This window comes from Crinia signifera, chromosome 1 (assembly GCF_055691185.1).
Source record: "Crinia signifera chromosome 1, ASM5569118v1, whole genome shotgun sequence".
NCBI lineage: Eukaryota > Metazoa > Chordata > Amphibia > Anura > Myobatrachidae > Crinia > Crinia signifera.
In genome coordinates, this window is record NC_139217.1 from 188,698,652 (window position 1) to 188,759,599 (window position 60,948).

The 60,948-nt window shown below is 45.2% G+C and overlaps 1 protein-coding gene across 1 annotated transcript; it reads left to right on the forward strand.

The window, feature by feature from the left end:
- Positions 1-16,339: 16,339 nt before the first annotated feature.
- LOC146026928 (all-trans-retinol dehydrogenase [NAD(+)] ADH4-like) lies at positions 16,340-59,344 on the forward strand. Its single transcript, XM_083157974.1, has 9 exons — positions 16,340-16,411; positions 27,794-27,895; positions 33,980-34,121; positions 41,285-41,372; positions 45,017-45,248; positions 46,611-46,871; positions 52,128-52,263; positions 55,455-55,593; positions 59,197-59,344. Exons 1-9 carry the CDS (start codon positions 16,394-16,396, stop codon positions 59,219-59,221), a joined length of 1,143 nt encoding a protein of 380 aa, XP_083014100.1. The 5' UTR covers positions 16,340-16,393; the 3' UTR covers positions 59,222-59,344.
- The last annotated feature ends 1,604 nt before the right edge of the window (positions 59,345-60,948 follow it).

The window sequence follows — 60,948 nt, forward strand, 5'->3', positions numbered from 1 at the left end:
TCCCGCTCATTAGATATGCACGGAGAGGGACCAGCTCAGTGCTCACTGCTGCCTGGGTATTAAATACCGGTTCTGAGCCATTGACACTGCATAATTACATATGCACAGGGTGGGGACCCACTCATTAAATATGCACTGCGCTTGGTTCCCGCTCATTAGATATGCACGGAGAGAGACCAGCTCAATGCTCACTGCTGCCTGGGTATTAAATACCGGTTCTGAGCCATTGACACTGCATAATAAATGGCTCAGAACCGTGTAGGATCCTTCTTTTAAACTTTTGGGGATCTGTACATTTGCAATGCTGGTGCTAGTGTAGTACAATCAAGGGGAATTCATTACCGGTCAAACATTTCTGTATCACACTTTGAAAACTGTAAGCGTTTAGGAACATAAACTAACCATGTACTATAATATGCAAAACCACTCAAATACACTGATGTACTGAAGCAATATACTACAGATAGCTCAACTTAATAGCCTGATGACAGTCTTTTTCATAAATTGGCTTATCAGATAACAGTTAAACATAGATATTGATTTTGCAAATATAAAATGTATAGTTTCTTAGTATCCTTTGTAACAGATAACGGAATCAACCACAAAATAAACAAGGATGCAAGAAAAACATGCTTTGTTCCAAAGTAGTCATAGATAACATTTAGGGCCGGCAAACAAAATATATATAATTACTGGTGCTCCTTTGTGTACATTTCTGCCTTTTTCTTTGTACCTGGTAACATTTATTATGATGATCAGATATTATTAAAATGAATAACAGCTGCCCAGTAATTTCCCATGTTTGTTGCCATGAGGCCTGTGTATTGTATTCAATGGACACATATTCTGCAATTCTTTTATTTAACTAAGCAACTGAAAAAAGATGGTTAATGAAATAAAACAATTATTCAAAACCACATGTGCCCCAAGACTACACTCAGGAGAACCACACCCTTACTCAAGATAAACAGCAAGTAGCGGTGGCAAATGGAGGATTTTTAGAGGGGAACTTCCAAATGTAATCCAAAATCTTCCACTCTGCAGCACATTTGGGAGTCTGTGGGAGTGGTAACAGCCCTGAAAAATTCCATGCACTGGATACAGTATTAATATTTAACAGTACAGCTGATCTATAGTATAGGCTGTTTAAATAATAAATAAGACAAGTGGTCAGGAAAAGGTTAAACGTATCATAATAAATAAATAAATATACAAACACAATAGAACCAGTACTTCACTTTCTAAGCTCACAATCTCCCATTTCACGGTAAGGCTCCTGTCTCTTCCTCCTTTCAGCTACTCTTTGGTCTATCGCGATGTTTGAGGGCTCAGATACACACACACACACAAACAGCAAACTTGGTAGAAGAAGCTGCCCCCACAGGGCATGTGCAGCAGCTCTGCTTTGTCCCTTACATGTGGTGGCAGCTCTATTAATAATATTATATACCAGTGTTATTGTTGCTATAATTTAAGTTTCTATAGCTATATACTGTAGCTATAGTTTCTGTGCAACCAGAAACCTCCCTGCGTTTGCCTATGAGTAGGGTTCCAAGAGCACTGCCCCTTTGGAGTGTGAATGATTCAATGTTCTCTAAATCTATCTAATGCCTTATCTGTATGATATCCATTATTTCTCAGGGAACAAGAAAAGAACAAAAAGGATCCATTTAATTTAATATACTGTACACTCTTGTGAATGGGTGTCCCATCAGCAGACTCCCCTATTAAAAGTGATATATGTTCACATAAAGGTATATTTTAATGGTCTAACCCAATGATGGCTAACCTTGACACTCCATCTGTTGTTGAACTACACATCCCAGCATGCCCTGCTACAGTTTTTCTATTTGGCCATGCTAAAACTGATGCAGAACATGCTGGGATGTGTAGTTCAACAACAGCTGGAGTGTCAAAGTTAGCCATCACTGATCTAACCACTCTGAATCCTGCTGACTGGGTTATAACCAGTGTGAATCCAAAGGTTACGTTAAAATTGGTGCCACCTCCACATCAGGTATATCCCAGAAATGAGCATGAGTAGTATGGACAGATTCTTCCAAACACAGGGAAGACATTTACTAAGATGGGAGTTCTAATTCAGATGGGATGGTTGCTATGGGCAACCACTCAGATACTATCTATTATCTTCTAAAATGTGCTAAATAAATAAGTAGATTCTGATATGTTGCCCATAGCAACATCCCAAGTAAAATAGTACTCCCATCTTAGTAAATTTCCTCCAAGGTATTTATTTTTAATAACAGGTTAAAACAGATAAAACTTCACAATTCCTAACTAGAAGTCTCCACAAGGGTGTATCAAAAGGTGACTCACCTCTTTCAACAACTATCACCTCTTTCTTTTGATTTTTTCCTGCAAAAATTTCTTAAACTTTTTTTAGTAGTGTTGGTTCACTATTGTATCTTCCCCCCCCCCCCCCATGCCTACTATAATAATCGCATGTGCTCTAACATATGTGATTAGTATCGCAAAGGGCAGCTCTTGCAATAAGAGCTGCTCTTTGTGAAGCAGCCGGTGGCCGGTTAGTGGGTCCCTGGCAGCTTCCCACCTCTTATCTGGCTGCTGCGGGGCGGGCTCCACCTCCTCCCTGCACCCAGAAGGGAATGTATGGGACTAGGGAGGAGGAGGTCGCTGGTCCAGGCAGCACAGCAGGAGGCTGCCCAGATACAGGTGAAAGGGGGCCAGTGGGGGTGGTGGGGGATACTTTATGAAGCCCGTAGGCTTCTATGGGGTATCGCCAGGTTTTGTTAGCTTGCAGGGTTTTTTGCGGGTTTTCCTGCTCACCAAACTGCCGTAAAACCCAGATAACTGGGTTTTTACTGCATTTTTCCTTTAGTACATCCCTCTCTGTCTGCTAAGATACAAGGTAACACCCTTAACTTCAACAAAAACTATTTTATAAATTTGGATTTGCCTCAATCTGTTTTATCATTCTTGGTAATGATGGTGGCTTCCAGTGCATGGACTGGCATTTTCTCTTAGGATCGTACTGGAAGGCCCATGTTACTTCACAGGTAATGACTTGATCTAAAATATGTAAATCCACCTGAATTTGTCTCAAAATGTGTTTACAAATGTACATTTAAATTTCTTTGTATTCAGCAGCATCTAAACACATATTTTGGTTATGATAAAATCAAGGCCTGATTACCCAAAAGGCTGCAGCCTGGAGCGCTGTGTCCTTGAGGGGGGGGGGGGGGGGGCGACACAATATATTGTGGTGGGATTCGTGCACTTCTTGGTGATGCTGAAGTTGAGGGAGCAGCGATGCCTGCTGGAATTGCCAGAGTAACTGAGGCAGGGATGCCAGGAAGATGCCCCTCCTGTTGCCAACTATCCTAGGGCGGTAAGTGACAATATGAATGGAGCTGAGGCCTTGACGAAAATACATATTCGTACAAAATAGACATATGTAATCAAATAAATAATTATTATTCATGTATTAAAGCAGAAACAATACACACAATGATTCTGTGCTGTTAAAACTAGGGGCAAAATTCAACTTTAGGCACCTTTTTTTCTCAAATACAGTAGACAAAACCATGCTGCACTGCAGGTGGGGCAGATGTAGGAGAGATTTACATTTGGGTGAGTTATTTATTTTCTGTGCAGGGCAAATACTGTCTGCTTTATTTTATACTGTACATTGCAATTAGGATTTCAATTTGACGACACCCCACCCAAATCTAACTCTCTCTGTACATGTTAAGTCTGCCCCATCTGCAGTGCAGCATGGTTTTGCCCATTTTTAGAGAAAAAGGTGCTTTGCAATCAGGTCTGATATATGCCCTATATTTCAAGGTATCAGAGACATAAGTTCATCACAAATGCCTGGAGTTAAGTTTAATTTGCTTACAAAAAGGTGTGACGATGTTCAGTTGTGTTTTTACAGGTGCTGCACATAGGAAGTTGCTTTTTAGTTAAAATTTTAGTCATGTGGCCACATGCTACAAGATGTAGCCCAAGATGAGTTACATGTGAATGGTCCTCTTTTTTACTTCATTGCATTTTTTAGAAGTCAAAGACTAAACTATACTCATTTCACTATTTGCAAAGTTCTGCTTTCTTGTACTGCAGTCACAAGGGAAAATAAGTTTGAAAAAATTGTGATTTTAGGAATTTTACTATTCTTAGAACTCCTGTGATGTGTAAATGTATGTCAGACTATGAATCCCCCTCAGTGGAACCCTGTAAGTCAGTTTATGTATATTTATATAACCATACAGAAATGAACGCCTTCCTGTCGGTACTGCATAGACTTGTCATTCTCCTTGGAGTGGTGAGCACATAACAGTATGGGGGAAGCGTTGCTGCATAGGCTGGGTCTGGTGCGTCCCCTCACAGCTCCATGCTCTCCATCAGGGGAAGGCCTGGGGGCTGTCATGGTGTTCTCAGCCATAGGGGTGGTGGGTCTAGTCCACTGGAGGGCGGCAGTTCGCCCCCTGCCCCCCGTGCAAAGGGGGTACCTGCTGCGCGGTCTGGGGAGCGGGCAGGGGGGTCCATGCCGGCTTCTGCCAGGAGCCTGCAGTGGTGTCCTTGCCGCGCGGGTACCTGCGGCACTGTGTATAAAGCTGGCAGTGGCGGGGGGTCCCTGCAGTGAATAAGAAATAACTAGCGCTATGCGGCGGCGTGGGAAGCGCTTCTGTTTTGAAAACACTGGCGGCACGCTGATTGGCTGAATCTCAGCCAATCATTGTGCGGCCAGTGTTTTCAAACCCGGCAGCGCTTCCCGCGCCACTGCATAGCCCGGCGGATAGCACTAGTTATTTCTTATTCACTGCAGGGACCCCCCATCACCACCAGCTTTATACACAGCGCCACAGGTGCCCGCACAGCAAGGACACCACTGCAGGCTCCTGTCAGAAGCCGGCATGGACCCCCCTGCCCGCTCCCCAGACCGCGCAGCAGGTACCCCCTTTGCACGGGGGGCGAGGGGCGAACTGCCGCCCTCCAGTGGCAAATGCCTAGACCTGCCTAGTGGTGGCGCCGGCCCTGGGGAGAGGCCAGATTGGGAGCTCTGACAAATTCTTCTACCTCCTCTGAATCTATCCTCCTAGTCACCCCTAGTCACTCTCATGTTTCTACAGGGCTCTGTGAAGATCAAAGTTGGACTCAGAGGGCTGCTGGTAACTTTATTTCAAATGAGACTATAACCCAGTTTGCTATGCCTGTTCAACCCCTGAAACAAACTATGTTCCTCACAGCGGTAGATGGCAGGCAAATCCATAATGGCCAAGTTTCTCTTCAAACCCCTTCTCTAGGGTTATTAGTTGGAGCTCTTCTTTGAGAGAATAAAACATTTCTTGTTATACCTAAATCCTCCCATGAGTTAGTCCTGGGAATGCCTTGGTTAATCAAACACAATCTTTAGATAGACTGGTATTCTATGGAAGTAAAGGCTTGGGGATCAAACAGTTTTTCTTCATGTCTCTTGCGGGTGACTTCCCTCCAACAGATTATTCCTGACTGCACTCCTGCTCTTCCTCTTCAGTAGTCAACCTATTCTGATATGTTCAACAAGGGTGGAGCCAATACTCTTCCTCCTCATTGAGCTTGGGGCTGTTCCATTGAGCTAAATTCCCGGGAAGGTGCCTCTCAGAGGCTGTACCTATCCCTTATAATTTTCCGGAGACTGAAGCCATGACAGGAGAACTTCAAGAAATCCTGATAAAGCCAGAAAGAGCTCGGAAGGTACTCGAAAGGGGGAGGGTACTGTATTGTGTGGCCAACGTGGAACAGAGGGCCTGCTACTCACCCATCTGTGTCACGTGGCGGCTCACCATGCAGTTAGTGGGTAGTGTCCAGGTATGTGCAGCAGGGAGCGGACAGCATCCTGAGCGGGTCCCGGCGGTGAGTCAGTACCGCCCGCCACCCCGACGAATACCCAGACCCTGCCACCACCCGCATTCCTTGAATGCATGCAAAGGAGATATGTACGAGAACATATCCCCTCGCATGCGGCCAATGGGGATAGAAATCTTTTGATGGTTGCTGACCATCTAATTATTTTTCTCCACTTAGGAAATAAAAGTCAGTATGAACTGACTTTTATTTCCACCATTGGTCGCTGAAAATGGGGCGGGAGCTGACCTCATGTGACATCAGCATTTGGCAATGCCACATCTGCGTTCCCAAGGGAAAGCCCAGTGCTTTCATGGGGACTACCAAGTTTAGCCAAAGTCTTCTTTACCCCAGTGCTGTACACATTCTCCCAATGTGTTCATTAGGGATTGTTTCTATACTCCTGGCTTTCTTCCTGTAATCCAGTGGCAGCAGTACTTTGAGATTCTTTATCTTCCACATTCAGTGTGCTGAGCTCATAACCTTTTGAAAAAAATCAGCAATGTACGCCAGACATCTCAGAAGAAACATAACCAGAGGCAAGGTTTCTATTGTAACTGGAAGTTGAAGAATGAATGCAAAATGTACAGAGCATAAACAACAGCAATGTCTGTAATAGACAATGGTCGGCATGGATCATTGGGTAGACAGCAACTAAGTCGACAAGCATTAGGTCGACACCACTAGATGTGTCAACATCAGGACAAAACCCCATGTTGACCTTTTGACCGTCAACCTTCCCCATGTCGACCTAACGCATGGCGACCTAATGACACATGTCAACCCTCAGTCATGTCGACCTTCCTGCATGTCGACCATCATGCATGTCAACCTAGAGGTGTCAACCTAATGATTGTCAACCTAATACCATCCCCTATGGTCACACAAACCTGGTATCACCGGCATTTATATGTCCTGCAATGTGAACACTTGCACATGGGCAGTAGCCCCGGATGGGGGTCATGCAAATAATATCAATGTGCCTATAGGCCTAATTCAGACCTGATTGCGGCTGTGCAAATTAGTAGGGGCCAGCGATCAGGAAGGCGCGGCTCCACAATAGTGAAATCTCGCCTTGCAAATAGATGTTGGCCGTGTGAAGAATTCACAGCTGAGCATATACAATATGTCCAAAACCATTTGTCAGACGCTCATCATCGATTGATTTTTCCACTGGGCACCAAGCACTGCGTAGCCCTGGACTTGGAAGCTGGGATGATGTCACACACCCAACCTTAAAATGCTTGTGCACGCAACCTTTTCTATAGACATGCCTGCATTTATTCAGTCATGTCCAGGGCCGGTGCCAGACACCGGAGCGCCCCAGGCGGGTGCGGGTGCTCCGGCGCTCACCTGCTCCCCGGGGGTCCTGTTATTGCGGCAGACCAGCCGCTCCACACGGGGGGGTGCCGGCTCCCTCACCTGCTCCACCGCTCCCCTGGGGGTTGTGGTGGGGTTCCGGGCATTGCGGCGACAAACCAGCCGTTTTACACGGGGGGGGGTTGCCGGCACCGGGTCCCAGTTATTTGGTTGCTCCACACAGGGGAGGGAGGGGGGTCCAGGTATTACGGCAGCAGGCCAGCCGCTCCACACAGGGGGGGTGCCGGGATGCCGCTGCATCCTTCAATGGGGGGGTTGTCAGGGGTGGGGGGTGACGGGGGATGCAGAACGCCAGGGGTGGGCAGGGGAACGGGTCCACATAGGAGAAGTTGCGGATGCTGCCGCCACTCACCTCCATCCAAGGGGGGGGGGACCTGCTTCAAATTGCGCCCTCTAATGGCCGGCGCCCTAGGCAAATGCCTAAGGCTGCCTAGTGGTGGCGCCGGCCCTGGTCATGTCTGCATTTTTCCTGGCACTCCCATTAAACGGCCGGTTCCCACCCCCAGACACCGGATCCTGTCAATCACCTTGCAAACGACTAGCAATGGAAAAAGGTAGCAGGACTTTGAGCCTACAAGGGGTGCCCAATAACTAATGACTGTCTGAATCCTGACTGTCGGAGTGCTATACCCCACCTGCGGTGGCAGCCTGGGGTGTCGCAGAGTACTTGCAGGGATACCCTGGGTTGGTGGTCCAAGTCCATTCAAATTATTTATGCATAATGTAATGATTGAAGCCAATGCTGTGGATACCAATCATAAAATATGTGGACAAACAGCAATGAATCCTGTTCCTCACCAAACCACTGAACCTATGGATGACACATAAACACAATTTACTTGTTGGCGTGAACAAATTCTGATGCCCTGGTGTGCTGTGATTTTAAAAAGTTTGGGAACCAATTAGTTTATTGTAGGTTCAAACATATACTTGCTGACATGATGGGGGACATTTACCAAAATGGATTCGTAGAAAAAAGGTGTATTCGTAGGGAGAAATACACCTTTTTTTTACGAATTTGTATTTTCGGGATTTACAATCCCGAAAATACAACAATTCGTATTCCTAAAGATGGAACATTCGTATTTGTATTTACAAATACGAATGTCCTACACCATCGATAGAATACGACAGAAATCACCATTCAAAAGAATGGTGGTTCCTGATGTACTAAGCAGCCGTACTGAGAATACGGCTGCTAAGTGGTGTGAAACACCCACGCAAATACGACAGGAAAATACACCTTGCTTTCCCTGTCATATTTGCTTTAAGCCTGCACGGATCAGTCAGATCCGTGCAGGCTTCAGTGTAAAAAAATATAAAAATTAAAAAGAAAAAAAAATCGGCGTGGGGTCCCCCCCCACAGCTGTAACCAGCACCAGCACCTAGCGGCCAATCAGGCCAATCAGGCTCTCTGTCCGGCTGGTTTCGGGGTGTCGGTTTGTTTTTTTGGCCAAGACCCTTACCTGGACTACGTCGCGCTGGGACAGGTGAGTATGGTTTCCTTCCACAGCTTCCTCCATGGATTTCGTCGGATCCGGACGGGGACGCCATCGCCGACAGCGACGTCGACATGAAGAAGGATGTCGACATGGATCCCGAAGATGACACAGGACATCATGACCAGGGTTACCTACGGAAAAAAGATAGGTAAGTATTAGTATGTGTGGGCTTTGTATGTATTAAAGTTTTATTTTAAATGTGTGTCAGTGTGTTTTGTGTACTATTTTTTTAACTGTGGAACTACAAGTGCCAGCGGGCCCTTTAATGCCCAGCAGGCTGGCACTTGTGGTTCTCCAAGTCCCAGCTTGCTGGCACTTGTAGTGCCACAGTAAAAAACAATAGATTATTCTATTTTTTACACTTGAATCAGCCCGATGCCCACCGCCCAGGGGCATCGGGGACAGTACCAGGCTTCAGCCTGGTCAGGTAAGTCCTGGAGGGGGGGGACCCCTTCATTGGGGGGGTCCCCACTCCCCCAGGGCCCCTGGCCAGGCTGACCGGTCAGGGGGTTAATGTTTTGGCCGCGGGACCTTATATCATAAGTGTCCCCCGGCTGTGACATTACCCTGCTGGCTGGTTGTGCCTGGGGCTGGTTCTTGAAATACGGGGGACCCCTAGTCATTTTGTCCCCCGTATTTTGGGAACCAGCCCCGGACCTGGAGCCTGGGGCTGGTTGTTAAAAATCGGGGAACCCCTATTTGTCGGGTTCCCTGATTTTTAATTACCGGTCCCGGCTCCTTCAGCCTGGTGCTGGTTACGCCGATTTTTTTTTTTTTTACACACTGCAGCCTGCACGGATCTGACTGATCCGTGCAGACTGCTAGAAAAATTCGTATTAACGGCCGTATATATGTGCCACTAATACGAATCATTACACCATCGGAGGGTTACAAAGCAGTCGTATCTGACTGCTTTGTAATCTCCCCTCCGGAACACGACTTTGCATACGACTCAAAAAGTCGTATGCAGCCGTAGGGGAAATACCAATACGAAAAACTAGGTTTTTCATATTGGTAAATTTCCCCCGATAGATCTATCTGTTCACACGGGGGAACAAATGAACCAGAATAACCCCCATAGTGTCTGTTAACAGTAGAACAGACTGTAACTGATGGTGAATTTTGGCTCAATCCATGTGGCATTATGTGAATTTTGACACAATCCATTTGGCATCATGTGTAAGGGTCAATTATAATGGGGTCTAGTATTTTGTTGCATAATGTGTAGAAGTTGTATATGGTGTGGTACACTACACTCAAGGACACGCCCCCTGTTGAGTGGCCATGCCCCCTTTTGCAGAGCGCGCCTTCTGCATACGCACAACTACATCCTTCACTTTTGTCACCATGGTGGGTCTGCGTACTTTAAATGCCAGAGCCTATTTTTAATCCCATTCCCACCCTCTCTCTGCAGCTCTCTTAGCATGTACACTGGCACCACTAACACCGCCCCTCCCCCACCCAAACCCTCTTTTATCATGGTGCCCCCCCTGTTATTTTATCCTGGATCCGCCCCTGCAGTAGAACAGTATAAATAGCAACAGATACATAATTAAAATGGCTTTACCAAGTACCATATATACTCGAGTATAAACCTACTTTTTCAGAACATTTTTTAAAAAGTTTAAAAAATGCCCCCCTCGGCTTATAAATTTAAAAAATGCCCCCTTAAAAAGCCCCCCTCGGCTTATACTCGAGTGAGGGTCCCACTTGAGTCAATACGTTTTCCCAGTTTTTTTGTTGTAAAATTAGGTGCCTCGGCTTATATTCGGGTCGACTTATACTCGAGTATATACGGTACTTTGAAAAGTACTGATTTTTAATACTTACACAGTAACATTCATTTACAGCCTAGTGGGTTCCAGACACATCATTCCATGGTTGGCGACCATCGAATTATGGCGAAGTGCACGCATAGAAAAGTGACTCTCAAGTCACTTACATATGCGTGGAAGCTCGGGAGGAAGTGGGCAGGCAGCTCACAAGTGGCCAGGCAGCTGATGTCAGCTGGCCACCCCTCACACCCGTGTAATTTGGGCAATTGCATGGGATACCCAGCATTCTCATGGAAAGGCCCATGAAATGCTGGGCGTTCCCATATGTAAATGACCTGGGCCACGGCACCACCATGCCCCCCGCCTGCACACTTGCATGCACCCAGTGAACACCCTGTTCGGTGTGGCTGCACACCCTGCGTATGCACATGGGCAGAAATGCGTGCAAACACACGGAGCAGCAAATAAACCAAAATAACCCCCATAGTGTCTGTTAACGTGATAAAATACTGCTACTAGGACTTCCATTTCTGTGCCCAGATGTCAGGTATGGAGGCTTGTGCTAGACCTACAGTCCCTGTACTCAATGCACCCACAATTCATACTGTTTTATGAGGTTATCTAATCAACTCCTGTTGAATAGAAGATAGCTTGGCTGTCAGCCTCATGGCACATTCTGCAGCCAATGTCTCAACTGACTTACGCAGTTGAATTATTCCTCAAAATATGTTATGTACATACAGGGCATGCTTTAAAAGCGCACCGAAGACAAAATCCGGATGCATATATTGACTTTTTGCATATCTCTCGAGCAAGGTTGAGTAGCACGCATGCTGACATTGGCTGCAGCTCCTAGAAGGCAGATAGGGGTTCCATTAAACCTGGGGAGGGGCTTACCATGGCAAGCACTCTACTTTTGCAGTCTGGACTGGCAGTCCAAGGTGGTGAAAGAACCTCCACCTGCAAATGGTATTAGGCTGTGATTAGCATGGAGTGCTTCCAATGGGAAGCCACTGCTATACAGTCCATGTGCATACGTGCATGCAGGGGGGCTGTCTGAAGGTATTCAGAGATGGCTGCAGAGGCAACGTGCAGCTCCTCCTAGGAAGTTTTCTCATGTGACTGTTTGAGAAAGCTGGATGGGTTTTGCAGGAACTGTCCTTTGCAGCTGAGCAGGTATACTATTCTGATGTTTGAGGGAGGGGGTGTATACTATGTGTTTGTGTGCAAGTGTATATGCTGCATGTGTGTCTGTGTTTACATGCTGTGTGTATGTATGCTGTGTCTGTTTGTACATGCTGTATCTGTACTATGCTTCTCTGTATGTATGCTATGAGTGTACATGCTGTGTGTATGTATGCAATGTGTGTGTGTGTGTGTGTGTGTGTGTGTGTCCATGTCTGCAGTTTGTATGTATGCTATATGTGTATGTATGTATGCATACCTCCAAACTTTATAAACTGCAGGATCTGGAGTCCTGTATGCAACCTGCCGTGTGCTTTCAAGGAAAAGAGTTGTGGACTCACAAAAAGGGGATGCAGCTTTAGAGCAAAGACGCAACTGCGATCCAGGCCCCGCTTTGGGGGTCATGCCCAGTGCTCTATGAACTCGCCATGCCCCCTTTCCCTGTATTTCTGTAAATAAATTCTGCGCACATGATGGAGACTCCGAACTCCCCTCCCCCCCCTCCAATTGTGGGACACTGCTGCCCGTGGCGGTTTCGTGAGACAGATGAGAGATATTATATATGTGTATGTACAGAAGTGTAACTTGTAAACCCTAGGTGAAATCTATCAGTCAATAAACATCCTAGCATCTGATGTGTGTGACCTCTAGCATGTATATACATCACATTTCAAAACTTACAAACTAAACCTGAAATAAAGACTCGGAGACTTAGGTTTGGCAGAAATTGTTAGCTGATTTATTTTAGCACTTTTAAGCTAGATTAATTTATTAATAATTAATTAATTAATGGTGGCCCAGAAAGAACGGCTAATTAACTAAGCTCCACCCACACAATCTGCATACGTAATCAAGCCTACCCTAACAAGCGGTATCCGCTCGACCTACTGCATTGACTACCCACCCATCTGATGGGTTCGCTGCCCCCCGAGCGGGAGATCGAGCGAAGGCCTAAGCCAATGAGAGGCGAGCGCACCAAAAAGCAAACATATACGTAGCATCATCATTTGAATAAGAACTAATTCTATTCACCTGCCGTTCTTTCCCGCCTATCAGCCAACGCGATTAACACCCACCCAACCATAATAACACAAGGGAGGGAGGGCGGGAAAACTTTCAGGAAAGAGAGAAATACTCCTCCCTTTCCTGCCCTGATATCCCAGCTAACACTGCCCTTTCCTAAGTCCTTATTGGACCACCGAGTCACATGCTTCCCTAGGTCACACAACAGTCTTGGATGTTTAACCCACTCCATGCCTATTGCAGACATTACGTTATTCTAAACATCCTAGCATCTGATGTGTGTGACCTCTAGCATGTATATACATCACATTTCAAAACTTACAAACTAAACCTGAAATAAAGACTCGGAGACTTAGGTTTGGCAGAAATTGTTAGCTGATTTATTTTAGCACTTTTAAGCTAGATTAATTTATTAATAATTAATTAATTAATGGTGGCCCAGAAAGAACGGCTAATTAACTAAGCTCCACCCACACAATCTGCATACGTAATCAAGCCTACCCTAACAAGCGGTATCCGCTCGACCTACTGCATTGACTACCCACCCATCTGATGGGTTCGCTGCCCCCCGAGCGGGAGATCGAGCGAAGGCCTAAGCCAATGAGAGGCGAGCGCACCAAAAAGCAAACATATACGTAGCATCATCATTTGAATAAGAACTAATTCTATTCACCTGCCGTTCTTTCCCGCCAAAGCGGGGACTCTGAGCCCAGAATCCCCGCCCGGCCACCAACCTAACGCACTGAGCTACAAACAGAGATAGATCCTCCAAAATTAATGAACCATCCCTAACCAAATGCACCACGTTAGGCAGGAAGACCTGATGGCACCAAAACCTAATCCTCTCCTGTGGGTCAACAGCACCTCTGGCAGCTAGAACCCACTGTGCCACCGCCGATATAGCTGCTTCCGAGCCTCATTTGAAGCCTTACCATTTCTAACATCTCTCAAAATGGAGTCGGGGAAACAATTGGAGACCAACCAAGGTGCAGAAAAACCAAGCTGTATTAATGGCTGCAAATCACTCAAGATCAAGGCCGACAGCTTCAATCGGGACATTTTCCCAAATTGTTGCCTCCAGCTGAAGTACCAAAGACCTCAGACACTGGCGGACGTTCACCTCAAGGAACGCCTCTAAACTCAAGCCAGTACGGCCCTCGAACTCCAAGCCACCAGACTAACAGAGAATTCGCAACCGGCCTACCCCCAGATGAGGCCCAGCCGGCTGCCCAATACACAAATGAATGTTCAACTATGCACACTCTGAGCCTATCCTTCCCCATACCTCTAAAGGAGAAGCTATAAGAGGAGACTAGTAGTATTTATATTAAAGGGTTGACCTAAGTATAATAGGAGGATCTGCCAAAAAGAAAATAAATTTGTTCTGTTGAAGCACAATTTTAGGTGCTTAAGACATGCTCCAATACCAATTGAAGCCATACCAGGAAACAAAGATGGAAAGAGACAAACAGGGGGAGGGCAAGGTAATGGAAGGGTATAAGGAAAAAACGGGTGTACTCGGCCGGAGAAAAAACGACTGGACCTTCTGATGGACTCTTAATTGAGACTATAGCCGAATCAGAGTGATCAAATTCAGTCCGTCAGTTCAGGCAAAAAGCGAGAAAACTCCGGACGCTGGCCCAACAGCAGAGCGTAGCTAATCCCCGAGTAGGATGGACAAGGATGGGGGAATAAACAAATGACCTCAATCAAACACATACATACAAAGCGCAAGGACCTACAGCGCAGTAGGTGAGGCCTAATGTACTATTTAAATTGCGGCGCGCCACCTTCCTAGTGATTTAAAGCTCGACAAGGCCAATTGAGCGGCTATAGCCGACGTGGCAGCCCCAAGGCAGTGGGAATGGATTCCAAATTCCCAATGGAAACTTGCTGGACAACGCCACCTCGACCCAGCAAACTGACATCAGGTCATCAGAGAGCCACCAAACTGCAGGAGCCAGAGCCTGCAAAGGAAAGCCTGACCAGTGTATAAATGTTTGCCAAGGCCACTGGGAGGATGACCTAGGGCATCACAGGAACCAAGGACACACTTCCACCCCCAGCCGTCAGATCCATCTCGGCCGCCTAATCTTAAACCCCCGAACCCCGGGGACTAGTCGGATATCTGATGCCAGCAAAAAACGCAGCGTGGGTCCTAGAAAGCACTACCAGATAAGACACCCGAGGGGCACCATGCAGCTGTAGCAAAACAGCAAGGATAGACTCCTCCCTGACAATAGCGTATCGTAAGCAGAGTCTGCGCAACCCTAAACCAGCAGCAAGCAAAAGGTGATGGGGTGGTGGAGAGGGGAGGGCATTTTTTGGAAAAATCAAAAAGAAAATACCCATTAGGTAATGCGCCAGTACCACCCCGAAGTTCCCGGCACTAAACATCTCCTAGAATAGACAACATTAACCCCAACCCCCGCCAACCTGACTGCGCAGATCAGCCAACCCAACGCCCGGAACATACGTTCCCTAAATAGAATTGCGAAGTGCAAACATTGCAGGGCGAGCTGCCCCTAGCCCACGCAACCAAGGAGACCCGGCCTACCGGGTAGATGGCTGCAGCCCTGCATTGACAACTACTAGAGCCAGCTGGTTCCCATCCTGCCCAATTATGGTAGACAAGCGAACCAGATGATGGGATCCGGCCACGCCCGCAGCGGCCCTTATTAGTGAGCGGCAGACAAGTTACCCATGGGAACAAATTACTTCAGGTAACAGAGGTCATACACAGCGGCAATCTGGATTCCCAGAAAGGACAGGTAAGTAACCGCTCCTCCATTCCAACCTCAGCAATTAGCACACCAAAATGTCCGAATAGCGAACAGAAACCCCCCAGGAGCCTAGCGCAGCGTTCAGAATAAGCAGGGCCAACAAAAAGCAATTCCTAAAGGTAGTGAGAGATCCAGCCCTGACACGGGGACACTTCAACGCCCCAGTGTAAAGGTGTGTAACCCCTTAAATTATGCACGAGAAATGGAACACCCCATTGGCAACACTTGACGATGAAGTATTCCTCGCCTCTCCACAGCAGATCCGTTCGCTAAGGCTAGTGAATAACAGGCTAAAGGTGTTATAATCCTGATTTATTTATTCATGGCATTAAAACTTTCAGGAAAGAGAGAAATACTCCTCCCTTTCCTGCCCTGATATCCCAGCTAACACTGCCCTTCCCTAAGTCCTTATTGGACCACCGAGTCACATGCTTCCCTAGGTCACACAACAGTCTTGGATGTTTAACCCACTCCATGCCTATTGCAGACATTACGTTATTCAAAAGTTTGCAATCCCTTGACATTCAGAATGCAGCCACATTTGCACCTGTGTACGGCTCACATTCAAGAATACAATATGCATAGAAAAGCAATGTGTGATCAAACTGTGTTGTAAATAGATTGACACTTTGGTCATAGCCAATAACAATAGGTGCAATTATATTTACTTTATGACAAGTACTGTCTTTTAAACACTGTGGTGTTATCAGTAGTGTAGTAACATGAGCAGGGAGGAGGGCAGGGAAGGGGGGATTGGGAGGGTTATGGGCTGGTAATAACAGCAGGATATTTAACCCATGTTAGGCAGCACACTGCATGCACTAGGACAAGCAGATTGTACTATACAACTTCAGCATCTCAGAGAGAGGGACAAGCCACCATGAGCACAGTTGGGCAAGTAAGGAAACCAGCTTGTTCATGTCTGTTAATTGTAATATATTTGTTTAATCTTCTGGTCTGTATAGATAGAACCTCAACTTTCCTGCCCGACAGTGTCTTTCCAATGACATATTGTACAGATTAAATCAAGTTAATTTTATTTTTAACGATCATGATCCAGTTACTAAAGTATATTAAATAAATATGTAATGTAAAAGGATAAATCATAGATAGCAATGTGTTTTTTATAAAAGCAATTTTTTGTAGTTTTGGAACAAATTTTAATGTACAGTATTCAGAAATGAATTAGTAAAGTGTACATTGTTATAACTGGTGTTATATAATAAATATTTAATAACATATTTCATGAAAAAAAGATTTATTATTAAATGTAATGTTTTTGTAGTTCCTATTAAATACATTAGCAATGAAGCCCTTAATGTAACTTGCTGTTTAGAGTGTGTTGCTTATATTTATATGGGCCATATTAGTATTCAGTTCCCTACAGAGACTATTTATCATTATTATCAGTCACTGTACCATTGGAATGTACGTATTATATAATCACAGCCCCACAAGTGATATAGTTGTTGACTTTGTGAGACTCCTTCTAGGAAATCCTGTAGGGAAGTACCCAGGGGTAACTGTGGAAGGGGTGGAGGAGGTGTGACACCACAAACCTGCCCCTACCACAGAATTCCACAATTTATGGCAATGTGCAGAGGTAGGCAATGCTACTTTACTGCAGAAGGGTTGACTAATCTCCTGGGATCCTGAGATATGTCCCCCAAAGTCTAGAATTTTCCAGACAAGGGCGTAACTACCATAGGTGCAAGGGGTGCAGCTGCTATGGGGCCCAGAGCTGAAGAGGGCCCATCTTTGCTGTCTAAGTATATGTTTTACATACATTTATCACAATAAGTTGCTAAATAGGGGGCCCTTTCAAACTTTTGCTATGGGGCCCACAATTATCTAGGTACGCCTCTGTTTCCAGACATTCTGGTAGAGCAGACAACAGGACTACGGTCCAGCATCTTACCTAGGATTGTAGGAGAAATCCTACACAGATACAGTGCATGATTCAGGTGTGTACAGAATGAGCATGGCTGCAGCTTACTTGGCAGCAGCAGCCATGCTCAGATATGGTAATGCAACAGGAGTTGTCTGGTCTAGTAGACACCGCTATCTTGGATCATCTAAGACACCATCAGCAGCCTGAGTAACAAATAAGGGTCTCTAAGATCTCTGCTTTTCATGGGCGTTCCCATTAAAACACTGGGCGTACATATGCTAATGCAGTCGTGATGCACGTGCAGGGGGCGGACAGCTGACATAGTCGGATGCCAGCTGCCAGGCCAATTCCCTGCATTTCTTTGCTCATATGTCCGAGTGGTCTGGACCACCCTTACATATGCGTGCGTCTTCACCAGTATTCCATTGTCAGTGGGCATGCGAATGGATGTTCATGTAAAACATCCGCTCACAAGCCTTGCAAACAAATTTGGTGTGTGAATAGGTGGTGCGGGCAAAACATTCACAAGGCAGGGATTGCGTCATTCGCAAGGGTCCGTGCACACGTCCGAACGAATGAACCAGAATAAGGTCCAAATTTATAACATGTGTATAAATCACTGAATAATTAGTTTCCAATGTATAATGTTTTTCTCTCATAATATAGCTTAACAGATCTAAAATATCTAAATGTGTTACACAGAACCATAGCTGTGACAAGCAGCACACAATCTAAACACTATATGCAATGCAATGTATACCGCTGACCAGATACTGTACAGTAGTACAAATATGTGGAAGACATGTGTGTGTGACTATTAGTCACTTTCTTGTCCACCACCTTGACCGGTCAGCCCGCAGCCATCAAGCAGGTGACTTACTGAAGGAATATGATCTACAGTATGTGTCAAATCTAAAAGTCACCACAAGGACAAATGAAATGTCTATTAAATGAAAATATCAGAAACAATGGGTGAAATGTAATAGCATGAGAGATTCAAAAAGTGAGAGATTTGGTAAGAAATCTTCAGGTTTTTTGAATTGGAAATCATTTACACTGCAAAACCAGTTTGAGTTTACAGTGTAACTGATTGCCGCTTTAAAATAACTGGAGATTTCTTACCAAACCTCTCACTTTCTGATTATCTCACAAATTTCACCCAATAACCAAAAGTTTTACAGATTTGTCAATACTTAGTACCATAGTGATGGGTAGTTAATGAATGCTTAGTTAATGATGCTGGAAAATCAAAATAGACAGTACAACACAGCACAGCTCATCGAAAACCTCTCACGTTGCTCTGTGTAGACACAGCCCGTGTGTTGCTCACACACACACAAACACACACATACTCTGCTTAATATTCTACTGGGTTTATGGGTGCTGCTGCAGCTGCATGCTAATCAACTCATATACATTCATCCTGAGTCAGTACCTCTAAACTACCAATGGTGGTGCTGCTAACTGAACTAAGCTTATAGCTTCATGAATAGTTCAGTAGTTCATTCAGTCCATAGAGTTCATGCAGCTCATTCAAAGGAGAATGTTTTCTAATGTCTTAGGCGGGAGAGTGTGCATTGTATCATAAACTGTATACAGTTTACAATTATACAATGAATACTAAAAACCCATTAACCCTCCACCCAAGCTGCATTCCCTATTTAATTTAACAATAGCCCTTGGAAAGAAGCTATTCTTCATCCTAGACGTCCTATTCCGTAGGCACCTAAACCGCCTACCTGACGGTAATAGCACAAATAATCCGTTTGCCAGATGAGTTATGTCTTTTAAAATATTGTGTGCTCTTCGTAAGCAGCGTTTACTCTGAATCTCCTCAGCAGACGGGAGTGTAGTACCCATTATATGTTGGGCCGATTTAATCACCCTCTGTATAAGTTTCCTTTCTGCAGTGGTACAATTTCCATACCAAACAGAAATGCAGCTGGTCAAGATGCTCTCAACTGCACATCGGTAGAAATTTAGCAATATACGATGTGACAGTTGATGTTTTTTCAACATCCTAAGGAAAAAAAGGCGTTGATGAGGCTTTTTTACCAAGCATTTAATATTAATTGACCAGGTTAGGTCCTCAGAAATCTGAGTCCCCAAAAATTTGAAACTGGAAACACGTTCCACACATGCTCCATTAATTTGTATTGGCATGATTGGGGTAGATTTTTTTCTTACGAAAATCCACCACAATCTCCTTAGTCTTGCTAGCATTAAGGAAGAGATTATTTACTCCACACCAATCCACCAGATGCTGAATCTCATTCCTGTAATATTCTAATAAAGCCAATACTTACCAAAATATGTACCTGTTTTATTCCTGATGACAGTTTTTGAATGAAACTGAAACGTAGACATTCAGCATTTGTCTTCATTCTTAAAAATCCAAGAGTGCCGTCTGTTCCTCTACAATACAAAAATATATAAAAAATATTTGTATCTCGCAATATACAGAACAATAAACAAACTCCCAGGGGTGGTAAATCAAAAATCATTAAATGAACAAAGATAACACAAACATTACTGGGAGCTTACGTGCACTATACCAGTTCACCATATGTTGAAAAGTCCTCACGCTGTCCTTTAGCCAGGTAGATGATATAACATTGGAGGTAAATGGTTAAAACACCCCTAATGTGCTGGGAGTTTAGATGCTCCTTGTAATAAAGAAGATGATATGTTGCAATCACGCTTCTCCGCACAATGGTGGATAGCATATACAGTGTCCCTTGATAAAGCTACCCAGTGTGGCAGGGATTTGCTGCTGGACACCCAGCTTACACAGGCTGGGATGTGGTAGCTCAGCGTTTGCTGAATGTGCTCTCCTGTTTCAAAGGAGATTTACTCAACTGGAACGGACCGAGTTTTATGCTGTTTTGTGGTATCCCAGCCTTCATCTATCTATTAAGGGCAGGACACGTATTGGTTGCCAAATGTTAAGGATGACACTCTCCACAATCCTAATACCCCGTGAACCGCGGACACCCATTTTGTCAGAAAATTTTCTGCAGCTCAAGTCAACACAGCATTTGGTCCTTTGGAGTTGGTTACTGCTTGAATTCCAGCTACAGAGTGACTCTGTATCTACTATATCCACCATTGTTCTGAGAAGTGAGATTGCAACATATCATCTTTATTACAAGGAACATCTAAACACCCAGCATATTAGGGGTGTTTCAACCATTTCCATTCAGCTCATTCAGTTTATGTAGTTCCTTCAGTTCCTGCCAGTGGCGTAACTAGAAATGAAGCTCCCCCTGCCAAAAAAAATCCTGGCGCCCCCTCCCGCCCCCAACACACCCAAAGAGCACGTACACACTGAGGGGTTTATTCTGCTTGGTACGGTGGGACCGTATACGGGCGGATCGGGGTTTTTTTTTTTCAACTGCGCATGTGTAGCTTTCGCTATGCGGCGACCTCACACCGCTCACGGATGGGTCTCTCCGTGGGAAAAAACCTGTCCGCAAGAGCACTGTCATTGTGGGCGGCATGGGGGCGTTTTTAGGGGAGCGGCCGGAATAATGAGGAAAACTGGGCGTAAACATGGGCGTACACGAGGGTGTGCACCAAAAATGTACGGTGCCGCAACCTCCTCGATCGGCGAACGCACCGTGCATTTTGGCCCAAAAACAGGCGGACACCAAATATAGCTCCAGACCACCCCTAGAGATACCGTATTAGAGCGGACGCCTGGGTCTGCTAATTAACGCTGATTACTACACAAACACATACACCTGAATGTAATAAGCAATGCTGCAGGCTATTAAGTGAAAACCATTATTTCACTACCTGCAAGCCACACACAGCCCTCAAACACATTGGAAGCTTATCTTTCTATACTTCAACATGTAAAGGTTGGTTTAATTTTAGGTAAGATTCATTCAAAGACCTGCTTATATATGTCAAGGTAGTTATTTTATAACCATCTACACCCATTCAGAAAGTGTTTTTGTATACTTTAAAAAGCAGGACACTCAATTCACAGAAGTCGACATGTGTCAACTTTTTCACTGTAGCACAAACATACCAGTTTTTTATATGGAAAAAGACACATAAACCACTTCTAAGAGCAACAATGATGTTTTTGGACTCAATTTCTACTTGCACTGTGGCATACGTTCAGATATACGGAAGGTGTCGGTGTGAAAATGGACGAGATCCGTCCGTGCACTTTGGCGTACGCTCTGATGTACGCCAGGTATCGGTGGCTAAGAGGGAGATCAGTCCGTACATGGTGGCGTACGCTCAAGTGTACGCCATTCCCCATTGTCTGTGTTTGTGATCGTCCGTGTGCGGCTGTTCTGTGGGCGGACTTTCGCTCACCGTCCGCGTACGGGAGACGTACGGTGAAACGGATCGTACGTACATTTCACCGACCTAACGAGAATAAGGCCCTGAGAGCGCAGATACAGATTGAACAGTACCTGCACTGCTTGAATCCATCAGTGGGGCCCAGGAGGAAAGCATCCTGAATTCAGAAGCAGGGACGGTTTCAGGGTGTCCGGCGCCCTCCTGCCCAATTAATTGCACTATACAGTAGTAAAATCTTATTTACATTACATTACACATGGTGCCCCTGATTCACAATACACCACATAGTAGTGCCCCATATACACAATCCCCACAGAAGTTGTGCCCCTTAAACACAATGCCCACAGTGGTGCCACTGAAAACACCCACAATAGTAGTGCCCCTTATACATAATGCCCACAGTAGCACGCATTACACAGTAAATCCACAATAGTAATGTACCTTATACACATAATACCCACAGTAGGAGTGACGTAAGGTGTGAAGAGAGCAGAAAAGGAATAAAATAGGGAGAATGGGCAAATGTGAGAAGAACAGTCAGTTGTGAGGGGAACAAGGTAAAAGCGGGTGTTGTAAAATGGATGGAGAATACAAATGATAGATAGGGTACAAGGAAAAAAAGATAGAAGGGAGAAAGCCAGATGCTGGGCAGAGAGAGGGCAGGACAGCCAAATGCTGACCAGAGAGGGGGGGAGGGGCAGCCATATGCTGTCAGAGAGGGGTGGGACAAATGTAGGGAGAGATGCTTGGCAGAGAGGGGGAACAGATGTGGGAAGAGGTGGGGCAGTTGCTGGGCATAGGGGACAGATGATGGGGAGATACTGATAGGGGGAAAGATGATGGGCAGAGAGGGGTAGGGACGAAATATGATGGGCAGTGAGCGGAGGAAGAGATGATTGTCAGGGAGAGGGGACAGATACTGGCAATGGAGAAGGGGACAGATGCTGGAGAAATACAGGCAGAATGGCATATGCTGGGCCGAGAGGGTCACAGATGTGCGGGGAGAGATGCAGATGCTGAAGAGAGATTGAGGGGGCAGATGCTAGGCAAAGAGGGATTAAGGACAGATTATGGGCAGGCTGCCCAGCTGTTTCCCACCCGGTGTGCGTCTCTTCGCATCGTCATGTGGTCAGAGGTCACGCTGCAAAGGCTGCCGTCCGCACCATTCGCCACGCTCCCAGACACACTGCCTGCCACACTGCCTAGTCGCACCGCCCGCCACAATGCCTGGTCATACCACCCGCTCAGCAAACCCGGCCAGTAAACACTAGCATGTGTAAAAGCAAGGGACTTCAAGGACCTGCCACGCTCCCAGCCACATTGCCTTCCCCGCTCCCGGCAGCATTAAATGAACTAATCTTTTCAACTAATCTTTTGGGTGAACTAGTTCATTATGTACTAATCACTAAACTGAACTAGATTTCCCATCACAACTTCTTCACTGTTCTATTGTGCACAATTAAGCCCCCATTCACTGTGGTGACTTCTCCCCTCAGAGAAGTCGCATGCAGTGCTCCCTTGAGCCCCCCAGACCTTCCCAGGCGGCAGGATCACATGCGATATATCGCATGCAATCCCAGGAAAGCCAGCCCAACTCAAAGAGATTGCTTCTGCAGCAGGGGTGACACGGAGGGTCTGGTGTGATATGCACGGGACTGCGCATTGCATCAGACCCTCTGCCAGTCACCTGCAATTTGTGTTCTTTTCCTGTGATTGATTGCTGCAATCATAGGAAAGAACCCAAATTGCATTAAACATCTCCCAGTATATGCAGGGCCGGTGCTAGCCACCGGAGCGCCCCAGGGCCCCCGCCCCGGTGCCCACTGTCGCGCTGTTACCGGGGGGAGGAGAGGGGGGGTGGATGATGCGGCCGCTGCGGGAGAGGGGTGGATGATGTGGCTGCTGCGGGAGGGGGGGTGGAGGATACGGTCACTCCGGGGGGGGGGAGCAGGAGCGGTGCGGCAGCAGCCACCGAGTTTGCTGGGGGTGGGGGGGGAAGCAGCTCACCTGCCGGTTGCCGTGTCTCTCCACAGCGGCATTGGGCGGGTGGGTTGTTAGAAGTGACAGGGGGAGGGTGTGATGAGGCGAGGTTGCTGGGTTACCGACGAGGATGTTGGGAACCCCCAGCTCCGGACTACCGCCCTCCAGTGGCCGGCGCCCTAGGAAAATGCCTACAGCTGCCTAGTGGTGGCGCCGGCCCTGAGTGTATGGAGGCTTTACCATCAACTGCATATAACAAACCCTTTAGCTTCTACACTGTGGGATAGATTCAGACCTGTTCTCGCCAGGCTCCGTATGTTTATAGCCTAGCGAACAAGTAAATGCCGCCTGCCGCCAGACTGATGTCCCCCTTCCGGCGCGCGAATCCCCTCTCTAACATGTGAGAGGATGTGTACCCTAACACATACCCTGGCATGCAGCCGCAAGGAGGAGAAATCATTTGATGGTCACTAAGAAAAGTCAGCATGGACTGTTGTTCGAATTTGGGGAGGGCGCTGGGATCATGTGATGTCAGCCTCACGCCCCATTCACACGTCACCATTCCTGAGTCTGCAGGGGAATGCCCAGTGTTTTTATGGGGATGCCCATAAAGCTTTAGGCGTTCCCCTGCTGCCGCCCCCTGCCCATCCCCAGCCCTCCCTTCCCAGAGTGAACAGCCCGGTGCAAACCACGAACATCAGGGGTGGGGCTGAATTTGGCCCATAACAAATGGGGCTGAATTTGGCCCCTCTATATAGGCTGTGTATAATCGCTGAAAATATCCATCATACTGTACTAATATGATGTGGGCATTTGTTTCCTGACAGTGAGGTACTATATAAACAAACTGGCTTTTGTTCTCCTTTACTGATACACTAGCATTATTCACATATGCTGCAGAATCAATGTATTTTATAATGTAATTATAATTATACAGATTTACAGTATTTGTGTACTACAGCTTCACTATACATGAGGCAAACATACTTGCATACTGACTGTCGTAGTTTCAGTGTGGTGCTAAATAATAAAATAGTAATTTAAACAACAAAACTATAGAATTTCTAATCCTAAAGTCACTAAACTGCACATGCATACAGTATCTGCTAACTTTCCTAATTGCAATGGATATAGTAGGTCACACCTAGTGGCGTAACTACGTGGTTTCAGGGAGTGCAGTTGCTATGTGGCCGGTACTGTCTCCGGGGCTCACCTTTCCCTGTGCCCTCAAGTACCCTTAATACTTTGGATCCCACTGACCACCCTTCCCCCTTTAAATCTCTGAGCAGTAGATCCGCCCACCCAGTTATGCTGCAGAGTTCATCTCAGCTGCCTGCTGGGATGGACTGTCAGTGAATTTGGCCAGTCACAGAGGACCATACAAGCCAGATGACCTCTGTGGGGCTGCATCTGGCCACATTGAAAACTTTGAAAAGTAGCTCCATGGGGCTGTTGGATTTGCAATGTCAAGACCTGGGGGTAGCTGGTGGCATTACAAAGTCAGGACCAAGCCATGGAGGCATTGGAACATCTGGAACATGGTGGGATGGGGGATCGTGGACTTGCTGTGAGGACTGGCAGCTTATAGCTATGCCACTGGTCACACCCATGAAAACATACACAGATCTATCAGAGGCCCAATGGTGCAACTACCATAGGTGGAGGGAGTGCAGCTGCTATGGGGTCCAGAGCTGAGAGGGGCCACCTTCACTGTCACAGTTATATGTGTTAAATACGGCACACTTGCCTACTTTTGAAAACTTCTTCAGGGAGATTATAGTTGGTGAACGATTTCAAACTATTTCAAAGTGGTTTTTTTCAGTTACAGTTACATATTTCATATCTCAGTGTACAGTATGGCCACAATATCTGATGCAGTCTGACAGAAAGTTGAACTGACAGTGTATGCCCTGCATAATAAGAGGCAAGACTTATTCAAGTAGTTTTTGAAAGATGAACATGTCCTTGTTCTGCCCAGCCTCCCATCAGCCATTGTGAAATACCCTCTCCACTTAGATACTATGCAATTAAACAAAGAACACTTGTACATAAACTGGTAACAAAAGAGCATGTGTGCAGCAGTTCTATATGTTCAGTTAATAACTAACCGAAGTAAGCTTTTCATGGTCATTGTGGACTTTTATGGGAGAATTCCAGTCCTAAAGTAGTAACTGTGGGTGACATTTAATAGAATGCGATTTTTTGCCGCAAATTCGTATATTTAATGAGGTAAGTATTCTGGGGAAAAAAGTGCAATTAAGTGCGATAATGTGTGGATTTTAGGCATTAAAATGTGCGATGTTTAGACACATTTTCCCAAATTCGCATCTCATTAAATATGTGAATTGTATACTTTTCAATGGGAAAACATCTGGATGCGAGTTCCGGCGTGACTAAAAATCACACTTTCAGAATGTGCGATTTCGGGGCAAAATCTGAGTTTTTTGCTATTTTTTTTCGCATCTCATTAAATATGGGAACTCGGGGGAAAGTGTGATTTTTTGGACGTTTTTGGCGGGAAAAAAACTAATTTCTGCATCTCATTTAATGTCACCCTGTGTGTTTAAAGTGGCCATTCTCATCTGGCTCTGAGATCCCTATTACACTAACAAAAGGTGCTTCCAGAATTTGAAATACTACACTGTTTGTGTAAATCCCCAAATATTAGCAGTGACAGGTTTGCTTTTTATTTTATTTGTAAATCAGCATTATGAATGTACTTTTCTGGCCATACACTGTGATACAACTCACCATCAGAGAGTCAAGTACAGGGGAATTCTTACGAGAGGTCGGTAGTTCTTGCGAGATTTCTCTTAATCAGCAGCAGCCGGAGACTGTCAGTCCTATTCAGCGGCAGCCGCCGGAGCGTGGGACGGCTGCAGCAGGACAATATGTTAGAGAAATTTTTACATATGGCCCCCGAAGACTTTTTTTCCCCATGCAAACGGCCCAAGGCACAAAAAAGGTTCCCCACCTCTGGTGTATATGAATGTTCCACGATAACTCTTGAACACTTTAATTAATCGTCTTCAGACTTTGCACACTACCTTATCATCTTAAGAGACAATCTAAGTTCGAAGATGGGTTTAATTGGACGACCCCTTAAGGGTGTAGTCATAATGGTCCATGCTATTTCTGTTGTTTTCATGCATTGTGATATGTCCTTGGAAAGCTTATGACTTTCTGAATACAACCAAGGCAGCTGAAAGCACCACCAAGCCCCAGTAATAAAAGGAGGCATGGCCAATGAGAGGGGTGTGGCCAACAGGAGGGAACATGGCCAAAAGAGTTATTTTCTTTCTCTCCTCCTCCCTTGGAAAACCATAAATAGCATGGCCAATTTGCAAGGGGGAGGGGGCTGTGTGCCGGCTCAGAGGCTGCTGCTGTAGCTGCCTCTCTCCCCCACTTAGCACCCAGCACTGAGCAGCATGTGCTGAGTGGAGGAGAGAGACTGTGCTGCTGTGGTAGCCTCTGCTCTCTACTCCCACTGCCCGGTCTCTGCAGCGGGGGTGCAACCTGGGCCCCTCCAACAGACCTGGGCCTGGGTAAAAAGTACCATAATCCATAATTAATTAATTCAGTATACAGCACATGACACAATGGGGGTTGTAGTGCGCCAGAGTTTAGAGACAGTATTATATATGGCATGCTTAGATAACTCTGGAAAGTATTTGAAAACATTGGCAACCACTTATAAGCATTTCACTTATGCACGATCGGAATTCTGTGAAAGTGCGCCTGCACAGGCAGTATAAATACACAATAAAGCAAGCTACTCTTCAGCATGCCCTATAAACTACATTAAGCAGAGGGCTGTTGGCGTCTACTGTTGAAAATGTGAGGCCATCTGCAGAGGTCAGTTAAAGTGGTATCATTTATAGTTTAAAAAGAATCATGGTTGAAGTCTAGTTAGTTATTATCTTAAAGGAATGTGATACGTGCCTGGATGAAGCTGCACAATGATATACTTGTTTTTCTACTAACACACTGCATATGTAACCTCTGTTCCTGATATTCTTTAAAAATCATGCTGCATTTTTTTAAAACATGAAGTATAATAAATGATTTGTTTTGTTGGCATCGTTTCAGGTTATCAAATGTAAGGCAGCAATAGCATGGGAGGCAGGGAAGCCTTTCAGTGTGGAGGAAATTGAAGTTGCTCCCCCAAGAGATCATGAAGTTCGGATAAAGGTAATGATGATTTATTATTTCTTCCAAATGAAACTTTGCTGGAATTGTTGCAAAACTGCAGTGATTGCTTGCTGCATAAATCTCAGCAGTACAGCACAAATACATTGAAATGCTAGCTCTCATTGCTGCTTCAGCAGTCTAGAACCAATGGTTTCTTCTGATAAAACATGATGTTAGGATATCTCATGGACAAATCGGATACCAAAAGAACTAGCCGACGATTGTATAGCTGTGCACTTAGCTGAAATGTAAGTTTTGAGTTTTTCGTCAAAACTTAAAAAACTATCATTGGTCCATCAAGTTTTGAAATAAAAAATAGCAACAGTGACATGGCCATTGCCCATTTAATTTGGATTAAAGCTTTGGGGGGCCCGGGACACTTAAGGCACTAAAGAAAATCATTTGGGACACAGGGATCAGGTTCTTGTGCAAAAGCCTTCAGCGCATATGTGACAGCCTCACTGACACGGTGTGGGGTGATGAGTACCTGGACTTGCCGGCTTCAGATCTTCACGGCCTCTTCTTGGATGAACCTGTGGCAGGGAATGGCACAACCCAAGGAGGACCCACAAAAGCAACAGTACCACAATTAGCAGCGACAGTAATTTTATTTACCACTACACTGACTGGCCACTGCAATATTTCAATAAGTTGCAAACGATGTAACAAATTCTCAATAAACAGGCATTTATAGTAAAGCATAAAATCAAACAATAATCACTCTCTACTTCAGCAATCAATTTAAATGATTCAAAAATCTCAATATACTCTAACAACAAATCAATTAACATACACTGCCACAGAATGCCAGTCTCTGGCTCAAACCAATGGTCCCTCGTCGACAGGTCCTCAAACATATAAGTGTATGTCCCTATGATAGTGTGCACACTTATTTATGATTCCTAGGGAAGGGTGAATGACAAAAACAATCCTCACTGAGGGGCAGGCAGATTGCCGGCTCAGGGGTAACCTCCTGTTTGTAACTGTAACAGGCTGCAGGGGTAGCCTCAATATAGAGCTGTCCTGGACAGGGTGAATCTAGCAGGCACTTCTCTGCCCTGCTTCTGTATCATTTTACTGGGGTTAGGCAGACCTTGTCCTGTCTGAAGGGCTCAGTAGGGTACTAGCCTTTGTAGTGGGAGTCTATGAGGTGGCTCTATTTCCTGATATCCCCTTACAAGGGTGCAGATGCTGTCTCAGGGGGACTGAATCAGTACCTTGGGTGTTGCTGGCTTCTGCCACATGAATCTCTGGCTATACTGCTGCATGCTGTCTGGCCCCTCTTCTGGGTACTGCAATGTGCTCTCTCTCTCTCACTCTCTTCCTTCTGCTCACACTTGGGATAGCCTCCATCAACTTCCTTTCACATGCCTCAGTGCACTTGTTCCCACTGTCTTTAGGCAGCACTCTCCTTTTTCTCTGTAACACTGGGGTTGTTGCAGCTCTTCTTCACAAAGCTTTTTTACCTCTCTCCACATGTCCTCTCTCACACACTGCTGCTGGGATCCCCTCTGACCTCCCAGCTTCCTGTCACATGTGCAGGGGAGCTGAGTCTGTTAACCCCTCACAGCCCTGCTGACAGGGGAAAGGACCTGTTCTGGCAGCATTGGCTGCAATGTTAACTCCCTGGGGGCACAAGAATAAAAGGGGTGGAGCGGGGTGCCACATACCTCCATGCTAGAAATTTGCCTGTCCCCAGGCAACCAACCAGGGGCATTAAATCCTGAGTACAGTCTTTCAATGTCCATGACAAAATATTTGAACGGTCAAATAAAACAGGTACAATTATACATTCAATAACAAGTACGCATTACTACCTTTCTGCTGTCACCTGGCTATCTAAAGTGGGCTCCCTGGGTCAACCATCCCTCCGCCACAGGACTCCCATCCCTCTGCGGTCCAGGTGCTTCACTGTTGTCCATGGATGTTGCCCACTCTCACGGTGTGCGATCGGCTCTAAGCACATCTCACCTCTCGGTCTTGCTTCTTAGATCTCAGTATCGCCTGCTGGACCCTGAAGGCGAATTCTTCTCCTGATATGGTTGTATATTCTCTGTTCGTTACAGGCTTCCCATTGATGGAACAGGTCTCGGCCTTCTCATCTCTCTTCGGCGTTTCTATCTCAGCCTTGGGTTCGGGTGGTGGCATAGCTGGTTCTGCTCCTTCTTCTGATGGCTCCACTGTCTGTGTCACAGCCATGTGGACCACCATCTCAGGGCTTCTCTGCAGGTCGATCACCCTGGTATTTGTCTGCCTTAGGTTTGCCACCCGGTAGTCGGCATTGTCCATCCTGGGTATGTACTCCCGCGTAGGCTCAGGAGGAAGGTGAGGCCTGGTCACTTCTTGGCAGTTCTGGTGGACTGCCTCACTCAGCACAAACGGTTTCTCACTTTCTCTCAGCGGTTCACGTTGCCTCGTGACATCAGGTTCCGGTGGGCGGAGCATCTGTTCCGGTTGAGGAGGGATGGCGGTAAATCTGTCACTCTTGCCATTTGTTGTCCTGTTGTGCTGGTAGCCTTGCTGATGGTACTGTGGAGGCTCTTTATGGTGCGGGTAGCGCCAATGTCGCTCTGGAGTGTGTCTGTTGCTGTGCACTTGGATTCCATTCGGACCGGTCACGTTGGCGGCCTTGGTGCCTCTCCTCCCGTTCACCAGTTCAAACTCTACGGCTTCGCCATTTCTCAGGCTCCGGAAGTTGTGTTCAGGGTCGACATGCTGAATGGCGGTGTAATGCACATACACGCTTCGCCCGGTATCTGTGCGTTGAATGAAGCCATACCCGCGTGGTACGTTGAACCACAGGACACGACCTGACATTCTTCTTGGGCCGGTTCGCGGTCTATCCCTTGACTGTATCACACCAGATGTTCTTGCTGTGTTCTGAAACACTGCCGGTGGACCTCCTCTCACGTGTCTTCTCGCAGTCTGTGGGCATACGATGACTCGGTCAGAGGGTAGTCGTTCTAACCTCAATGGGGGATTCCACTGCTGTCTGCGCCTTCTGTCGCATTCGCGTCTCCATCTTCTATGCTCATATTCCTCCTGTTCTATTCTCTGGTCAGCTAGAGTTTTCCTCATCTCCGTCATCATCTTGATGATTCCATCCAGTGCGACAGACATTTCACTGATGGACTGGTCATATGTGGTGGGGTTGCCTTTATGCACTTCCATGTCCGATCCTGTTCGGTATGACGCCAAGTGTGACAGCCTCACTGACACGGTGTGGGGTGATGAGTACCTGGACTTGCCGGCTTCAGATCTTCACGGCCTCTTCTTGGATGAACCTGTGGCAGGGAATGGCACAACCCAAGGAGGACCCACAAAAGCAACAGTACCACAATTAGCAGCGACAGTAATTTTATTTACCACTACACTGACTGGCCACTGCAATATTTCAATAAGTTGCAAACGATGTAACAAATTCTCAATAAACAGGCATTTATAGTAAAGCATAAAATCAAACAATAATCACTCTCTACTTCAGCAATCAATTTAAATGATTCAAAAATCTCAATATACTCTAACAACAAATCAATTAACATACACTGCCACAGAATGCCAGTCTCTGGCTCAAACCAATGGTCCCTCGTCGACAGGTCCTCAAACATATAAGTGTATGTCCCTATGATAGTGTGCACACTTATTTATGATTCCTAGGGAAGGGTGAATGACAAAAACAATCCTCACTGAGGGGCAGGCAGATTCCCGGCTCAGGGGTAACCTCCTGTTTGTAACTGTAAGACAGGCTGCAGGGGTAGCCTCAATATAGAGCTGTCCTGGACAGGGTGAATCTAGCAGGCACTTCTCTGCCCTGCTTCTGTATCATTTTACTGGGGTTAGGCAGACCTTGTCCTGTCTGAAGGGCTCAGTAGGGTACTAGCCTTTGTAGTGGGAGTCTATGAGGTGGCTCTATTTCCTGATATCCCCTTACAAGGGTGCAGATGCTGTCTCAGGGGGACTGAATCAGTACCTTGGGTGTTGCTGGCTTCTGCCACATGAATCTCTGGCTATACTGCTGCATGCTGTCTGGCCCCTCTTCTGGGTACTGCAATGTGCTCTCTCTCTCTCACTCTCTTCCTTCTGCTCACACTTGGGATAGCCTCCATCAACTTCCTTTCACATGCCTCAGTGCACTTGTTCCCACTGTCTTTAGGCAGCACTCTCCTTTTTCTCTGTAACACTGGGGTTGTTGCAGCTCTTCTTCACAAAGCTTTTTTACCTCTCTCCACATGTCCTCTCTCACACACTGCTGCTGGGATCCCCTCTGACCTCCCAGCTTCCTGTCACATGTGCAGGGGAGCTGAGTCTGTTAACCCCTCACAGCCCTGCTGACAGGGGAAAGGACCTGTTCTGGCAGCATTGGCTGCAATGTTAACTCCCTGGGGGCACAAGAATAAAAGGGGTGGAGCGGGGTGCCACATACATGTATAGGGTCTGTGTTCATACAACACCTTCCCATTTCATGTTACACAGAGGGCATGTACAAAAATCCCCTAACTGCTGGGCTGCACCCTATACACATACTTACATACATACATACATACATACATACATACATACATACAATGGTATAACTCCCACAACTCTCAGACAGTGGAAGCACTAGCCACCAGGCTCCAGCTGTCAGAGGGGCACCAAGACAAAAAGACCTAGGAGGCTGCTAAACAGAGGCATAATTAACAATGGCACTGAAGCCCAAGCTTGAGAAAGCTGGCGCTGTGGGTACACTTGGTATCTGCAGATTCCAATGGATCTGGCTATCCGTATGTAATTTGCTGAAAATTTCTATCCAAAATTGTCCACCTTGGAGGAAACAGATGTTAGAGGTCTTACTGGACAGATAGATAGATGCTAGAGGTCCTATTGGGTAGCTATATCACTACCCGGAAGTTACAGATATAACCCCATGGCAATGGACATATAACTCCCTGACAACCCTTGGTTACAAGCATGTAACCCCTGGCATCGAGCATTTAGGTAAAAAATTTGTAGTTACGCCACTGCTGCTGAACTAGGGTAGATCTCTCTCCACTCATTTCATATTGATTTGCTAGTCACTGCTGACTTCTGTTTTTGCTCACAAACCCATTTGCTGTCCTCTAAACCTTGGAATGTGTGATAACAGATCAAAGTGTGTACTGTATACAGTGAGCGACAGTTCTGCTGTGGTGTCTTACTGTATGTGATGAAAGAAACGAGAGCAGTTGTTTTAAGGGAATGCACTATTATAATAAAACTTTTAGGTTTTTTTTTAATCAAAGGTTTGAGAGTGATACAATTGTGAGAGCTAATGTACCAACCAATCTGCTCCTAACTGTCAAACACAGTGTGTAAAATGTATGGCAGAAGTTGGTTGTCTGATATTTCTCACAAGTATATATTTTACAATTTTGTCTGTTTATCTGTCTAATAAGCAGCTGAAACTTATGTAAATGTTCCCCTTATTGTTTATTTCACTTGAACTTGGGAGGGGTAGGAGTTTGATGACACCATCAGGAATATTGTAATCTCATTAAGCCCCCTTCCCTCCCAGATAAAATAAAAAATACATTTAAACAATCCAAGAAATAGTGTAGATATACTGTATCTCCCAAATCCTAACACCGCCGCTCCACACTGACCCACACCGATGCGTTCCACCCCCCGCACCTGTGTCTGGGCAGCCTCCTGCTGTGCTGCCCGGACCAGTGACCTCCTCCCTACCCCCCATACTTCCACTTCTGGGTGCAGGGAGGAGGAGCCGGCGGAGTCCTTGGCCCTGCAGCAGCATCTGGGCACAGGAGGATGGCGAGAGCCGCCGAGGACCCACTGCCACATCACAGGAGTGGGGCTGTGGATGTTAGTACATCCCGACTACCGTCTGTCTACAGTCTGAGCTACAGAAAATCCATAGATGGGGGGGGGTGGGGTTAAATACTGATGCCCAGATCTCCCCATTCTAGAAATCTATCAATTGAGATAGAGCAGGGGTGGAGCTTAGCATGCTCAATCTGGCTGGTTCTAATGGGCAGGGTGGATGCCAGCAATCCATTAGCTTTTATTCTCTCTGTAATTATTCTAATCTTTCACTTGCATTGTTTTCAGATTGTTGCCACTGGGGTCTGCCGGACTGATGCTCATGCAGTCAGTACTCATTTTAAAGAGGGTCTGTTCCCTGTAATCCTTGGTCATGAAGGAGCTGGAATTGTGGAAAGTGTTGGACCAGGTGTCACAAAGGTTAAACCAGGTATCACAATATATTAGCATAAATAATACTTGCAATAAAATTGATGGAAGATAATGCTCAGGGGTAAATTTACTAAAACGGAAGGTCTATTGAAGATGGGATGTTGCCATAGCAACCAATTAGATTTTTATTTATTTAGCAACTTCCAAAAAAAAATAATAGAATGGGATTGGTTGCTATGGGCAATATACCATCTTCAGTAGAACTCCCATCTTAGTAAATGTACCCCTCAGAGACTATTTGGTCCTGTCCATGTGATCGTCTTATACCCAATGGAGTTGCACTTGTGTTTGAAACACAAGTGCAAACAGCACTAGGAATACATATAAACAATGTGGGGCTGATGCTAAATGGGCACGTGCTACTAAAAACTAAAAAATGTGCCACAGCACAAACTCAGATTATAGTGGGCTTTATAATACTTGTATTGATAAAAATCAAGGCAGTTTTCAGTATTTAAACAACATTTAGAAAATAATACATACTGTAAGTATAATGTGAATGTTCAAATATTCTCTGTAAAGCGCTGCGTAATATGTATGCGCTATATAAGAAACTGGTAATAAACAATAAATAAATATAATAAAATTGAATAAAGTTCGAAGTAGCATGCCAATATTAAACACTAATAAGAACAATAATAGAAAAGCTTTAATTGTAGAATGTTTAAATAAGTTCTAATGTAACCTGACAGATAGCGGAATTTGTATTCCCCATTGCAACATTTTGAAGGACACCCATCACAATGCTTCTAGATAAGCAAATCCCTCAAAAGCTTTTTCCCCATAATAATGCACTGGATAATTTAATTTCCTATCATAGAATAGACCATTTTGTGAACCATAGCAATTCTCTAGTTAATGGTGATGGTCAATGCAGTGGTGTAACTACAGAGGGTGCAGGGGGTGCACTGCTATGGGGCCCGAGGGCACAGTAGGCACTCCCCTGCACCCTCCTGAAGTTTTAAATAAAGTTGTGCGGCAATGTCTACTATTGTGCTATGTTGGTTCCCGTCGTGCAGCTCTGTTGAGCATGACTTGTGAGCATGAGACCAGGTGCTGGCAGCAGAGGGCTGAGGGGGAGATTCTCTAAGCTAAAAATGAGGTAATACCGCATTTTGGGATGCTGTAAGCATCCACCGCCGGGTTACCGCGGCGGGGAGCATCACCAGAAAAATCTGGTGATGCCCCATAGAAGCCAATGGGCTTCTATTGCATCCCACCGCCGCCCCGCAATGACCCCCCGCCGCCCCGCACGGACCCCCGCCGCCCCGCATCGCCCCCTCACCTGTGTCCGGGCAGCACAGAGCTGTGCTGCCCGGACCTGTGACCTCCTCCCTGCACTGATCCTCTTCCGGGTGCAGGGAGGAGGAGAGCCCGGCGCAGCAGCAGCAGCACCGGGTGTGTGAGGGAGGGGGGAGCCGCCGGGACCTGCTGGTACCCGGCGACTCTTACCGCAAAGGACAGCTCTTAATTCAAGAGCTGTCCTTTGCTATAATTATCGCATATGTTAGAACATATGCGATAATTGCGAAGAGAGGCGAAGGGGGGCGGAGATTCTTAGAGAATCTCCCCCTGAATCTCTCTGGCACTGGGACTTTTCTCATGCTCACACTCAGAGCTGCAGGTCGGATTGTGGGGACCTTCCCCATGACAGTGCAGGTCGGATTGTGGGGAGAAGGCAGCCCCGTGCCAAGGTTTTCCTGGGAGGAAGAGGCATCGCGCTTCCCGCCTGACTCGGATCCGGGTGCGCGGGCAAACAGCATTGCCTGGCGCCAGATTCTCGCAAGATCCGGACCTCTATATAAATAGCGAGCATCCGGCGCCATTTGTCACTCGTGATTTGAGCTTGTTAGAGTAGGGATAGTCTGTGTGCGTTAGGTTAGGTAGGTTAGGGAGCTGTGTTTTTTTTTTGCTGCTGGGGCGACTGTCAGTGCCTACTAGTGCCACTCTCTGCTCTGCTCTCTGGTGGTGTGTGCTCTGGACTGCCAGCCCAGCCAGTACCTGGCCACTTCAATCCGTAATAGACATGTTGTATACCATTCTGCTTTAGCATCTGCTGTATAATACCTCCCTGCTGGTGTATTTAAAGCCTTATATAACTACCGTATTTTCTGCACTATAAGGCGCACCGGACTATAAGGCGCAGTCTCAATTATGGGGTCTATTTCTGTACTTGACCCATAAATAAGGCGCACCGTATTATAAGGCGCATGCTAAAACAGCATGTCTGTTCATTGATGCCATTTTCTGGGGTCGTTGCAGTGTACGTAATACGTAGTGTACGTATTACGTCCCGATGTCAGCAGGAAATGGTCCGACAGTCAAACTCAGTGCACACATAAGGCGCACCTGATTATAAGGCGCACGGCTTATTTTGGCGAAAATTTAAGGCTTTTAGGTGCGCCTTATAGTCCGAAAAATACGGTAGTAAACATATTGTCTGCTGGTGCATCTACTGTACTGAGTCTGACATATAAATAAATATTAATAACAGTGTACTGGTGCATCTACTGCCATATAAATAAAATAACATCTCTCTGCTGCTGCATAATTATTATACTGCCGTATAAAAATTATATCTCTCTGCTGGTGCATATACTGCCGTATATATAATATCTCTCTGCTGGGGCATAATTATACTGCCGTATAAAAATAATAGCTCTCTGCTGGTGCATAATTATAATACTGCCGTATAAAAATAATATCTCTCTGCTGGTGCATAATTCATTATACTGCTGTATATATATAATATCTCTCTGCTCGTGCATAATTATACTGCCGTATAAAAATATCTCTCTGCTGGTGCATAATTATTATACTGCCATATAAAAATAATATCTCTCTGCTGGTGCATATACTGCTGTATATATAATATCTCTCTGCTGGGGCATAATTATACTGCCGTATAAAAATAATAGCTCTCTGCTGGTGCATAATTATTATACTGCCGTATAAAAATAATATCTCTCTGCTGGTGCATAATTATACTGCCGTATATATAATATCTCTCTGCTGGTGCATAATTATACTGCCATATAAAAATAATATCTCTCTGCTGGTGCATAATTATTATACTGCTGTATAAAAATAATACAATATCTCTCTGCTGGTGCATAATTATACTGCAGTATATATAATATCTCTCTGCTAGTGCATATACTGCGGTATATATAATATCTCTCTGCTGGTGCATAATTATACTGCTGTATAAAAATAATATCTCTCTGCTGGTGCATATACTGCCGTATATATAAAATATCTCTCTGCTGGTGCATAATTAATTATACTGCCGTATATATAATCTCTCTCTACTGGTGCATAATTATACTGCCGTATAAAAATAATATCTCTCTGCTGGTGCATATACTGCCGTATATATAATAATGCTCTGCTGGTGCATAATTATTATACTGCCGTATAAATATAATATCTCTCTGCTGGTGCATATTTAATTATACTAATGTATATATAATATCTCTCTGCTGGCGTATATACGCAAAATTTGAGGACACTTTCGGCACTCTGCCACTGCCTGCTGAAGGCTGGAGCGGCAGCAAAAACTCCTCAACCTGCCCTGCCTTAAACAAGAGGTGGTGACACGCTGGAACTCCACCCTCTATATGCTGCAGAGGATGGAGGAGCAGAAAAAGGCAATTCAAGCGTACACAGCCACCTACGACATAGGCAAATTAGCGGGGCTGCACCTGACTCAAGCGCAGTGGAGGCTGATTTCTGTGTTGTGCAAGGTTCTCCAGCCGTTTGAACTTGCCATACTGAAGTCAGTTCCGACACTGCCAGCTTGAGTCAGGTGACTCCCCTGATCAGGCTGTTGCAGAAGCAGCTGGAGAAAGTGAAGGAGGAGCTAAAGCGTTGTGATTCCGCAAAGCATGTAGGTCTTGTGAATGAAGCCTTCCATACGAGGGTGGTCAGTCTGTTAAAGTCAGAGGAATACATTCTGTCCACCATGCTCGATCCTCGGTTTAAAGCATATGTTGTGTCTCTGTTTCCAGCGGACACAAGTCTACAAAGGTGCAAAGACCTGCTGGTCAGGAGATTGTCATCTGAAGGAGACCATGACACCGCCACAGCTCTTCCTTCATTTTCTCCCACACCTGTACCTGCGAGGAAACAGCTGCGATTTCCCACAAAACCCACTGGTGGGGATGCAGGGCAGGTAGCAGAGAGTTTGGACATCTGGTCCGGACTAAAAAACCTGCCAACGATTGCTGACATCTACTGTCGCTGCATTGGATGCTGTCACCATTGAAAAAATGGTAGAGGATTACTTTGGTGACAGCATCCAAGTAGACTGTCAGACAGTCTTTACCTGTACTGGCAGGAAAAAAAGTCCGTTTAGAAGACCCTGTACAAACTGGCTCTATTTTACCTGAGTTGTCCCCCCTCCAGTGTGTACTCCGAAAGAGTTTTTAGTGCAGTGGGGAACCTGGTCAGTGAGCGGCGAAGGAGGTGCCTTCCGCAAAATGTGGAGAAGATGATGTGTATAAAAATGAATGATCAATTATTCAATGAAGACCAGGAATTGCATCCAGAGATTATAACGGTACCTGTGATTGTGGAGTCCAGTGGGGACGAATTGATAATCTGTGAGGATGAGGAAGTACACACTGAAGCAGGCGAGGAATCAGAGGAGGAGGAGGATGACGAGTGACGATGACATCTTGTCTCTGTAGAGCCAGTTTATACAGGGAGATATGAATTGATTTTTGTGTGAGGGCCCAAACAAACCAATCATTTCAGCCACAGTTTTGTAGGCCCTGTCGCTGAAATGTTTGGTTTGTTAAAGTGTGCATGTTCTATTTCCGCAACATAAGGGTGGGTGGGAGGGTCCAAGGACAATTCCATCTTGCATCACCATTCATTAATCCCACGGCTGAGAGTCATTGATATGTGAGATAAGTGGACCTGTCTTTAATCACATACAACTATTTGCGCTCAAGTGGTAATAATTACAGAGCTAACCAATCCCACTGCTGAGAGTCATTGATTGCTGCACAAATCGCTCACTGCTCCTCGGCTGGTGGTAAACACGATTAAGCCAGATAGGGGTCTTAATGGGTATTAAATTGACAAAAGCAGATACACACTCGCAGAACAACTCAGTGCTGCACGAATCGCCCATTGCTCCTCGGCTGGTGGTAAACACGATCAAGCCAGATAGGGGTCTTTTTGGGGCCTAGTTTTTCAAACTGCCATCCTGTCTGCCACTGCAGATGAGCCACGTGTTTTTGCCACACACTTGCCTGGTTATGTCTGGTCAGTAGGTTCCATTCCATTCTACTGCCATACATATAATACCTCTATGCTGGTGCATCTACTGCCGTATATATAATATCTCTCTGCTGGTGCATCTACTGCCGTAATATAATACCTCTCTGCTGGTGCATCTACTCTACTACTGTATAAATAATACCTCTACTGGTGGATCTACTGCCTTAGATAGGGTGTTACAGGTGTCTCCGGGAAGCCATTCTGCAGTGTTGTTAATGTTGGCACTGTACCTTAAGCACAGATAACACATAAATGTCTGTGTTCCATTCTGCCACTGCCTGCCGAAGGCTGCTGAATCGCCCACTGCTCCTCGGCTGGTGGTAAACACGATCAAGCCAGATAGTGGTCTTATTGGATATTAAGCTGACAAAAACAGATACACACTCGCAGAACAAATCAGTGCTGCACCAATCGCCCACTGCTCCTCGGCTGGTCATTGCCTGTGGTCAGAAGGTTCCACCCCTTTGCAGCTATTGCATTGCTGCATGAATCACCCACTGCTCCTTGGCTGGTGGTAAACATGATCAAGCCAGATAGTGGTCTGTTTGGGGCCTAGTTTTTCAAACTGCCACGTAAACACGATCAAGCATCACTATTTATTAATCCCACTGCTGAGAGTCATTCATATGTGGGATAAGTGGACTCATCTTTAGACGCATACAACTGTGTGCACTCAAGTAATAATCACAGAGCTGACCAATCCCACTGCTGAGAGTCATTGATTGCTGCACGAATCGCCCACGGCTCCTCGACTGGTGGTAAACACGATCAAGCCAGATAGGGGTCTTTTTGGGGCCTAGTTTTTCAAACTGCCATCCTGTCTGCCACTGCAGATGAGCCACGTGTTTTTGCCACACACTTGTGTGGCTTAGCATAGTTATCCAGCTACCTCGGTGCAACCTTTTGCCCTAAAAACAATATTGTGAGGTGTTCAGAATAGACTGGAAATTATTTGAAATTAATGTTATCGAGGTTAATAATAGCGTAGGAGCAAAAAAAAAAAAAAAATCTGTGATTTTAGCAGTTTTTATGCTTTTTAAAAAAAAAACAGAGCCCAAAACCCAAAACATTTAGGGTTCTAAACCTATTAGAACCCAAAACCTGAAGGTAATCAGAACTCAAAACCTAAAACCCAAAATGCGAAAAGTGGCCGGAGCACATCCCTAGAATGAATGTGTGTGTGTACATGTGGTAGGGAATATAGATTGTAAGTTCTACTTGGGCAGGGACTGATATGTGAATGTTGAAATATTCTCTGTAAAGCGCTGCGGAAAATGTGTGCACTATATAAGAAACTGTTAATAAATAATCTTAAATCAAAGCAATAACAGGTGAAACCAAATATGATATAAAACACAAATCAAATATATGAGAATCTATTTTTTTATTGAATAATATATTTACTAGCAAATTTTATAGGCCAGTGGTTCCTAAACTTTATTGAGTCACAGCTCCCTAGGGTATCAGATTATTTTTTTACGCCCCTCGGCTAAAAGTTTCTTATTGAGAAATCCAGAAAAAATATTAAGTAAATTGTGTTTATATTGAAGATTGTCCTGGGGTTCAGTTATATGGTGAGGGACAGGATTTGTTCCTGTTTGACACATATTTTTGATTGGCAGCCAGCACTGATTTTCTCTATTTTACTGACTATAAATAATTTGTATTGGTCCGGGACCGTCAACCCAATGTACCCATGCAAGTGTCCTGAGGTGCCACAGAGTGCCAGGGAACCCAGTTTGGGAACCACTACTATAGTCTATACAATGAGCCCATTTTAATTTTTTTTATATAGCATAAATCACTTCTCTCTAAAAAGAATGTAACAGATTGTATTTCACAATGGCTATTAATATATATTATTTTTTCTAGGTGACAAAGTCATCCCTCTGTACATCCCACAATGTGGTGAATGCAAATTCTGCCTGAATCCCAAAACCAACCTTTGTGAAAAGATCAGGTAAGATGTCTCAACCACTTTAGGGATTATGGCTGAATATTGATCTAGATATTTTACTCCAGGAAGGTTTACCTAGTGATGGAGCTGGTCCTATTGGTAGAACCACTAATAATTTAGCTGCATTTACTGTTTAGATTCTGCAGCTGGGATCAGCTCTGTCCACCATATGGTGACCACAATTCTAATTGATTTGATTATTTTCCTTTTCATGATCTCACTCTCAATACCCACTGTCTTTTGTTGCACACAACTGCCCAACCAAAACGCTGCTTGTAAGGTTTGCGCTCATGCGCATGGGTCCAATTCCTCCAATCATACTGCTGTTCCCTTAATTGTGCACGTACACTAGAGCAAGGTGTCCCATGTTAGCCTTGCATGTAATACCCCCATCAACTGACCCAGCAGTTTACTGGCAGCTCCATCCTTTGCGATACATTGTATGTGGTAATTTTGCATACAATATATGCATTCCGATTCACTGCCCCGGGTACAATAAATCCTTATTGCAGCAGTGACAATCTGTGGATACAACATATGATGCACGGTACCACGCATCAGATCGCAATCGTATGTAAATGACATACAATCTGAAGCTTTTTACATGATTTATCGTCTCATGTAAAAAAGATTCTAATTGCAATAGTGAATGGGCACCTTTAGAGATCCATGATTTTGTTGACCAGATATGTTCAAGAGCTGGTTAATACCTGATACAGTAAATACAACTGACTACCAACACATGGGGCTAGGTGAGAACCAAATTAGGGGCCTGATTCTGGTTCACTAGTTTTTTCACAAATTCGTCCCCGTTGCGTTGTTTTTGGGACTACGCATGCATGATTGTGGGCGTGCCCACAAAAAGGTGTGTGTGCCCGGAAAACCGCTGGGCATTCCATGCGAACACACAGGCTTCGCGAAGCCTGCACAGAGTGAGCGGCTGACGTCACATGACGTCAGCATCCGCCCCATTCTTAGACATTTCCGAGCCAAATAAAAGTCAGTATAGACTGACTTTTATTTGCGACCATCAAATGATTTTCCAAAAAAAACACTCACATGTGAGCGTACACATCCATTCGCATGCTTCCCAGAGGATTTGTGGGGTGGCAGGCGCTCATTCGCCTCGCAGGCAGGCAGCATTAAGCTGCTCACTAAGCAGCAAATGAGCACTGCGGACCAGAATTAACCCCTAAATTTCAAGTGACTTTGTATCCTTGAATTTTTATCAATGCGATTCGTTTTTCATTGTAAGTATATTGCTTTTATGTATTTAGTACTCTTTTGATACACATTGAGATGAAATTACAAAATCTGTGTTTTAAAAAAAAAAAGGCTCCTGTGAAAACATCTATAATAACTGCAAAGCTTTATTGAAGCATTGCGGTAATGGTTTCTGCATGTACTGTATTTAAGAGCCTCTAGTGGCAACAAACTGAATTACACCTACCATTATCATTAGTAAATGTACAAAAGGTTCTGTACTTACATTCTAGAAATAGAAATAATCTACATTTTTTATCATTTATTTTCACAAACCTTTTATTATGTGGACACAAAACATTTTTTAATCATTTTAAGTGAGCCTATCATTTGTATATACTGTATGCTTTTCTAGTGAAACAAAAAAAAAGATTATAAACAAAAACCAGAAGCTCTATCACACAAAAGACAGTATATTGCAAGTCCCTCTTACCTTTAGGCCTGTCTCTTATTATACGGTCTTATTTATTACTGTTCTATTAATGCAGGGGTTCCCAATCTTTTTCTAATCACGGCACCCTAGAGTATCAGAATTTTTCCAAGGCACCCCATGGCCCAAAAAAATATATATCAAATTAAGTAGATTGTGTTTATATGTGCTTCTTAGGTTCAGTTATGTGGTAAAGGGCAGGATTTGCTTCTGATTGTACACATTTTATGATTGGCAGCCACCAGCACTGGTTTTGTCCAGAAATAATTGAATTGGTCCTGGACTACCAACCCGAGGCACCCCTGCAAGTGTCCGGAGGCACCCCAGGGAGCCTAGGCGCACAGTTTGGGAACCACTGTATTAATGTATAGTTTCCAATAACCAATTGTAAAATACAATAAAATATGCTGGCGCTATACAAATAAATAATAAATAATAATATTAAAAAGGAACAAAGAATCATCATTTTACATGTACAATATAATCTGGAGAATGTCTAAAAATGGGCTTACCCACTATATCAACTTCACTTAATATACATGTTCTTATGTATTAAAATATAATAAACTATTAGAACAAGATAATCTAAAACTGTATTTACACACATACATTACTACATGTTCCAAAGTCTTATAGTAAATGTGCAGTTACAGTAAATATATTGGGGTATATTCAATGCCGATCAGACAAGCTATGGCTGCAAGCAGTACCTATTGCTCGCCATCAAGTCCTGCACGTCAGATTCTGTACTTTAGTGATATTTTGCATCAAATATATTGCATGCAATTTATCAACCTGTGACAAATCGCATGCAATTTATCTTACTGTACCATATAATTTATCTGATGGGCTGTACTACAGGGTGCTAGGGGGCTGGCGTAAATAGTACTGCTGAATTCACCCGGTAATTCAGCAAAAACTACAAATGGAATATACTCATTTTCCAGGCGTATTTTTGTGTAATAAAATAGAAAATTAAATATATAATTTTAATTAAAAACAACGTGGGGTCCCACCGGGCTATAACCAGCCCCGGGCTCATCGAGCCGGTCCTGGCTATAGAAATACAGGGGGGGGGGGGGAGCTGGGTTCCCCCTGTATTTCTATAACCAGCCCCAGGCTCTTGAACCAGTCCTGGTTCCCAAAATACGGGGGACAAAATGAGTAGGGTTCCCCTTTATTTTGGAAACCAGCACCGGGCTCAAACAGCCAGCGGTGTCATGCCACAGCCACGGGACACTTTTTACATCAGGTCCCCCGGCCAAAGCATGATCAGTCCGGGCAGGGTCACTGGGGGATTTGGGACCCCCCCAATAAAGGGGTCCCCCCTCCAGGGGAACCCGCGGCCCGGGCTGAAGCCTGAGGCTGTCTCAGCCCCTGGGCTGTGGGTGGCGGTCTGGTGGCATTGTAATAAAAGAATAAAGCATTGGTGGCCAGTGGAAGCAACAGCCTAGGGAGGACTTTATCCTGTGTCCAAGGCTGCTGCTGCCGGGTAAGAGGAGGGGGAAGGAGGTCGGGCCGCTGACTCGCTGAGTGGGGAAACAGAGGAGACCCGGCAGCGCGAAATCTCGCATGACCAGGTGCGGGGCTCCTGATGAGCGGTGATGAATTTCTTCTGCAGCAAGTATAACCTAGGAGGTGTGATGCAATGCACACGGGAACGCGCATTGCATCGCACCTCATCTCATGTACATGCAATCTGGGCACTGTACATGCGATTTATCACTGAAATTGCATGTAAATCGCCCAAATTGCATGCAAATCGCCCTAGTGTATGGGGGCCTTTAGTCAAGCTATTCAAAGTTGTGTATGCTTTGCTCTAATACATGCACAGTGAGAAAAATTGCAAGATCTATTTGTAATATTGGCTTGCATGCAACTTTGCGTGCACTTTCAAAACTAATGAAATAAATGGAAACTACAGCTGTGATGGTGTATCTTCTCTTTTCTTTAGTAAAATTAAAACTGCTATTTCTGATCAAGACCTGATGGCAGATAATACAAGCCGGTTCAGCAGCAAAGGGAAACAGCTATATCACTTCATGGGCACCAGCACCTTTTCTGAATACACAGTTTGTGCTGAAACATCAGTTGCTAAAATTGATGATGCAGCTCCCCTGGATAAAGTTTGCTTGATTGGCTGTGGGTTCTCAACTGGGTATGGTGCTGCTATCAACACTGCTAAGGTAACATAATTGCATCTAACTAACCTATCATACATTGACAATGGACAATTGCAAAGCACAAGTACATATAGGCCCTTATACTGGTTCACTCGCAAAGGCAAATTCCTTCTCAAATGGACAAAACCATGTGCACTGCAGGTGGGGCAGATGTAAGTTATGCAGAGAGAATTAGATTTAGGCAAGTTATTTTGTTTCTGTGCAGGGAAAATACTGACTGCTTTATTTTTACACTCCACTTTAGCTCTCACCTTGAAGTAAAACCCCATCCAAATCTAATTCTATCTGCACGTTACATCTGCCCCACATGGTTTTTGTCCATTTGAGAAGGAATTTGCCTTTGCAAGTGAACCAGAATAAAGGCCTTAGTGCAGTCTGCTTACTGCTTGCCCTAGGCTGAAAAGCTGTGATGCTTTTACATACATTTACAGTTGACCTTCTTATGTTTGTATTAAACAAAGAGGGTTATATTTGGCATTAGTGAGTAGTGATGTGGTGCTTCTGACAAACTCATGTGAGAAAACGTACAAAGGAAACAATGGGCCTTATTCAGAGGTGGATGGTATTACAACCAGGTCTGCATCTTTTGCACAGTGTGACTGTGGGCAAGATGCAGCAAGCATCGCAAGCAGTTAGTCTTCACAAGCATTCCGGCGTTTAGTAATGGCGTATGCATGAAGAAATTGCCAAAGGGCGGCTCTTGTGGTTAGAGCTGTCCTTTCCGATGATTGAAATTCCAGGATTTTGGACACAGAGGTAGATTTATTAAGCTCGGTGAAGTGATAAACTGTCTAGTTTTTATCACTGGCCAATCAGCTCCTACCTGTCATTTTCAAACCAAGCCTGTAACTTTACAGGTAGAAGCTGATTGGCCAGTGATAAAAGCCAAACAGTTTATCACTTCACCAAGCTTAATAAATCTACCCCAGAGTCCTATCTGCACACGCATGAAGTGATGCACGCACTACTGGGGATGCTAGAAGGGATCTTATTCTATCCGGTCTATGGGGACCGGCGATCTATGGGGACCGGCGATGACGGCGGCGGGGAGCTCCGTTGCTACGGGGCGCGCAAGTGTCTCGTGTGCGCACCCCATAGCAACGGCTGGCGATATCTGTATAAGTACGGTAGTTATTTTTCACAAACAAGCACATTATGAATCAATATTTAATCAAGCATGGTGGGGTAAATTTACAAAAGCTTCTAAAAATAAAAAGAGGTGATGTGTCCCATAGCAACCTGTCAGATTCTGTTTATAATATCTCTAGACAGAATCTGATTGGTTTAGTAATATTACCCTGATATGTGGTGCTATATGTTATAGTGTAATATTTTGTGTCATAATTATAGACGTTTGTACTGCAGGTTGAAGCTGGCTCCACATGTGCTGTCTTTGGCTTGGGAGGAGTTGGGCTCTCAGCTGTCATGGGATGTAAAACAGCTGGTGCAACTCGAATCATTGGCATTGACATCAACAAAGACAAATTTCCTAAAGCTCTGGAGCTGGGAGCCACTGAATGCATAAGTCCAAAGGACTATGATAAACCTATTCAGAAAGTCATAGCTGAAATGACCAATGGTGGAGTGGACTTCGCCATTGAGTGCATTGGAATTCTTGACGTCATGGTAGGTGGTTTTATTGGTATACAATTAATATACTAATTACTGTTGAAATATTTGTCTATGTGTATAGCAAAACATTGCAAGAATATTTCTTTATCACTCTTAATACACAAAATGAATCGTTCCTACATATTAATATACATATTTTGCTAGCTAAAGCTACATTTTTTCAAATAGTATACCATTTTTACAGGCATTTTATTAAACCTTAAAAATGTAGATATAATACAACAGAAGTACTGAAATATAGATTAATTAAACCTTGTTACTGCACAAACTCCATGAAGCTTCATTCCCTGTACCAAGATGGCCACCAAGGCTACTGCTGACAATGTGCAGAGCCACTTTGACTCTAAAAAGTGCCATATTGGTAAACAGCAATGTGATTACCTATTGTTTTAGATGCTGGACCATAATCCTGAAACTCTGACCGGTACCTACATACGGTATCAGGCTGGACACAGGACTGAGCGATGGCCCAGCTGTCCAATTGTATCTGACACAGCACCCTGTGGCTCAGGGACTGGCTGGATGTGCAGGCTTCAGGGAAGAAGGAGGCAGGATCCCGGCCTCAAAGTGTGGACCCCTCAGAGGCATGCTAATGTCACCGGGTTTCCCTGTGAGCAGTGGCAGAGAGCAGCCTGTGATAATACACGCAGGTGGATTTCTGAGTCCTGGGGTTCGCGTACCTCTGGGTTTTTTGTTTAACTCTTTCCATACAATTGGACAGACCTGCAGGGGAGTGTGTGACAAGGAGAGCGTGTATGTTTGCGTGTGTGAATGTGTTTTAAAATAAAAATAAAATAATCTGCACACTACCATTACTAAAGAAAATTGCAGATGTTGGCTACTAAAATGCCAGAAATCTCAAACAAATTCTAACTTTGCCCTGATTCTGGTTGACTCAGTAAGCTGTGAAGCTCGAAGCTTACTGAGTCACAGAAGGCCCACCCCACCAAATCATGGCATATGGGGAACCCCTAGCATTTTATGGGCATCCCCATGAAAATGCTGGGCGTTCTGCTGGGAACATAGACATGGCGTTGCCTGCTTGGTGTTGGCGGCTGAAGTCACATGACGTCAGCGCCCGCCCCATATTCAGCAATGGAAATAAAAAAAACACTTTAAACTAACTTTTATTTCCGAAGGGGAGAGAAATCATTCGATGGTCGGTCAGGACGATGGGCGGCACTGACATGTTCGCTTAGACCAGCGTATACTCATCCTAGTGAACAGGTCTGAATCAGGCCCATAGATCTATACACTGTAGGTTAAAATCAGCTTTGGAACTAGTGTATGTTCAAAATGGCAAATATTTCTAGGCTGCAGAATATTCACAAGCAGGGAAGAGGAGACTGGCCAAGTGAAAGTAGAGTGGGCACACCGCACAACAAGATTTCTATACATGGAGAGAGGGCTGGAGAGGGATGCTATTGCTGAATGCAGGGGGATGGGTGGGTAGTAACTTTGGTACTTGTGTATTTTGGCGGCGCCCATCGCATCGCATACCATAACACATACGATGGTATGCGATGCGACGCAATATCGTACGATAGAGCACCATGGCATACAATTTTGAAATTGTATGCCATTGTACATGGCATACGATGCCATACGATGCGATGCGATTAAACATTGTATAAGCACCCTAATGGGTGCTTATACTATGTTAAGCACCCAAATGGGTGCTTACAATGTTAAATGCACCCCCACGCCACCCCCCACTATAAACGTGAACCCGAAGCGTGGCGAGCGCAGCGAGCCCGCGAGGGGCGGCGGTACGCGTCCTACGACCTTTTCATACCCCCACTATCCACGTCGGCGTGGAGTTGAGAATAGAATAGTGTGGCGAGCGCAGCGAGCCACCAAGCCCGAAGCGTGGCGAGCGCAGCGAGCCCCGCGAGGGGCCGCGGATACCTTCACAGGTAAACGCGTCCCCTCGCGGGCTTCACAGGTGTCCGCGTCGCCACGGACACCTGTGAAGCCCGCGAGGGGACGCGTATAACTGTGAAGGTATCCGCGTCCCCTCGCGGGGCTCGCTGCGCTCGCCACGCTTCGGGCTCGGTGGCTCGCTGCGCTCGCCACACTATTCTATTCTCAACTCCACGCCGACGTGGATAGTGGGGGTATGAAAAGGTCGTAGGACGCGTACCGCCGCCCCTCGCGGGCTCGCTGCGCTCGCCACGCTTCGGGTTCACGTTTATAGTGGGGGGTGGCGTGGGGGTGCATTTAACATTGTAAGCACCCATTTGGGTGCTCAAAAGCACCCTTTAGGGTGCTTATACGATTTTTGGTCGTATAGGGGGTCAAAATCGCGTCGCATCGCATCGCATGCCATCGGGTGCATGGCATGCGATGCGATGCGATCTGTTCGTCGTACGACGGACATCGGGGGCGCCGCCAAAATACACAAGTACCGTAACTTTTATTTTATTTTTAAAAATGTAATAGTGATAATTTTTCCAGATATAATTGCATAGGGAGCAGAAAGGGGTGCAGGGGCGGATCCAGGATAAAATGACAGGGGGGGCACCATGATAAAAGAGGGTTTAGGTGGGGGAGGGTCAGTGTTAGTGGTGCCAGTGTACATGCTAAGAGAGCGGCAGAGAGAGGGTGGCAATGGGATTAAAAATAGGCCCTGGCATTTAAAGTACGCAGGCCTACCATGGCGACAAAAGTGAAGGATGTAGTTGTGCGCGCGCCGAAGGCGCGCTCTGGAAAAGGGGGTGTGGCCACTCAACAGGGGGCATGTCCTTGAGTGTAGTGTACAACACCATATACAACTTCTACACATTATGCAACAAAATACTAGACCCCATTATACTTGCCCCTTACACATAATACCAAATGGATTGAGACAAAATTTACATAATGCCACATGGATTGTGTCAAAATTCACATAATGCCACATGGATTGTGTCAAAATTCACATAATGCCACACGGATTGAGCCAAATTCATAAGATGCCATATGGATTGAGCCAAAATTCACATAATGCCACATGGATTGAGCCAAAATTCACATAATGCCACAAAGATTAAGACAAAATTCACAATACGCTTCATAAACAGGGACATTGTCCACCAAAGGCGTGCATTAAACATTTACACCATAATGTCCATTGCACGTTAAGTTACACGGCATGATGTCCATTATGTATTATGCCAAACACCATAATGCCTATTAAAAATTATGCTACATACAGTAAGTGCTGCTTATCTACATGCTCATTGCCAAGGGTTCCATGCTCGTTGCCATGTGGGATTACATGCTCATTGCCAACGGGGAATACATGCTCGTGGTAAATGGGGGACAGCCGCCGCCAGGCAGAAGTGATAGCCACTGACAGTGGCAGAGCCTGGCTGTATTCCGAGCACTGCAGGTCCCAGCTATTTGAAATAATACCCATTTCACACCAGAAAATGCATTCCCAGGTTGGCCCCTTTTACACCAGCCTAGTCCCTGCATTTTCTGGTGTGAGGGGGAGAGAAAACCACCCCTCCCCCCTTTAACCAGTTATCTCATGTAACCGGCTATATCTTCGGAACTAACTGACCCATTTACATTAGACAAGTATCATATTGAAGAACTTTTGAGTGGGCTTTGAATGATTTTGGTCCAGTGAAACTGGAACGTTTGGTTCCAGAGTAATCTGCCCTCAAAGAACATGAACAGCCATGAAATTACATTTAAAAAATAAAAAAATTGATTTACACGCTATATCTCTGGAACCGATTGACCGATATGGACCATCCTGGTACCATATTGAAGGCCCAGCGATTTGGAATTGAATAACATCAACCACAAGCTCCTGTGATGCCAGGGGGGGAACGGGCAGCCGTCGTAACCGGGTGGGGGTCGGAATTGACGGTTCCCATATTATCCTATGGGGAAAAAAATGTTACAGCTTTGCCAGGCGATATCTCCGGTTCCCGGGGGGCTAGAGACATGGGGCTGGGCTCGTTGGAAAGCTCTGAAAATGAATGACAGGGGGGGCACGTGCCCGGGTGCCCCCCCCCCTGAATCCGCCACTGAAGGGGTGTATTATGGCATGTCTGGTGAGAAGTAACAGTACAAATAACTGTTAAAGACATGAGGTATTAACTGCTGTGTATGTTTGTCTGCAGCACCTTTTTCACTACTTCAGGTACTGTATAAAGAATTTTTTAACTATACCTCAGATGAAACACATTTCACATCTTACAGGTGCTTTTGGTGTGCAGCGGAGAACTCAATATGTAGGTACACTGCGTCTAATGCAGTGGGGTATCTATAATGGGCACAGTGTGGGGTGCACATGGCCGAGTGGGGCCCACAATAAACACCCTGCAGCAATTTCTTGAATACTTACCCCTCCGGAGTCCCAAACTGGTGACAGCAGTGCTGCTAAAATCACTGTGAAAGTGGCATGTGGCCATTTTCCCTATATTATGAGCACCACTGTTCAGAGACTTGCGCTTACGCACTGGACTCTGGAACAGTGCTAAGGTTTCAGTGACCCCAGTGCTTAGAGTCTCACTGCATTCCCATCTAAAGAGGAGGGTTAGCAAGATGGAGAGTGCACACAGGCCACCTCCTGTCTTAATATGCCCCTGGACCAATGTAAACAAAAAGCTTACTGCATAATGGGCCTTATTCTAGTTCACTCTTTCTGACAAAATCCTTCTATGGACAAAACCATGTTCACTGCAGGTGGGGCAGATGTTACTTGTGCAGAGAGAATTAGATTTGGGTGGGGTTTTACTTCAAAGTGAGATCTATATTGCAGTGTAAAAATAAAGCAGCCAGTATTTACCCTGCACAGAGACAAAATAACTCACCCAAATCTAACTCTCTCTGCACATGTTACATCTGCCCCCTGCAGTGCAGATGGTGTTGTCCTTCTAAGAAGGAATTTGTCAGAAAGAGTGAACTAGAATAAGTCCCAAAGTGCCATGTGTAAAAAAAAAAAAGGCAACGTCATCTTCTAATCTTACTTAACCAAAGACATAAATGACAATAAACTGTACTATAATGGAAGGGGTCGCAAGACTTTTGGTTAGATTTGAATGTGACACTAATTGTTTATCTACTGCATTTATAGAGATTGTTGCATCTTGATATTTGCTGGGTTGACTATCCTGATAATAATGCAAATTCATGGTGTTTTGGAATAAAATGTTTGCGCTTTGTAAAATAACCTCCACTGCAGCAATGCACTGTATTACTATGCTGAGAATGCTAGAGGTACAATATTCTGAAGCCTGTGTTCATTCCTAGAAATCTGCTCTGGAATGCACCACCGTGGGCTGGGGAAGATGTGCAATTGTTGGAGTCTCACTGGCAGAAGAGGGGTTGCCAGTTGATCCATTCCAGCTGATAATGGGACGCACCTTAAATGCCACATTCTTTGGAGGTTAGTTTTCCTCTTCACCAGCTAAAAATGAACTAATGTAACAAAATTCACATGGAAAATAATTGGAGTGGAAAATTTGGCACATCCACCTCATACTGTATATAGTTCAACTTCTATAGCTACTCCCAACAGGTGCGGATTGGCCATAGACCTTACAGGGAAGATTCCTGGTATCCTGATGTATCCTGATGCACCTGCAAGTTCACCTGTCAGTGAATGACTTATTTTTTAAGATCTAGGACGGGATGTATTAAAATACATCGCCGCCCTTCGCCGCCCCCCCGCCGCGATGCTGCCGCATATGTACTAACATATGCGGCTGGCATCGCGGTGCGGTGACGGAGGCCCCCCGCGATACCTGTTCTCTGGTGTGCGGGGGGTCTCCGTCATCTCCCTGTCGCCACGCTCTCCCCTCACGCCGGGGATGGCTAAGCATGCTGTCCCCGGTGCTTCCTCCTCTTCCCTGCAGCCGGAAGGATGTCCGGCTGCTTCACTAGGGGGAGGCAGGGCTTACCTTCCGGGGTCCAGGAGGACCCTTCAGGAAGGTAAGCCAGAGGGGGGGTCGGCGAGGCGGCGGGTTTGCGTCGGCGAGGGGCGAAAAGAAGCCCATAGGCTTCTATAGGGTATCGCCACCCAAAGGTGGTGATACCCTTCAGTGCGTTATCATTTTTGATACATTGGAAAATGCGGTAAAACCGGGGTTTTACCGCATTTTCCATTTGATACATCTCGCCCTTAGCCCTGCCCAGAGTAGTGACCCTGTCCCCTCCTATCTCCCAACACACACATTTGCTCATCTAAGGTGGACGCCCAACTACATCCATTGTGATATCTGTTACAGGGACGCTAGTGGGTGTTATCGGGGGTGTAACAATTTTTTGGGTGTGGATCATATTGTCAACCCGACTTAGGTCGACAGTTATTAGGTTGACACCGTTGGGTCAACAGGCAACTAGGTAGACGGGGTTCTAGGTTGACATGGCTGTAGGTCAACAGGTGTCTAGGTCGACTTTGGACAAGGTCGACATAGGTTTAGATCGACAAATGTATTAGGTCGACATGGGTTAGGTAGTTTTTTTACCCAAATGTCAACACAGTGAACATGGACACAGTTGGAAGTCAACCACAGCCCCTCGCTCGCGATGCTTCAGGCACGGTCCCTCACTGCGCTCGGCACACTATTTTATTCTCCCACCACGCCCTAGTGGATGATAGGGCATGAAATACCGCCTGTCCGCACATGTAGACTCAAAAAACTGTAAAAAAAACCATGTCGATCTCGCAGCCTGTTGACCTTACCCATGTTGACCTAACGCTTTTGTCGACCTTAAACCATGTCGACCTAAAACCTTGTCGACCTAGACACCTGTCGACCTTCATCTATGTCAACCTAGAACCCTGTCGACCTTGTTGCCTGTCAACCTAATGACTGTCGACCTAAGACGGGATGGCAATACGACCATATCCCCAATTTTTAGGGTGTTTGAGCTCTAGCAGGGGAGCAGTGGGGATATTTGAAATATTCAGGGGATTAATTTAATGAGTTTTTTGTTTAATGGAGGTTTTGGGGTCTGTGTTCAGTCTCAGTGGGAGGAGTGGGGTATTATTTGACATATGGAGGTTTGTGATGTGTCGCAGCAGCTTAAAGGTCTGGGGGCTACCAGGTGTAGGAAAGTATTAGTGTTGGTTCCTCCTACATATAATTTGGTGCCAAGGGCTACCACCCACCCGGGATTACTCTGGACACTCCGGTAATTAGGCTGGGTGTCCGGACGGGTGGCGTTACCGGACTATAAAATGTCCGGGAACAGGGCACAGCAGAGTCTGCAGCCACGCGCCGCTCCCCTAGTCCCCTCCTCTGACGAGAGTCCGACTTGTGGTGCACGTCACCAACCTGGGGCAATTATGTGAGGAATTGATGCAGCCCAACGCTGAGCCTGAGATGACACACAGTGACATGCTGCGCGCTGTCGCTGTGTGCACCGTGTACCACTGGGAGACAAAGCGGTGCTTCCTAATCCCTGTCAGGCTGTCTGCTCTCCACCAGAGGGTAGCCTGGCTGCCGCTGGCCGTGGACACCACACCAGGCTGGCTGCCAGGCTGTCCCAGTGTCCTAAGCCCCTTTGCACTGCTCCAGCCTGTATGGGCATTTGGCTGACTGTGGCTCCGCTCTTGTGAGCTGAGGAGCCCATGCCCTGGTAGGGCCCTCCTACTTCTCCACAGGGCAGGCTGATACTAGAACAGGCTGGCTGTCCCAGACCTCAGTCCCAGTGTCCTTACTTCTGATTGAGTTCTTTGCCACCCACCCCTGCCCCACTTTGCAGTGCTCCAGCCCTGTGTGGGTCTCCTGTTGCTGTGGCTGCCCCCCTGCCCTAGAAGACCCTAGGCTCCACTACTACCTTGAAACAACTCCTTTTTGCTCCTGCCCTGATTGAGTGGGGCTGATTCTGAGCCGCAGAGCCCTCCAGTTTTGTGTCCGGCAGCTGCTGCTCTGAGTGAGTCCTGACTGGCCCTGAGCCCTCTGCTACAAGCATGTTATTCCTCCATGGTATCAAGCATGAAGGCCCTGGCATTGAGCATGAAGCCCCTAGCAATTAGTATGTAGGTAAGTGGCACTTATGTGTATATGTATATATAATAGGCATCACGGTGTGAGGCATAATGTGTAATGGGCATTACGGTCTGAGGTATAAGAAGTAATGTGCATTACGGTGTGAGGCATAAGATGTAATGGGCATCATAATGTGAGCCATATTGTGTAATGGGCATTACTGTGTGAGGCATAATATGTAATGGGCATCACGGCATGTGGTGTAATGGGCATCACAGTGTGTGGCATAATGTGTAATGGGCATCATGGTGTATGGCATAATGTATAAGTGGCATTACGGTATAAAAATCAAGAATACAATGGAAGCAAAGGTTAAAAAAGAACATGATAAGGCAAATGAAGGGGTGGAGCTGGGGGTGGGTGAATTGGTGGGATGTGGGTGGGTCAAGGAACAGGCCACTGTCCAGGAATCTCTCAGCTCAAAAGTGGTAACTCTATTGGTGCCGCCTACATGAGGTCACTTCTAGACATTTTTCCAGTGCCACTTTTTGTTCCCTGCTCGCAAAAGTTATTAAAAAAGATTTTATCTGTGAATTGACACAAATTTTGAAATGACTTATAAATCGAATGTCTCCATCAGGTTGGAAGAGTGTGGACAATGTTCCAAAGCTAGTGTCTGACTATTTGTCCAAAAAATTTGACCTGGATGCATTGGTGACCTACACTTTGCCATTTGATGAAATTAACAAGGCTTTTGAACTCATGCAACAGGGGAAAAGGTGGGTATACTTTTATTATTTTTCTGGTACACAAATGTATTTAGATGGGATGACATAATATCATTTCAGGCACTTCTAAATCCCTGAAAGCCATCCTCTTATTATATGTGTTTTACAATTATTTCAATAGGCACAGTACATCTTTCCGTAAAAAAAATGTTATTTTTTTCTGTATTCTATTTAGTACTTTGTGTTACATTTTAGGCCTTTTAGCCACTCATACCACCCTACATTATGCCAATACCTTTTAGAGGAGATAAGACCTTGAACTACTTCATGATGTCTTCACCTTCAGTATATCTGCCTTTCCTTTAAAGCTAAACATGCTTAGATGTCAATGGTAGGTAATAAAGGCTTATAAACATAGGGTTTAAGCCTTGGAATGCCAACATCTCTGTGAGAGATGTGCAAAATATCAGCATTGCTCACATTTGTTGTATAAATTCAAACAATAAATGTTGTGTAAAAAATATATATTTGCTATATAAGGTAAGCATTACGGGTCACAATGATGAATAAAAATGTTTGCTGGCCAATTTTCACACCTATTTTGAGAAAATCACTTGGCACTCAAAGGGTTAAAATAGGGGAAATGTATCAAACCTTCTAAAGAAGAGAAGTTGCACATGGCAACCAGTCAGATTGTAGTTATTATTTTGTGTGTACTAAGGAAAAAATAGCTACAAATTAATTAGTTGCTAAGGACAACTTCTTTACTTGTCCTCCTTAGAAGTTTTGATACATCACCATGTCTTCCAGTTTTATTACAGGACATCGACATTTATTTACATTTATAAATGGCAGCTCATGACTATGTTGTTAGTGCTACCTGTACCATCAAATGGGTTACTGAAGGACTAAGGTGCATTACTTTCTAATACCCCTTTTACACCAAAAATCACGGATCCGACCCGGCATTTGGAAGAAGGATACAAGCTGGGTCGGATCCGGGATTTACTCCATTTACACTGGGGTGCCCACCCGCAGTGTAGACGGAGGTGGCGCTTGGAGATGACATCATCTCCAAGTGCTGGGACTGCGGTGATCCCCGCCGGATACACCAATCGCCATGCTGAGGGCAGCCCAGCACCAAGGTAAGCTGCTGGGCTACCCCCAGCCCCTGTACACCCCCCCCCCCCTAGCTGTCGTCTGGGAGGTGAATGGATGCTGCACACAGGCATCCATTCACCTCCTCCGCTGTCGCCGCTGCTGTCTGCAGAGTATAGCAGACAGCAGCGCAGGCTGTGTGTACGTCCCCCATTGATGTAAATGGGAGCCGGGTCACCCGACCCGGCGTACCAATTTACACCGCCCTCTACCCAGGTCCTAGCCGTGTTCTACCCAGGTCAGGACCTGGGTAGAAGTCCCGTGTAAAAGGAACAAGCGTGACACATTTACACCGCCTCTGACCCGGGTCTGACCCGCCGAAGACCCGGGGGTTTGAGACAGTGTAAAAGGGGTATTATATATCTGGTTCAATATATTGAACCAGAATCTCCATTAGTGTATGAAATGAACAAGGTTCTATATAGAAAAAAATAAAATAAAGAATTATATAGTTATTTATGTATTTATTATTTAGATTTTAATTTATTATATTATTTTATTTTTGTACTTGATAAAATATATACACACATTAAGGCCCTGTACACACTAGGTTACTCATTTTAGCCCTTGTGAGAGATATCGGCCAGTGTGTACGTACCCGCAGAGGGACGATATATGTGCTACCGTGGGTCGTAAACAACCCGCTTCATCGTATGTACATGTATAGATGAGGGAGCGGTTTATTAACAATGGCCATGCAGAATACAGCATGCTCCCAACACCCCCCCCCCCCCCCCTTCCCCGGCATCGGCAAGTGTGTATGAACTTGTCAATGATGCCGATATCGTCAACCGTGGGATTGTATAGTGTGTGCGCCGCACCTTTAGTATACTAACAATATGCACTTATTTTCGCGATGCTTTAATTTTCATGTCTTTCGCGAGGCCGCCGTAATGGCAAAAATTTAAGCAAAAGCTTGCAAAACCACTGATATCTTAATTTTCGTGAAAATTACGGCGTGTGAAAATAAGTGCTGAGAGAGAGAGAGAGGACTCAGGACTTTAAAGTGGACGCTGAATGTAGCTGGCTCTGGTGCCTTCAATTAAGGTGTGAGCCTCCAGTATATTCCAATAGAAGAAAGCGGCACTCAGAGATTTTATAACGGTGAAAACAACAGGATTATTTTTAATCCGTGTGCTCAAATGAAGGGTAACGTTTCGGAGCAAGGGTCTCCGTCGTCTGACCAGTAGTATGCACATACTACTACAGTGCATACTACTGGTCCGATAATGGAGCCCCCGTGCTCCGAAACACTACCCTTCATTTGAGCACATGGATTAAAAATAATCCTCTTGTTTTCACCGTTATAAAGTCTCTGAGTGCCGCTTTCTTCTTATTTATTGGAATATATATCTATATCTATATATACATATATATATCAAATGTATGCTGGCAATATATGGGTATGGTAAGTTTAATTTACATTAAGCAATCTTATAATGCATACTTTCTGACAATTAGATCACATATTGGGGTGTAGGGGGGAGGCGGGGTTTCAGCAACACATTGGGGATGTGCATCTAAATGGTGCTGGAATTTCGGGAGCCACTGGAAATCACAGCTCTAAAGGAAGTCCCTACTTTTCTAAAAAAAAGTCACATTGCTGTGAGGCAGTAATGCTAACCATTGCACCATCCTTGCTGCCCATGTCAGAAAAGCTCAACGCAGGGAAAGGTCAACTTTAGTTTTTCACAATTTTTGGTGTCAATGTGTACACCTGAACACTTGGAGCCCCAATTAGTAAAGTGTGTGCATTCCCAGTCCACTTGGATGGTATAAAAAAGTCCACAAAATGAAAAAGAAAAAAATCATGATAAACTAATGTCGACCTTTTTGTGTGTCAAATATTACCATGTCGACATATTGCTTGTGTCAACCTTTTGACCATGTCGACCAAATACTGTATATGTTAACCTAAACATTGTCTGTAGGGATGGCCATTGACCATCGATGTTCAGAAAAAACATTGATGGTTTATGGCCGATGTCGATTAGTTTTGACATTGATGGGGGAGAACCAGATGGTTTCCCACCATCGATGTTAAGCTCAAATGAATAGTTTAGTTTTATTATTTCCTGGGACACAGAGCATAGCTCCGCCAGGGCACCAGTGAAGCCCCGCCCCCGTATTCTGATTGGCACACAGGCAAATCAGTCAAAGACAATGGTTGACCATCGATATGTAAAAACATTGATGGTCATCATTGCATAGTTATGTACCATCAATGTCCAGTTGGCCATCCCTAATTGTCTGTCAGCCCTTAGGATACCTACCTAATCATATATGTCATAAGCATATGTTATTTTTTCATAAGTGTGCACCTTACAACAGATGCCACCGTTATTTTTGAGCCAGGGTAATTGCATGTGCAAAGAATATTTTCATTCTGACAGTACATTTAAAAGTTAGAATATGTTAATAGTGTTTCATTAGAAAACTAATATACAGTAAAAAGACCAAATTACCTTTGTACTTCTTATTTCATTTTCTTTGCAGCATCCGAACAGTGCTGGTGTTTTAAATACAAGCTTTTTGGAAGTCACTGAAAACCATTGAAAATCACTTTACCTAATAAAGCAAGTTCCAACATCCCTAGAGCTTCAAGAAGCAAATGTACCCTAATAAAGCATGTATGCAAAATATATATATAGTAATAATATGACCACTCTAGAAATAGGCAATATAAGGCATGGCTGCATTAAATATATGTGCTACAATGCAGATAAGTCAGCTATAACATGACTGTAAGTTTTCTGCATGATTTTCTATAATGTTAAATAAACTATATCAAAACAATGTCACTGTTCTTATCAATGAAGTTAACAGTTCTCTGAGAAGGAAAATGTATATATTATGATGGAAAAATAAGGTACTTATAATGCATACTTAATTTTGGACCATTCTTTAAATTGCCATTCAGTTTTTCTCTCGGTACAGATGTGTCCATACCCCTAGCTTCATTACACCATGGGCATTATTCTGGTCGGAGCGGCCAAACGTGCGTACGTTCGCCATTACCGCACGCTAGCCGTACGCGGCCGTTAGGGTTAAGTCCACCCACAAATCAGCCGCTTACGTACGGGCAGAAATACCGTAGAAGGGGAGTGGCGTACAAATGAGCGTACGGCAACGTACGCGGACGGGCCAGCCCTTGCACTCCGACAACAGGCGTACAACTGAGCGTACGGCGCCGTATACGGCCGTCTTTCCTCCGTCTCCCCACCGACTTCTTGCGGAGATCTGAGCGTACGCCAGTTTGCACGGACGGGTCCCTATTGTTTTCAATGGAAAACTCAGCTTATGTCACCGCTCGTGAGAGTGAGCGTACGTCCGTATACGCTGACATACCCTTCACATATATGGACCTGCAAATCTTGCCTCTCAACTACTAATCTGACAATTGATTAATTAATCTATTTGTTATTCAATTATTGTTTTCTATTAACTCAATTGTCTACCTTAATAAAGACCTAATAAAACAACATTTAGTGGTCATGGGCTTCAAACATTGCTGAAACATCCTTTGTAGGTGTTAGATGTGGTTTATGTTATTGTATCCTAAATACAAAACCTATGTTAGTATTAGAGTGAACACGTTGACACATGTCGACTTGTGTAGATTGAGTGTGCTACTGCGTAAAGTCTATGAAAGCACGTAGTGAATGTGTCTGTTTAGCAAATACCTACCTTAGCGTATAAAAAGATTCTTACCTTAAATTAAACAAACCTTTAAATGTGGCGAAGTATAAAAACATAAGCTTCCAATGTGTTTGCGTGCTGTATGTGTGGCTTGCAGGCAGTGAAATCATGGTTTGGAGTTAATAGACTGCAGCATTGCTTATTACATTCAGGTGTATGTGTTTGAGTAGTAATCAGCGTTAATTAGCCAACTCAGGCGCACGCTGGCATGCGGTATCTGTAGGGGTGGTTTGAGCTGGCGGTTGGCGGCCGCCTGTTTGGTGTCCGAAATGAACGGTGCCTTAGTCGATCGTGCGGTAGTAGCACCGCTCATTTTTGGTGCACACCCCCGTGTACGCCCATATTTACGCCCATTTTCCCTCATTATTTCGGCCGCTCCCATCAACACGCCCCTATGCCGCCCCATTACCCGTACACTCGCGTACAGGTTTTTTCGCACGTTGAGACACCGGCCGTAAGCGTTGTGGAGTGTTCGCACCGGCGCATTAGCGTATCTGCACATGCGCAGATCGTTAAAAACCCCGGGACGTACGCGTACGGCCCGGACGC

Bases quoted from the DNA above. Each gene is read 5' to 3' on its own strand.
- LOC146026928 (XM_083157974.1), top strand. The intron at 27,896-33,979 runs GTAATGATGATT...CATTGTTTTCAG, and splicing joins ATCATGAAGTTCGGATAAAG to ATTGTTGCCACTGGGGTCTG. The intron at 45,249-46,610 runs GTAACATAATTG...TTTGTACTGCAG, and splicing joins CTGCTATCAACACTGCTAAG to GTTGAAGCTGGCTCCACATG.